Genomic DNA, 72,089 nt, shown 5'->3' with positions numbered 1-72,089 from the left:
TTTTTGTCTCAAGTTCATTTGCATGTTCCCACGCAGCACTGCCCCTCAGTGGGTGTGATGCTCCGGGCCTGTTTGTCTCGTCTGCCTTGTCATTACTCCAACCGATTTGTGACACCTCATATCTCACTGCTCATTTGTTGGCTTGATTGTTTTAGCACCTGAAAAATTGAAATTAATTACAATAAATGTAAGTGATTATGTTTGTTGTTGTTTTTTTCCATCACAGAGACATTTTGTAATTACACCTTTCAGTGGCATCTATGTTCCGTGTGTACACCGCAGGTGTAGAATTGTGTTTCTTTTTTAAAGTTTAAAGCAAACTCAAATAAAAATTTTAGACTGGATATATTAGATGCTGTATGTTTGACTGATTTGATGCTTTACAGCAAAAGGTAAATGCAATCAGGAATAAGCAGTTTACCTGACCTACAGGGAAGTCATACGTCCCACTCTGCACCTATGCAGGTCTTTTACCCCTTTCTGTTTTATCTATTTCCCTTTCTTTCTGGTAATATTACACATACCATATAAAATAATTCATAAATGTTTTACCGTAATGTTTATTACACCTGTTACTAACATTCACTTAGTTTATCGTCTTTTCCCTAACAGTCACACGCTCACTCCTTCCTGCTGTTAGTCTGTTTTCTATGAATAATACACAGCTTATCAAAATCAATCATCCACGAAACTCATTTTCAAGTGGAAATATGGGTCATTTTGACTTAATTTGGCAGAGACTCTTTTATAGCTCCAATTTGTTGGCAGCATTTTGGCAGAGGACGTAAAGACAGCTTTGTTTTTGACAGCTTCTCAACACATCATTAGCTGAAAATAAGGAACTAGTAAGAGGCTTGCCAGGCGCACTCTAGCAGAGACGAAGTTCCAGATGGCAAAGCAATGCTCTAGAAAGCAGATGTGTTGAAATAGGAATGCTGCACACCCACTGCACTCTATTTTGCTACTTGAAATCGAGCATAGTAATCTTTTTCAGCGTATTTTTATATGAATTTTTATATTTTAAAAAGCACATACTGATGCATTCATAGAGGATCGCATATTCAAATGAAGTCTGTGCATAGACACTTGTGGTATTGATCTGGCTCTGGGTTGCAAAGAATATCTCAGCAGTTAATCTTTTTCCTTTGATACTGCTGATATCTATGCTAAAGGCATGTTTCCCAGAATGCTGGGAATGTGAGATCACTGATTTTGACAGCTCCAATCCGCCTCCTCATGGCTGAAGGCACCTCAGTGTCGCTGTCCCCTGACCTCCGCTGTTGTCTGCAGGTCAGGGTTGTAGCCTTTCACAGCAAGCAGGCTATAGACGACTCTGTGTCGCCTACATACGCTGGAGGAAGAACAAACACACACTTTCCCACTGTTTACCAATTATAGACACTCCATCCTTAATGCGTTTTATCCAATTCCCTCATTCTACTGCACGGATGTCAGGGCTGGGATTATCTTTTTGCCAGCTTTTGTAGAAGTGAGCTGTGTTCTGGGATTAAATGCCATTTCACTTCCGACGAGGCTCACATGTACCTTTGGATGATGTGATGGCATGGAGGTTTCAGATCAGCTTGTAGCACTGTAACCTGCCAATAAAATGCTAATAGAAGGTGGCACAGCGATCAGTGATGTTCCTCTCTCTCTCTCTCTCTCTCTCGCTCAATTACTTACCTCTGTGACAAGGTAACAAAAAAGCACTCTCCGTCTCCGGCCATGCCAAGAGGCACTTCATCGAGGACTTTTGCCCGCCGCTTCAGAGCGCTTGTCTGATTACAGACTGATCGATACCTGGCCCCTGTCCCACTCCTGGCACAGGGAATGATGCGATGCTTGGAGCTGTGACATTGACTGGGCCCTGGAGGGGGTGCCTGAGTATTGCTCAGCGAGAAATGGCCATCCTATTAACTCTGCTGGCCTCTTCTGTTGTGCTAGTGATAAAAGCCAAAGAGGAGGAGGAGGAGGAGGAGGAGGCATTAAATGACACAAATGCCCTCATAATTGCCCCCCTTTGATTCTAATTGTGGAGATTAATCTTATTTTGTTTGAAGGCATACTGGTGCCAGAGCAACTGCTGAGGAAATAAATCTTCATTGCTATAACTCTGTGACTTTATCAATGCACTATATTTCCCTTTGGTATTCTTTTCCATTTATATAATAATACAGCTAAATGCTAAACACTTGGTTCTTCAATTACTGGCATTTCTAGTGTTTGCAGTTTTGCCCTCACTGGCTGTGTTTAATCCAACTATAATGGTCTCAGTGCTGACCCTGTGGCCTTCTCTCGCTGAGCCCATCCTTCTGGAGCCTTGCTGGAGCTTTCTCTACCACGCTCCCCCCCATGCTGTGGGCCATGTTTGTGTGCCGACATGCCCAGTGATGTGTCCTCTGGCCTTTTCCCATAATGCTGCTGTGCATTGCATCCCTTCTTTTGCCCTTTGTGCAGGTCATACTGTTTATCACCCCATCAGAGACAGCCTGGGTAGCTGTTACAGCTTCTATTATTTACAGCTGAGCTAGCATCTCTCTCTCTCTCTCTCTCTCTCTCTCTCTCTCTCTCAGGCCCTGTTCCTCCTATTGAGCACTTTTATTGTTTCCCCACCATTTCCTTGTTTGAAACAATATAGCCAGAGCTGTTCTTATTGATTCCACTGGATTGTGCCCTGAGTAAGTGCTCCTTTGAGCCTGGCTGCTATATTAAGCCATCGTTCCAGCAACGGATGACAGCTCTCCTTAGATCACTGGCTGCCTCTCACTACGCTGGTATTACTCATATGTTAATTGATTGGGCGACAGAAATGGAGGAGACTGGTGGGAAGGTGGAAACAGCTCTGCTGAGAATATTAAGTAACAGGCAGCAAACTCCAAAATTAACTAAGGTTAATGATGTGCTCAGGATGAAATGAATAACTTGGATACCAACATATCTACATAACCAAGCCAGAGTTACAAACTACATATAGATATATACACACAACTCCCTGCCTTATCTCTTTGCACTTTACACTTAATGCGGCTTGCTGTTTTTCACTTCTAGTTATGCTAACTGTATTTTGTTGGTTGTATACTTGTACTCTGCTCAATGATAATAAAATATAACCGAATCTAATCTGCCTTTAAGATTAAGCATTGCAAAATATTCAACATTCCTAGTGAACTACACTAGCTAAAACTCTTGAATATTGAAATTACAGAAGGCTGGCAGCTCATCAGAGCACAGACGTAAAAGTGGAAGTGTTAGAATTTTAGGATAGTTCCATTCTGAAAAACAACAACAACAACTTAAATATAAACCCAAAGCTACAGTGCAGTGAGGATTTTATAGTGTATCTGTGGATGAGAGAGGCAGCTTAAGCTGGATATTACTGACTTCTCTGTCTGAAAACAGAGCCCAAGCCAGAGCCAAAGTCAGAGCGTACTGTTGTTAGAGCTGCAAAGAAGAAGAAAGCAGCAAATTTCACTTGAGAAAGGATTCATCTTCCCTCTCCCTTAGTTTTAATTTATTTCATTTCAGGATGTTTATTGGCAGTGCAAGTAATAAATCACCTGAATCTCAGAAGCCTTGGGTTGTACATTTTGTTAGTGTTAAAGAGTAATAAAACAGCCAGTTCAGTCTTGTGCAATCTGTAAAAATGAAAATCGCTGACACTGCACATTAAACAATGAAACATTTAAGGTGGAAGACAGAAAAAATCCATTTGTCTAAAAGATACCTGTGAAATGGCTAGAGGTATGCACTTATTTTTCCTTGAACAACAAAGTCTCTGAATCTCCTGTTTGTGTGGTGTAGCACTCTCTATATTCCCTGGCAGTTTCTCAGTGTTTGAGAATGTTTGCTAAATCTTTTTTTGATTTCAATTTTTTTTGTTTGACTTTAATTTTATTAAGCAATATCACATGCACACATTCGGTAATAATATAACGTTTTAATACTTTGAGATGCAAGTCTCTCTCTGTTTTATTTTGTCTTTACTTTTATTTTCTTTGGGTGGCCAATATGTTTTTTTTGTCACAAATCTGTTGATTCTCACGGAGTGTGCACTTGGTACAGATGAGATTTAGTTTATCACAAGTCAACATACTGTGCTTATCTAATATCATATATGATATTAACTGGCTGTTTTAACACCTCTACTACTTCTCATTCATGCAATTATCCAATCAGACAATGGTTTGAGTGTTTAAGAAACTTTTGAACTCTTTAGGTTTTTACGCAAAACTGTCTCTAAAGTTTACACAGAATGGAGCAGAAAACAAAAAACACTTTGTATGTAGAGGGTTTGAGGGGCAGAGATCAGAGGGAAATGGACAGGATACTAAAACTGGAGCTGACAGGAAGGCTATGGTAAATAAAATAACCGCTATTTACAACCACAATCAGCAAAAAGCATCTCAGCCCACACACAGCAGAAGACCACATCAGGTTCCTGTGAACCAAACCAACAACAGGAATCTGAGGCTACAGTGGGCACAGTGTCACAAGTTAGAACGCAAGTGCAGGGCATGATTTAATACAAAACGCTGCAAAAAAGACACAGTCACAAAGCGTAGGTGCATGCAAAAAGACAGGAAACACAAACAAGGAATGCAAAAATTCAGTCACAAAACTAGGAACAGTCAAAAATATTGGGATATTCAAAAGTAATGGAACACGCACCACTGCATGCTGTGACACACACTTACACTCTTTTATATTTATATTATAGTTAACATTTTCAGCTGTTTCTATTTTAAACTTGGCAATTTCTGTTGGTCATGTCTGCTTATATTATTTTACTCCGATTACACGTGGTGTCCATCTTTTCTTTTTCAGACGTAATGCTGATGTAATGTACATTACACCTGTTATTAACCTTCACTCGGTTGAATTCCTTCTTTCCATATGCATACTCTTTTGTGTTAGTGAATCTATTTTTTATGAATGCTTCACATCATATCAAAATCCGTCATCTGCGAAACCCATTGTCAAGTGGAATACAGGCCATTTTCACAGAATTTGGCAGAGACACCATTAAAGCTCCAATTTGTTTGAGTATTTTGGCAGCAGATATAAAATCCTGTTTATGTTTTTACTACCAGATGGCCTGCTTTTTACTGTGACCACATGTGGTGTCCAGATAGGTTTAAATGTGTTTATATTTATTGCTTACCAATTGCTTTCTGGACTTTCTTTCCTTTCTGTGGAGATTTTGGCTTATCTGTTTGATCTGATATTAGTGAGGTTATGGGGATGTATGTAAAGTTTTCGCACTTAAATAAACACAGTAAATTGCCTTTAGTCAGAGAGAGGGGTTTACCAGTGACAGATAGGAACTTTGTGCTTGTCCAACTACAAAAAGTTTTTGCAGCTTTTGTTTATAATCCTAGTGGTTTCTGTGGGCTTAATAAAAGTAGTTGTTAATGCTTGACATTTTGTTTCTTTTCTTTTTTTTTTTTTTAATATACCTATCACCTTATGGGATTATGAAATGGAGCTGTATTTCAGTTGCTTGAGCATCCAGATCCTTACAGAGCAGTATATATATAATCCCTGTTTTTAACTCTAGACCATTAGGATAGTAGAAATGTAACTGCTTTATTTATAATTCCCCCACCCATGAAACTTGATTTATTCGCATCCAAGTATAGTATTTACCAAATCTGTCTAGAAAGCTGTGTAGTTATGATTTATATGCTCACCAAACACTTTATTAGGAACATTATACTAATATTTCATCTGATCTCAAAACAGGCTGTTGTTCATGGCCAGGATTTCACAAGATGTTGGAAACATTCCTTTGAGATTCTGGTCCATGTTGATGTGATTGCAATTCCTTCAGATTTTTCAGCTACACTTTCATGCTGTGAATCTCCTGTTCTAGCACATTCCAATGGTGTTCTATTCGATTCAGATCTGGTGACTGGGAAGGTCAGTGAAGAACATTGATCTCATTGAAATGATCATGAAACTAGTTTGAGATGTTTGCTTTCTGACATGTTGGAATCATCATGCTGGAAGTAGCCTTTAGAAGATGGTAAATTGTGGTCATGAAGGGATGCACATATTCAGCAACAATACTCAAAAAGCCTGTGGCATTCAAACTAATGATCAGAATTAACAAACCCAAAGTGTGGCAAGAAAACTTTCTTCACACCATTATACCACCTACACCAGCTTGGACTTTTGACACTAGACAGGTTTGGTCCATGGATTCACGCTGACTCTTCCATCTTTGTACCTCAGTAGAAATCAAGATTCATCAGACCAGGCTACGTTTTCCTTTCTTCAGCTGTCCAGTTTTGTTAAGCCTCTACCCACTGAAGCCTCAGCTTTCTGTTCTTAGCTGACAAAAGTGGAAACTGACATGATCTTCTGCCATTGTAGCCCATCTGCCTCAAGGTTCAATGTGTTGTGTATTCTGAGAAGCTTTTCTGCTTGCCACAATGGTACATCTGTTTATCTGAGTAACTGTAGTCTTTCTGTCAGCTTGAATCAGTCTGACCGTTCTGCACTCATCTCTCTCATCAACAAGGATTTTCCGTCCGCATAAGTGGTGCTCATTGGATATTGTTTCTTTTTTTGCACCATTCTGTGTAAAATCTAGAGACTTGAGTTTTGTGTGAAAATCCCAGGAGATCAGCAGTTTCTAAAATACTCGAACCAGCCCATCTGGCACCAACATTCATGCCATGGTCAAAATCACTGACGTCACGTTTTGTACCCATTCTGGTGGTTGATGTGAAAATGTTCCGTCTTATATCTGCATGATTTTATACACTGTACTGCTGCCACCTGATTGGCTGATTAGATACTTGCATGTATGAGTAGATATACAGGTTCATCTGTTCATATTGATGCATTGTGTTCAGTCTGAAGGAAGTGCAGCTTTCTTTGCAATTTCAAGGACAGCGATTCACGATGTCACTTTACTTTAGGAGGAGGAGGTTATCAGCATATTTAATTTTATTCAGAAACTATTTAATGTTGTAAGGAAAAGGATGTTGAGTTGAGAGCAAGTTGAGTAGAACAGTGCTGTTGAACAGTGAACACTATTTTATGATTTATAAAGGACTAATCCTAGTTCACAAGTATTTCACAGCATTGCATGGTGTCTAGGAAATGACTGTAATTATAATGTCTGCCCATGAATGTTTCATTTAATTATTTGCCCCCCTCCCATCCTATATCATGGAAAAGAAAGCAGAGATGAGGAAACCAAATGGCTGAAAAGACTGCTATAGAAAAGTGCATTTTCATTAGAGAAGGATGTTTTTACATGAATCTTGCTTTCAGTTTTTTTTTATTGAGAGATAATCTGCTAATGGGAAGCGATCTTGTTCACTAAATGTTCTTAATCAATTCTGCGCATAACAGTTTGTTTTGCCAGCCATCAGTGGAACCACAATCTGCCATTGTTCATAGTGGAGAGTGAGTTGTCAATTTCATTTCTTTTAACAGTATGTTAAAATGTTTTGCCGTGTTGCGACACTGGTCTGTGGCCTAACACAAACATCTATCTGCTGCTACCCCATTAGCGACATAGATCATTTACACAGCGGCATGGCTAATTTTCATAATGTTCCTTTTATTATCAGAGGAAGAAATTAACCCAGGAATTTATTTACATATCCACTGCAAACGGCAACAGTGCACTAATTGGCTGCTAGATGATTAATAAGCTTACAGCAGATGCTAATGAATCGTGCACTCACTGTTCCGAAGGTGCTCTCGCAGTGTGCCTTGTGATTTGGCAGCCTAATTAGTCTGATAATTATGTACTTGTTGCGCTGGCTCTCAAGCAGACACAATCAAACATTGCTGAGATTATTAATGTGGATTGTGTTAGAGATTGCAAGTGTTCCTTCTGTTGTTAAACAGGCCCTAGCATGTGCTTTCTTCATTTTGTACTTGCTTTACTCTGGCTAGCATGGAGCCTTTGATAAATCAGGTTTATTAGCACGGGAAGCACATTTATCAGAGTAACTTTACTCAGAAGTGTTCAGTAGTTAAAATGAATGATTTACACACTACAGAGTCTTTCCTCATAATTCAGTTAGAGTGAAGACTGGAACCTGATTAGACAATCTATTTTAAATGTGTAATTTAATCAGAACATCTGTTACTCCAAACTAATTACAGGAGATTTAGTTGAGTCATTAAAGACGTCTCACTTCTCACATATAAATGACATTTCAGTGGGATGTTATTTTTATAGAACTGATCTTAATAACACGTGTAGCATTAGCGTAGACTAGAATTTTAATTCTTAAGTTAAATCAGTAAAATCTGATCCCGAATTTCTTACTTTCCATTAATAATTATAATGTATTATGTTGTTAGTGATGGTGAGCAACCAGTGCCTATGATAATATATCTTATAATCAGTCACTGGGATAAGATATCTTGGGTCAGTTTGTCAGATGTGTAATATTAAGCTGTCAGATACTAGCGCAAATTAAAATGGTCCCAGGATTAGCCTAATCTTTGACTGGGTTGTCATTTATGCCCATATTCAAGTTTAGGAAAATAGGGTGGTTAAAAATGAAAGAGGTAAGCACTATGCGCCTTTAAACTCATGAAATCATAAAATAACTTAACAGCTGGATCTGGATCTGACAGTGAGGTAGAAAGGAGACCTAAGAAACACACAACAAACAGACTAATAAATTCATTTGGCATTATATTGATTTCTTTCCTTTTTAAGCCGATTATTACTTCTTTCTTTATTCATTTATATAAACAAAACATTTCTTTAAATAAATCTGACAAGTCATTTTAAGTCTGGTTTATATTTTAATGATTTTATAATCCTGACAGCCACACGGCACTTGAGAAATGGTAATGATTTTTTTTGTGCGCAACACTACTTCACTGACATATGCCGCATCCCTGTGAGGAGCTATTACTGTGTAAATTACTTAATACAAGCAGAAATAAGTATCTAAGATGAGTGACAACTTCTGTATATTTTCTGTTCACATTGCCAAACTGGTCCTTTACTGCTTCTCTGAGGAATATCTGTGACAGAAATGGATTACACTGCCGATGTGTGTAACTAATTGACAAAATGAATGTTGCAGTTATTTGTTTTCTATAACATGAAATACAAAAATAAAAAACAACGTATTCTTAAATGATTCTAAGGCAAGTGGTACATGCTGTTTTGGTTAAGCACCAATATTTGTATATTTTTCAAATTAACAAAAGAAGAAACCGATGAAATCAGGGCTGAACATTAATCTGTGCCACTTTGTAATTAAACAAGTCCAGCAATTCTTTCAGCTTTCCGCAGGATGGTTTGTTTTGCCTATGAGAACAGGATGCTATAATAAAGCTTCCAAATCGGCTTGACATGGAGGGCCATTAGAAAGCACTTGCTTATGAATATTTTATACAAATCCTCCTTTTTATCTCAGACTCAGCTTGAAGCAGGAATTGTGTTGATCTGGTGTTATAATCACGGATTAAAAAGGGGATCTCCCCAAACAATTCGCTGATTAAAGGCCTGTTTACATTCCACGCTCTCGCACTGGCAGAGCCACAATGAGCTGAGTGCTGCAGCTACTGTAGACTGGCACTAATAGGCCCCTAACTGGCTTCTGGAAGCATTGCGGATCTTAGACTTGTGTTTCAACTCATTAGTTTCCTGATTTGGCTAGGTGTCCAAGCTTATCCGCAAAGGGCCAGTGTGCCTGCAGGTTTTCATTTCATTCGAATAGGAGGTGAACCAGCTGCAGTCCATTCTGCAGTGATCATGACTATGCCCTACTTCCTATATAAGTTACACCCTTCACAGTGAGAACTCTGAACGTTCACCTCTGTAAGGGTCAAAAATTAATGGCACATGAATGTCATTATATAAAGCTGTTTTTCTGAACCTCGTTCAAATTTCATTAAGACTTCACATGCTAGCTCAAACTGAACTACACAGAAAACCATGAATAATAAGCCAGTGAGGTTCTGTACATTTCAATGTGTTATTGAATAGAGATGCATGTTCACAGGGTTGTTCAACACAAGGCCAAATTTAATAAAACTTTGCTGGTGTATAAGGGAATGCAGCTCTACATTGTGTTTATTTTGCTTATTAAATCCACGAACTCACAGTCATAGTACCACCCAGTATATTGCTCTTTAACAACTTTTAATATTTATCCTTGGAACATAGCTACACACAGGGTCTTAATGTGAGTGATACATTACTGCTGAACATGCCTGATGAAACCATTGGCTGCCAAGCTCTGCTTCAGCAGCGAAAATGGTCCTCTGTGAAAAACAAGTTACATTCTGGGTCGATTGATGGCTTCATGCCATCTTCCATTTCATGAACTTTTAACAATAAGTGATTTTTAATCTTAACTATGTATTCCATGTTCCAGTTATAGGAGCATCCAGTGGAGAGACAACTGACAGAGACAAAAAAGCTGATCATTTTTGTAGTATTTGAAGTCATTGAATGGTGGTGTGTGGAAAAGTACTCAGTAGGTTTCTCTGGATTTTGGAGGCCATTTCCTGCTCATGTCCAGGACTTCTGCATTAAGGAAGGCCTCAAAGTGCTGCAATTATACCCATATCACCCAACAGATGGCCAGGCACACACCTCCTACCTTCGCTTATCATCCTGTCTCATTTGCATGGCCTCTTGTCTGAAGTAGCAATGAAACATTGCTATAATATAAAAGGTTATATAACAAGCAATTTGAATCGGCCTGAGTGCAATGCGTGAGGCTCTTTAAAGCGCAGTGTAGTGGTGCGGAGAACACACTGACTAAAGCCTGCATCTCTTCTAGAGGAGAGGCTAGATGGGGGTGGCAGGTCAAAGGCACAGCAATCAAATCAGCCATGGAGGGTGCTTGAGTGACAGCTATAAGAGGCAGTGTGCTCAAACGAGCATTATAAACTCTGGATGGGCTCTTGTAGTCTGGCATGTGCTACTGACCTCCTGTTGAGGGCACACTGATAAGAGGGGTTTGGGACAAGTGAATTAGCATTGCTCCTGATGCATATCTGTATCTCCTCTGTAGATATTTGTGCACACTCACATTGTCTCCACTAGTATGACTGTGTGACTGTGTGACAGTTTTGTGTTAAGCACCCTTGACTGAATTTGAGGCCACATTGCGGTCACGGATGCGGCCAGTTTTCCTAAATTACCCTATCAGCAGGGATTCTCTGCTGAAAAACCATTTTAGTGTAGTACTAGGCTTAATTTATGTCTTTACAGCGTGGTCTGACAGTTGAAATGCTGTTTTTGTTAGCACTCAAACATGCTCTGCCATTGGGGAGGGTCCAGCCATGTAAGATCTGAGCGATTTCTCAGCTTGTCAGTTTTGATTTGGAACAGTTGTATTTGAGTGAACACACATTCCCATTCCCCCCAACTCCACTTTTAAGGGCCTGTGGGACATGTCCTTTTCTTTTAATGTTACTAGCAAACACACTCTGCTGTGACAAAGTAGAACTCCCTTTGAACTTGCCTCTCCACTGCAATAATAATTCATAGTCATCCTCTTCTCCATTCTCTTTCCTGTCAGATTAATGTGTTTAAATCCACACAGCATAAAATATTAATCAGTAAAGAAATGTGTGTGGCGGTCAGCCATGTGTGGGTCTGGACAGCATAACTAGGCACCTTTCATGCCAGACTCACTTCCAGGTAGAAGCTCAGGTTTGGATACAGATGGCTCCTGTATTACATGTTTAAACTACTGGAACTATACATCCCTGAGCTGCCAGTCAACCCAGTGTGATGGACAGTACCGCTAGCTGGGCTTTAAGAGCCGGCTTCTGACTATGATGAAGCAGACAGATTGGAGACTTTGTGGACAGCAGCAGGCTTTGGTGATTTGGGTAGATTCTGGCCCACATAATGAGCTCAGTGGGGTACTGTACTAATGCACACAGGATGTGCTAGCAGAAAAAGATTGCTTTGATTGGCCCGTAGGCATCTGGCTAGCCTTGCTGTCCTTGCTTATGGTACAGAACAGAGAGTAGACTGTGTGTGTATATGTGTGTGTGTGTGTGTGTGTGTGTGTGTGTGGGTGGGTGGGCGGGCTGACTTGTTCACTAGACTTTAATAAGGTGTTTCTGTAATAGCAGATAACACAAAACAATACTCAGTATCTAATAGCAGTTGTAACGTTCTACTACAAAACAGTACTAAACATCATCAGTCAGAACATATAACTATTTGTGCAAAATTATTTGCATTTTTTGTTGAAAAAGAAAAAAAAGAGCCCAAGCTCAATTAACAAACTCCAGCAGTGTAACTGTCAGATTTTCAGATGCACTTTGAAACTTAGAAAACTAACTTACCTTAATTAGCTGTTATTAGTCATTAGCACTTTGGCAAGGAATGCCGATGGAAAGCAAGCCCTGAACCAGACAAAGCGGAGGCAGACTCTGGTCCCTGCTGCCACCCTGACACAGTGGAATGGCGCTCATCTATGGGTCTGCTTGCCTCCACAACTGAGTCATATAATTGCTCCTCTCTCATTCTGCTGCACTTGTCTCCAGTGCTCACAGGCAGCCCCGCCGACTCATAAGACGCTTCCAGCGAAGAGAAACATTTCTCATTTTGCATCTGATTCCTTCCTAACAAGGCAGTGGTGCCCTTGCATTCAAATGCTGAAATAATGAAAAAGTCTATGAATATTTCAGCACCGCGACAAAAGAAAGGGTTTGTCAGACAGCGACGAGTTCACCAATCAGCCCAAACGGCTCTAATAAGAGAGATGGCAATCCAGCTCGTCTGTGATGTGAATTTGTAATGTTAACTTTTTTAATAACTGTGGAGGGGCCTCAGGGGCCATCTGAGAAATGGCTGCCTGGTGCACTTTGGTATTTGTGCGTTTAATTTCTGTTGAATCTTTAATGTTTCTCAGGGGCAAGCAGCTCCAGGGGTTGAAGGCAGACCAAACTGACTGGCTGAATTGAATGCTACTTCATCACTGGTGTCACAGTTTAGCCACTGGGCAAACCCTGGTTGTTTTTGTTATGTTAGATGCATTGTGACATTAATAAACAGCAGGAAATCTCCATCATGTTGGAAATATGAATATTGTGGATTTGTTTGTTTTAGCTGTTGTTTTGTGGCTTGCTGTGTAAGTCTCGTTTTAAGATTTCGGTCATCATGTTGCTGAGACTATTCAGAGAACACTTGTGTTCCTCTGTGCTGTATAGTCTAATGTCGTTGTCATTTCAGAGGTCAGGTGAGGTCAGCCTTCATGAGACCTTTGACCTCTACTCCACCTTTTCTTCCAGCACCTGTCTCAGCACCTGGTATGCAAACATAAATCTCTGCTGACTTTTATCTTGTTACTGAAATATGCATGCTGCATAGAAACACAAGGATAGAAGAAGCAAGACGAATACATTATACACCTTAAGAACAGTGTGCAGATTGAAACTACTGGAAGATTTGATCAATTATTTCTCTCAAATTAAATGATATTATAAAACAGAGTTAAACTGATCATTTCAATGTGCTTGACTCTAAGTGGTGATGTAGTGATCAGCTCAATATCTTTTTTTTTTACATTTGCTCTAGAGGATAATACACAGTTTCAGTTTAAGAGTGTTTAATCTCTCATATTTGCAGATTGAACTGAAGGTATAAGGGATTTTAGACTAATACTGATTACTCCATGCCATTGCTTTGTGGTTAGGTTTTTAAAAAGGCCACTAATCATGTGCACATGTGCTTGTACATTAATTACCTCCATAAGCTACAGCTACATGATCATATTATGTTAATAGTGATCACTGAAAATGTGCAACTTGAGTTCCTCATTATGCAGCTAGCTTTAAAGCACTATGGGGCGAGTTGTTTATGTGCATACTACAGAATGTTTTGAGCATAAACGGTGGTGCACTTTACTCAACCAAAGAGTTGATTTACATTGCCTCCTTGGCAGTCTTCAGAGGCCCACCGAGGTGTAAAGAGTATGTAATGAAACAGAGGCACCATTTATGAGGAGAGCATCCATATTCATTAACAACAGTACATTAACATATGATGCTTGTGACAGAGCTCTGATGCATATTTTATGAGCTCAGTTAATGCTACACTGACAACACCATGAGCACAATGAAAAAACAGCAGACAAATGAAGGAAAGACACACAGTCCCACACCTCCCCAGGAACGCCACATGGCGCTGTGCAGATTATTGATTCTCCCCTGCGTCCTATTGATCTCTCATGTTTTCATCTCGCAAAGACCCTGCTAAGCTTTGCCATGTATCTAGGAGACACACTGACAACGCAGCCCATTGACTCTTGGCTATCAATAGCCATGGTAGCTGGATATCATTAAATCCTCATCACCGTGCTTCCATCCAGCAAACAACGACAACTGCCTCTCGTGACCTCCAAATCAAAGCAGTGAGCCGTGCTGTCCTCCCCCGTCTGGCACCGAGTGGGCCGTTTCATTGCCACCGTCATTATAGCTGTTATGCCTGTTATAATATTGTGAGCAGGCTCAGTTCATATCACACAGCCTCATCCATGAACATAAATCAGAATCACAAGGCTCATTACCAAAATAATGTGTAACTAATGAGATTAACTCACAAGTTCTAAACATGCATGCACACTGGCAAGCCTGGGAAGCATTTAACTCATAGCCAAGACAGGGAATAGAGGACCTGACTTTAATTTGTCACTGAGCAAATAACATACGACGGTGATTTCGTTCATTCTACTGCCTTAATTTCTACAATATTTCAATTAAGATTATTACATCTAGCTGGAGTACTGAAGGGTTAAGGGATAACTTAATTATGAACGATTCAAAGTGTTGTGCTGTAGGTCTGTTCCTTTTAAATTCTGTGATTTGCTTCTGGAGCAGGCAAAGGATCAACAATATGTAATTCGGAGACGTGTTGAAATCTTCCCAGCCCCTGTGTGGGACATGGCTCTGACTGTAAATGGAGATTTGTGTCTCCCACGCTCCACTTGCTGCTCACCCAGAGGACCCAGATGAGCTGGTGTTGTCGCCTGGGGCTTCGGCTGAATTCCTCAGAGAAGCAGAGGGGAGCGACTCATCAAGCAAGTGACTTCACGCAGGGGACATATTTTACCCCCTGACAGGAGGAGACGTCCTCCTCCTTATCACAGGGGCTGAGGAGAAGGGGGGGGGTGTAAGAACAGTGACGCAGGGATCGATTCGACTGGGTGACAGGGACAGGTGTGGGGGAGCTGTAGTAAAGCCATGCTCCATTAGAGACAGGGGGAGTGTCCCACTGCACCAGCCGTCAGCCTGACAAACAGCCCGGCTTCTGATAATAGTCTGTCTGATCAATAGCCTGTCCTCTGTCGTCCGTTCTCTGGGGAAATGCTGTGGAGAGGGGCAGGGCTGGCCTCTGACCCCAGGGCAAAGGTCAGAGGTCCTAAGCTTATAAAGGGAAAGGGGAGGCGTTACTTCAGCTCAAAGTCTTTAAAGCCACTTATAAGAGTTTAGTTAGGAGATGCATGAGACCTGCACATTATACACTTTTATTGGAGTGGACCAGATTTCTCTGAAATCTGCAATGCACACACAGGCCTCGTCTCTTCTCCAAGACACCAATTGATTTATTTACATCTACACTGCCGTCCCTCGATCCAGCCTCGTTTTAATCGTCACTCTTGGTTTTTACTTCACCGTCCTCATTTCTCCCCCCAGTTTATTGATCATGTGATGAAATGGCGAATGGAGGAGGAGAAGAGCCTCTGTGGGTTTTTTAGTAGATTTAATGGTTTTCATTTTGCCACTGCGATTCTGTGGACTGTGTTATTGATGGTTGTCCTCAGCTTCTCCGTCATGCCATCCATTTTGTTTATTTGCAGAGCTGACCTTTCTCTGGATTGCCCCATGCCTCCATTGTGTGTTACAGATATTCATCCTACTATTGACTTCTGCATTATTACAATTTTAACCATGTTTTTTATGTCATTATTTAACAGGGTATTAAAAGCTTCTTTTTTTTCTTTTTTTTTTTTACAATCCATCTTGGGGATGGTTTTCAGATTGTTTTGAAACATGAGAGGACATTGTGTACTGTATTGACTGAAGTCTAGTAAGCAATGTAGTAGAAATGCATTACATTAGAAGAATGCCGCATTTTCTCCCCATATAAGCAATTACCATGAAGAAGAATTAGGAAATGACTATACTCTATACTAAGAATAGTCCTGTTTAGTAAAAAATTGTTTTTAAGTGCATAGTTATTAAAGTTTTTAGAATGAGACAGAGATGTAAGACAGTCTTGCCAGAGATGGTGTTATGTAGATAACTTAATCAGCAAAATGAATCCATACATGATTAGGCATTAACTAATGCACATTTACACTTCCACTAATAAAGGACAAACTATATAGACTAAGAACTTACATATAATTTACAAATAACTTACTAAATTATTTAATTATTTTAATATTTAATTTATTTAAATATGAATTACATATCAAAAGTGAGTTTAGACAAACTGGCTTTTCTTTCTTTTTTTAATTAACCCATATGTTACAGATGCAGTAAACAGAGATTAGGTTGGAACAATTCTTCAACCTAATAAACAGTACTGCTGTAGGCTGCATGTAGCCAGTACAGTCCAATATAAAAATAGACCTAGAAATTAAAATCTATTAATAATGTGTGTGCACATAGTAGAGTAATGCAGAGAGAATTCTCACTGGTGTTCTGTATTGCCATGTTATATTGAATGAGTGCTGTTTCAGGACGAACCTCTCAGCCTCATAGAGATGTTGGTGGTTTATTTGCATGCACAGAAACTTCAAATAGGATATCACATGTGCTGCAGCCACATTCAGCACATTCAGCAGTTGTTTTTATATGAGCCGGATAGGAAACTGTGAGTCAAAGAGGCCTTTGCTTGTATCAAGCTGTGTTGCGGCTTGTGTGGAAGTCACGAGTTTAGTAGAACATAATGAGGTTAAAAGAGCAAGTTCCTTTTCTTGAGGGCAAAATGTGGGGGAAGTTGTGACTTCAGAGCAAGCCTGCAACCAAGCATTGTGCCTCCAAGGAGGATATGTGGGAAAAAAAAACTTTGGGTAGCATTTACTCACATTCTCTCTCTCTCTCTCTCTCTCGATCTTCTACTAACATGCAGACACATTCATATGAGTCACAGCCACAGGACTATTTTAAAGGACCCCCTTCTTCCTCCTCTTGTGTCTTGGCAACGTTATCTCAGAGTGACAGTTGTGGCTTGAATGGCAGTGATATATCCTGACGGGGAAAGTAAGACTGCATATCTTTGAGGGAGAGCAAAAAGCCCACAGACCAGAAACCGCATGCCGGTTGCCTCTGCAGACTTCAAACGCTAACAAGCTGGAATAACATTTTGCTTGGGGTGTCTGCTGGAGGCCTCCCAGCTGCTGGCAGGCTGATTGGAGAGAGAGAGAGAGAGAGAGAGAGAGAGAGTGAGAGAGAGAGGGAGGGAGATTCATCTTGGGTTATGTAGTGTTCAGATGTGAGCTAAGCCACTTTGAATGAAAGAATGTGTGTGTGTTTGTGTGTGTGTGTGTGTGTAGTGACTTCATGGGGCAAAGTGACGTCTCCCCCACATTAAATTACACTTACTTTAACTGTCAGGGCTGTCTGTTGACATGGAAACAGCCAAAATCTCCATGTTGGCCTCCCAGTGCTATGTGATGGAGTTTACCATGCTCCACAGCCTCCGTTTCTCCTCATCTCTGACTATCAAGAACTATCTGTTTCTTCAGCACACACTCGTGTCTGTCTTCTCCCTTTCTCTCTGTCTCTCTGGTCGTAGGCTCAGAGAGTCCACGCATGTGATTTATGTCACGAGCAGAGTGTCTGCTTTTTTGATAACAGGAAGTTGGAGGTGCTGAGACTGTGGGATAATCTTCTAACCTCTTTGTTTGTGGGTGTGTTGTGGTGCAGAAAACACACACACACACGTCTTGATATAGAAATTATATTTTTATATTACACAAGCTTGCATTCATTTATTAATCTCACATGCAGAACAATATTGTACACTAAACACACACACACACACATTTGCATTGAGGCCATTGCTCAAAAAGACAGTAGGCCTTAATGTGATAATTGCTTACACATGTCTGTGAGAGTCTGTGGCTTTGATGTGAGGTGGTGGAACAGTTCAATGACAAACACACACCCCAACCAACCCCCACTAAACCCCCCCACACACACCCTCACACACTCACACCCCCTCACACACACATACAAACACCAGCTGACAGGCTTGTGACACTAGGCACAGAAAGAATATGTGTGTTAGATGCTAGAGCACAACAATAAACAGTAAGTGAGAGCACAGTAGCTTAACCACACCACACGAAAGGAAGTGGTATGGAAAGACTTTCGGTTAGAGGTGGGGGTTGCTGCTTGCATTAGAAACAAGGTCAGCGCCTACTCAAGCTTCAGTGCTTAAGTCAAATGCTTCTGTTCTACTCTAAAAACATGTAGTGAAACTTTTAACAGTTCTAAGCAACAATCACACCATTTCTTTATATTTTCATGATGGTAATATAGAATTAGGGGGAAGGAAGTGGCATTTCTATTATTAGATATCTTTCTTCTCACTTGAAATGACTTGTGTGCATTGTACTAAGTGCAGTACACACACACACACACACACACGTACACACACACACACCCCTTATACTACAAGAGGCATCTTCATTCATCTCCCCAGCTAGTTAAACTCCAGTACTTGCACACTATTACGGATCACAGAATTTCTATAGAACCAAGCCTTCCTCTATTTACTTGCTTTTCTGCTGCTGAAAAAAAAAGCTGAAAACAGGCAGCTGAAGCACAGCTTAGACCACCCACAATGTCACGGAAGTATAAATTGGGTAGAATGTGGTCTGGGTGTAGCGAAGTCTCGATCCAGATAAGTCTGTTCTTTCATGAACCACATGAGAGGAGCCTACAGCTGCAGAACATTTCCGCTTCGCACAGACGCAATGCCACTCGCCATTTCAACTTCACAGAGCTGGAAATCAATGATTTTATTGAAAATGATGGTGGGGAAAAAACATGCCCATGTAGTTTATGTTGCAGTGGTATTCAATAGTGACATTGTGTACATGTACCAGTCAGGATGTTGATGGAAAAAGTAACTACCTTCTACCACATCTGTAGTGTTTTAACAGAAACTGTTCCATTATATATGTTTACCACACTTCTGTTGAATTCTCAGTTCTGATTAGTCAGAAGGTGTTATGCTTATACATACATACATATATATATATATATAAACAGCACATATAACCTCTGATAGTGGTTTCAGTTGCATGGCAAATTTCTAATTCTTTATTGTTTCTATAGTAACAACATACTCTGGACTTGTGTAGTGGGTGTTCCACATAAAAATCTTTATAATTGTTGATATGATACAACTATAATAATCTGTGAGATGTTTACAGAGTGTTTTTGGAAAGAATCTCCAGTGTCAGCACTTTGCAATTCAGTAAGGACAGAAGGTTTTTAACAAGAAACGCGCACATAGCAGAGGTGGGGTTTCCTAACCCTGGAGCTGCAATGCTCACTGACAATACAGCATGTAACTCTTTAAAAAAAACATTCGTTCTGCAAATCTCTCTTTCTCTGGATACAGAGCTGGTGACTGGGAAGGCCAGTGAAGAACACTGAACTCAATGTCATTGTCATGGAACCAGTTTGAGATGACTTGTGCTTTGTAACAATATCATGTTAGAATTAGCCATTATAAGATGAGTGATTGTGGCTATAAAAGGATACACGTTGTCAGCAACAATACTGAGATAAGTTATGGTATTCAAACAATGCTCAATTGTTATTAAGGGGCCAAGTGTGTGCCAAGAAAATATTCCCCACACCATTACACTGCCAACAGCAGCCTGAACTGTTGACATGAGGTCATTTGGGTCCACAGATATGTGCTGTTGACACCGAAGTCTGACCCTATCATCTCCATAAATCGAGATTCATCAGACCAGGAAATGTTTCCACAGTGTTGATGAGTCTGCCCACTGCAGCAACAGCAACTTTTTCCTGTCCACCTCATGGATGAACGTGTACATTCTGAGATCACCTTTCCTCTCACCACAGTTGTTAAGTGGTTATTTGAGTTATTGAAGTTTTTGTAGATTTACTGAAGAACTAAACCAGTCTTATTTTTCTCTTCCTACCTCTCCTAAGCCTAACTGCCACTTGCTGGATGCTTTTGGTTTTTTTGCACCATTCTGTATAAATTCTATACACTGATCTGTGTGAGAAGCCTCTGAACAGTTTCTCAGCAGTTTCTAAAATATACAAACCAGCTCATCTTTCATAACCATGCCATGGTCAAAGCCATTCCCGATGAAGGTCTTAATTGAGTAAGTAATCTAATTCATTACACAGCTGCCACATGATTGGTTGGTTGGATGATTGCATAAATGAGTGGTGGGATTTTGGTGGCTTAGTGGTTAGACCATTTGCCTCACACCTCTGTAGTTGTGAAGAGTTTTCATGTTCTCCTGTGTTCTCTGTGTTCTGGGGGTTTTCTTTTTGGGGGTACTCTAGTTTCCTCCCTAAAGACTTTTATACATCTCATGTAGTGTGGGATTGTGCCATGAGTTCCGCACATGGTGTCCTCTAGCTTTGTGCCCCAAGTCTCCTAGTATAGTCTCCAGGCTCACTGCAGCACTGTGTAGGATAAGCAGTACAGAAAATACATGGTTGGATGGACAAATGAGCAGGTGTACGGGTTAGGAACATCTTCACTGAAGTTTCTTATATATGTCCTGGATTCTTATATATATATATTTGATTTTTGTATAACACGTAATTATTTGATGTTGCATTAGTAAAGGTTATTAGCCCAAAACTGCTAATATATTTTTAAGAAAAATCTGCAAGTTTTATGTGACCCTGAATGAATCCTTTTTTTTTTAGCAGAATGAATGAGGCCAAAGGATGAATTATGGCCGCTTTATGTTTGTGCTGCCTTTTTTATCCTTTTTATATGTCATCGATTTACAGCAGCGAGGCTGCCTCATTGTCCCTGCCACTAAAAATAACAGAGAGGGAAAATAACAACAGTGACACAGCGCTGGTATTGATTTTAACGGCTGGCCACGGTCTCCTAGCCGCCCCAGGGCACCTTTTATCGAGAGCAGTAAAATAACAAAGGAGATGGGCTGGAAGTTTTCCATGTATACCAATCAGAGTTTATAAATTGCTCCATTACCTTCATTTCCCTTGGTTACTCTGGGAACATTAGCAATTATTTTCTCGGGGGCTTCACCCACGAAACTAATAATCTGGTGATTTAGAGCCTTGTGGCGCGGTGCACCTACTCTCGCCTGCCTTAATCCATTCATCCCGCCACCTATCAGTTTGACTTCGCTAGGACAAATTGCTTTCCTGAGCACATCCAAGGGAAAAATGGGTCAATAAGTATTCTCCAAGCTCCCTCTCCCATTAGGAAGTGCTAACAATGTGTCTGGAACCCATATACTATAAGATTAGTGAGGATCATTATAGCGCTAATAAATAGTGAGCAGCTTTATGCATATTCCATGTGACAGATTCAAAAATCTTCTTGTATTTATCTATTGCTATTTAACTGTGTGTAGCCTAATGCTGACTAAATCAGACATCACATGCGGTATTTACTGCGTTAGGATTCTAATCTATTAGATACATATACAGTACATCATGTTTGTCTAAGTATGGATTATGCATGTGTGTGAGTGGATAGTGGATATGTATGTGGGTATGCTTGTATGTGTTCCCATAGTAAGTGAGGCTTCTTGCAGGGCTGAGGCTTATTTTAGCCTGTGTTAGTACAGTAGATGGATAGCAGGCTGATGGAGTGGACAGGGCTGCTGTGCTGCTGCAGTCTACTGTCCCATTAGCAAGTCCCCAGGGACACACAGACCTGGAGGACAAGGAGACAGCTCCAGATTAACTCATATATCACTGCCTGGGGGACAGCACAAGAGTCTGTGACATCATCACCCGGAGACAAGGTGGCCACCCCGCAGCATGGCTGATCGTGCACTCCTAAAACACTCTGACTCAGATGATGTGATCTGACAAGTTGTTTGTTCCACAGCATTGCTGCACTGGCACCATCACAGTAAATTGTACTCAAGGGGATTTTAGCTGCTCTAGTTAATGTGTGCTTAGGCGTGTATACAGCTGAGTGCAAATGTTTGCATACTTGATGAAACATTTTGAAATGTTTTTAAAATGGTCAAGCAAGGAGATGGTGAAAAGGTCTGCTATAGGATTAATAATGAAACAATCAAATAGTTTCAATTTTTTTTTAATTTATTTTACATTTTCAAATCTCCTGCTGTTTGTTTTGAATTTTTTTGACTCTCAGGTTTTTCTGATATTGTTGTTTATTTTTTGGCATGTAGAGATTTTGTCTCCATTTCTTCCAATTTTGATTTTTTCCCAATGTAATTACCATCACTAGACACTTTTAAATCTTTTTTTTATCTCCTTCAACGATGTTAAAGATGAATATTTTAGGTTTTTCAGTTTTCCAATTGACTCTTAACTTATTGCTTTACTGAAAAAGCCCTGCTTGACATATTTAAGCATGCTTGAAGATCCCATTCCTTTATCAAATTTAATAAAGTAAATATGTGTTGACTGTTAATTGTATGTGATGAACTTTTAGTATATTTTTCTAACCAAAGAGCATTCAAACTTTTGTGTTCAACAGTAAGTTCAAATTTGCTTCAGAAGATTCTAAAAAGAGCTTCTTGTAGGCGACATTGGCGATACCTAGAAAAAGAGAAGCATAATGGGATATGTTTCATGAAGGCCTTAAATTTGAACATGGTAAACAGTCTGTAATAAGACTTGTGGGATGTACACACACACACACACACACACTTGCCTGTGGTCACATGGTTCTGATGTTGGCCAGCAGCCTCAACCTCAGCTCTTCCCAAGCTGGGTGGGATAGGAGGCTCAGCCAAGCCACAGCAGTGCCAAGACAGGCTGGAGACCAGTGCACACCACAGACAAAGTGTGTCTGTGTGTGTGTATGCATGTGTGTGAGTGTGTGTGTATATTCACGCCCAACATCACTGCATGCCCACAAAACGATGGGATGTGGTCTTCCCCACTGGTGACCTTTTTCTACCAATGCAACATACCATAGAGGCCCACCCATGAATACACATGCACACACATGCACACCCATCACCTAACTATCTAATCAGCACCTGGAAACAACCACAGCAGTGGTTTAGTGCAAAGCTGTGCATCAAAATGCATGGTGCACTACTAAATGTGGTGCATCCTGACAACTGCACTCATGTCACCACGCAGGATGTGATGCTCTCTGAAGCACAGTAGTGGCACATCCTGTGGCATGATGCACTGCACTTTATTGGAGTCAATGCTCCATGCTTAATTCCAGTAGCTGGGGGAAGAGAGGGTGGAAGTGCACTTGCTTTTCTCTTAGTTAGCACCATGCTTCACTCCCTCATCAGAAGTCCTCTAGGCACCAGGGGACAGGATCTATGTGTCACCCAGGCCCAAGCCATCTCTCTTTCTCTCTTTTTTTCTCCTCTCCCACTCAGGCCCCTGGGATCTGCCCTTTGTTGCTGTCATGTTCTGTTGGCATTATCACTCAGACTAAACTGTACATTTACCCTGGATCTGAGGCAGTGATAAGAGCCCCTAAGGCTCAGGCTTATCTGCAGCTATCAAAGTGGGGAGAAAAGTAGGATTTGAGCTAACCCCCTCTTCCCCCTTCACTACACTCCTCATCTGTCCTGCAGCCCTTCTGTTTTGGATGAATGTAAATGTAGATTTGTGTAACAATGTCAGACAGAAAGAGAGAAAGATCCAGAGAGAGAGAGAGAGAGAGAGAGAGAGAGAGAGAGAGAGAGAGGGAAATCGTCATGTAACAAATCTTCCTTCACAGGAAAGTGTGCTATTTCACTGAGAGATAGACAGCACAGACAACTACACTTCATCCTTCATCTCTTCCCATTTCCACTCTGGACTCTACCATAGAGAGCTATGAGGAACATCTGCCACATGTTTTGGAAAAAGTGCTAGCAGCAGTCGACATTTGGAGGACTGAGTAATTGTCACCTTATGTTCCCTCCTGTCAGTATTAGCATAGCTTTATTCTCAGCCCTGTTTGAACAGATTGGTGCCATTTTAAAAACCAAGACGAATTAGGCATGATTAAGGGTGAGGATATACATAAAATCCCAGTCTGGTTATGCAGACTGAAATTATGCACCCTTTTTGAAAAGATCCTGGCTGTGTACAAAGCTGAGGAACTGTTAAGTTGGTGCATGTATTCAAGTTAAATCAATTGCTCAGTCGTAGACGTCGCACGCAAACCACACCGCAGCCGCCCAAAGTGTAAGTCCGCCAGCTCCACACCAGAGTCTGCTCTACCCGAGGTCAGTAGCTAGGGAGGGAGAAAAACATCACATGAGAGCCACAATTACAGCCCTCAGACATGAAAAGTGCCTCTTTTTATTCCCTGACAGGCCTCCCGTTGTTAATGGCTGACTCTGGGCACAGCGGAAACTAGCAGACTACACTGCCTGTAGCTGCAGTGGTTTCGGCAGTGAGGAGCCGATTTCAAGACAGAGCCAGGGCCGTGGTTGAAGTGGATGAGCTGCCTAGTTGCGGGCTTCCCTCAATCGCAGACTTTCTTTCGTTCCCTTGCACTCTCTTTTGCTAAGCTCCTGAGCAGGAGTAGCTAATTGCCTCTAACAAGCAACTGCCTTCCAGCTGATTAGAACGCTCACAGTCAAGCAGGCGTGAGCTATTTCACACGCATCCCAGTACACCCACTATCATCTAGTGAAGCTTTTCTCCTGCTTCAGAAATGCAAATGTCAGTAGGCACCTATCTGTGGCCTGGCATAAACACATGTTTAAACATTGTTGCATATTCCATCCTCTGCAATATACACAGCGGAACTGAGCATAAGCATCAAAGTGGGCGAAGGCAATGGAGCTCATGCCCAGTAGCTCAGCATATGACATGCTTTACTGCAGAAAAGATCTTGCTCCAAGGCTGTGATTTATTATCTGGCATATCGTAGCCTTCAAGTGCTTCATAGACGTTGAACCTTTGAACTTCTCTTTTAAATCTGCAGGATTAAGTGGAATATTAGTCCCATATACAGCCGAATTCCTCCGATGGAGATAAACTTCCTCCATATCTTAATGGAAGGCAGACACATCGCTCTCTGATGATAAACGAGCCCCCCACTCAAAGCCGGCAGATTTGCCAGCGCCGCTGTAATGCTGCGGATGTTATGATACATTATCAAAGCTCGCAGTTAGTTTAGGGTGGAAAAAAGTGCAAGCTCAGGACTTTCTTGGTGAATGGAAACACTGGCCCAAATGCCCAGACTCTCTCTCACCCTCACACACACACACACACACTCTCAGAAAATGGCACAGCTGGTGCACCTGCCTGTGTTTGCTGGCTCTAGGCTCTCCTGCATCTCCTCACGCCTCTCTAAACTCTGCTAATGAGGGGATTTTAATTACTGATAGCGTGGCCCTATCCCTCCGCTAACTGTACTCAGCTTCATTAACCGCCATCAAGAGAAGAGTGCTGCACATAAACACAGCTCATTAGTGCTGCCTCTCCTCCTCTGCTCATTGCTCTCTCTCTCTCACGCTTTCCCTCCCTATGGACTGAACGGGCAGGTCATTTTTCTGTACCCACTGAGATTAAGATACAGAACTCTGTAAGCAACAACAGCTCTGGGCAGAAAAAAAATGATGTTTGTACACTGAGTATTTTTTACTCTGAGGGAAAGTCAATATTTGTGCTTTTAGGGGCTGCAGTGTGGTCAGATCACCACTGGATACCGAGCCAGGCTGGGTTTGTCGCTGAAATTTACACACGGCTGTTGCCGAGTTATCTTGTCAATAAATGTCAACACAGTGTGGGTTAACATCAGTGCAAGTGGATAACAGCTGGGGAAGCTCCATAGCATGTCAGATAATATGGTATAATTTGCCTCTTCACACTTCAGATAGTGCAGAAGGGCTAGGTGAGATAGCTCGACCTTCACCTCACACCCTCTCACTTTCTCCAATCAGAAATGCTCAGTGGAGTTGAAAATACATTAGGAGCTATGTCCAGAGAGAGAGAGAGAGAGAGAGAGAGAGAGAGAGAGAGAGCGCACATCAGTGGCAGCAACCTGTTCTAGTTTATCTAGTTAGTTTATTCATTGCACCCACCAGTCCTCCCACACGCATCTATACAGTTTTTATTGCTGCCAGCATCTATTTCTCTCTAGTGCCAGAATATTATGTTTGAATGATTCGGAGAGAAGAATACCGCAGTTTGACTTCGCAGTGCGCTGAGTTTTACAGGCGTGTTGCTGTGGGTCTAGTTAAAGCAAAACTGAGTGCTGGGCCTGGAGGGATATGTGGCCGTGCGTGACAGTGGCTGCCCAGTAAAAGCAGACCTGACAAATTCATGTGACTACAGAGAGCAGAAGTGTTCATGACATCATTTCCCCCACTGGAACGTGAAATGTGTCAGATGCAAATGCATTCATTTGCTATTCTAATTACCCCACAACCAATACCTCTACAGCTCTCACTGGCCCAGGCATTACATCTCGGCATCTAGATTTCTAATGGCAGCATGGTTGTAAAGTGAAAGCAGCGTTCATAAAACACACTTGGTTTGACACTCTATCATTTCATAGCTGAGTGAAAAAGAAAGCCTTTTGGAACGGTTGTGGCCAATCACACCCGCCCACGTCATCAAAGCCTTCAGTGCTTGGCTGGCGTGAGCACGATCATTGTAGCAGGTACACTGAGCTCTTTGTTTACCCTCTTCTCTTACCAATCTGGCGCACAGATGGCTAACAATTATTTCGCTGTGTGCTCATTGCTTCTGGCAAACTACCAGTGTGCTCCGAGATTGGTGTAATCTTTTATTATTTATGATTGTCTAAGATTCCTGGATCAGGATTTGAGCACAAGCTGTTGAATAGCTGAGAGGAGCGATTGAGAGGGGGAGGCGGAGGAGTGAAATTGAGTGTAAACACAGAGCCTGGAAGCAGAAAGAAGTGGGAGAGCCGCCGTAATGAAGTTGTGAATGTTGGGGGCTGTTTGCAGGAGAGACGCACCCTCTGAATTCGAAGGAATTTAATCCCATTACCACACGCTAAATATACAATTTGTTTTAAGCTTGCTGTCACTTGAGTTTTATGATAATAAGTGGAATGCTGCAGGCGCTTTTGGGAAGACTTTTAGAGGGCACAGGCTAATAATTAGATTTTAAAAGTAAGTCAATTTGGATCCTCATTTGAAGTGAAAATAAGAGGCTTAGCTTCACACTGTGGCATCATATTAATTTGCTTGGTCTCTCTTTCTCTCTCGCTGGATTATTTGTGCTTGATGATATTGAAAATCTCAAAATAACAAACATGGCTCCCTTCCAGAAATCTAATGGGGCAAAGAAACACCAGTATATGAAATAGAATATCATTTATAATGTGTGAAATGAGTCATTGGCATCATATGCGTAATGACTCTGTTTGTAGGGGATAGAATTAGTACGAGAGCTACGCTGCGGTTCAATAGGTTTCCCTTTATCCTTTTCAGCAGATCAGAACAAAAAGTGTCACCAGCCTCGATGGTGCTTGATAACAGTGTGTATACTGTGCCGTGCTGTGGATCTCACAGTGTGATCTCTGTTCAAAGGAGGCCAAAGCTACAGCCTGAGGCCCTCTCTTAACACCAAGCCTCATCTCCTGTCAGAAACCACTGCTCCATGCTTAAGAACTCTTTCTTTCTTCCTCTCACACACTCACCTTTCTCTATTATTCTTTTACTCAACTCACCCCTCTCATTTTCCCCCACTCCCCCCCTCCTTCTCTCTCTCGCTTTATCACTCTATTACATTCCCTCCCTATCGTGTTCTCCCGCTCTCTCATTTTTGACTTAATAGCAGAATGGAGTCCCCCTTGGAGGCAGTGGGCTTGGCGGATGGAGGAGTAATTTTTTTAGGGGAGCATGTGTCAGTCAGGAGCTCTAGTAGTGCTTGTGCACAGGCAATTTTGCCTGGAGGAGCAGCGGTTTATTGCTTTTGTGGCAGGAAATAAGAAAAGAGACCCTCTATAGTGTGGAAGTCATGAAATTACAGTATCCTGGAAGAAAATGAATAGGGGCCCTTCGTGAAGTAATTGCGGCCGGCTTTGTTCTGTGAAAGGAGCACACACTGGCTGTCTTCAGTGTGTCCAAGCACCACAATCCTCTCTCTTTCTCTCTTACTCCAGGGCAAGGGATTTGCTCATGGAGATATATATATAGCATAGCCATAATACCTGAATGTTTATACTTTTGTCTCATAATTCCAGATCTGCTATGAGACTTTTTAGATAGAAATTAAATTACTTATTAAAAGGTTAGTACTTTGGTTGAATCATAAAAAACCCCAAACCAATATGATACTGTCTATGATTATGATTTACTACTCATTTGCCAGACAGTCTGTCTGATGCTCTCTTTTGTGCTTTTTGGTGCAGTCACTTTATTAGCCGAGTTCCTCTGCGTCCTAAAATATATGCTATAAATCTGCAGTTGTCATCTGTAATGGTGCTCTGTGTGATATATCTTTATAATCAAACAGCACTGCTAGCTAGACAAGTGATGACTTAATCCCCCACCTAATTCCCCACAAAGCACTCGTTTGCGGTGAAGAGCCGCAGTTATTTCTGCATCAATGACAAAAATCCCAACCATTTAAACTCTGCAGAATTTTTTATTTCTCAACACCATATTTATGGGTGTAGAGCTTTCAGCATACAGTAATGGCCTGCATTCGGAGCTATAGATCAACTTCTCTGACTTTTAATATCCTTTAAGTTTATCAGGATGACTATAAATATTTAGTTAATTTAGTGCATTCCTGTCAACATCATTGTGGATCCAGATATTCATATGGGACACCCGTCAGATAATTATCCCCCAACCCCAACCCCCCCCACACACACACATTTTTTTAAGGTAGAACATGCACCTACTCACAAGCTTTTGGGATGTAGAAGCAATGGCAACAAAGAGAACATGCACAAAAACTCCACACAGACCTCAGGATAAAACCATGGACCCTGCAGCCGTGAGGCATTAATGATTGAAAATGGCTAAAATTTACTTAACACCATGTTTGCAATTGTAGTTCACACCATGTCCAGTAGGTAGCAGCTTGACTGGAGATCTGGCTGGACACAGTAGGTACCAAGAAATTCCATGCAATTTAGGCAGGACTTGAAGCTCATCCTACACCACTTCCCTCCTACTAGTACTTTTGAAGTGTTTTAGATATCCACAGTCATGTAAATGTAGATGTATGGAAACATGGACCAAATCATGTCAAATTATGTAATTAACATTAAATCAATTATGTATCAAATCAAATCAAACCTACCTAGAAACTATGGCTTGTATAATGGTAGTTTGTATAGTTGGTAATTGGTTAGCGAAATAGCTAGCTATGTTTGCCAAGTGTGCTAGCAAAACTTCCAAAACAACAGTACAACAAATTATTTAATCTCCTACAACCTGGCATCCACATGCATGGACATCACATTTTTGGTTGTGTGCACCATAATACTTAATTCTTTGTAACTGGAACCTGTTGTACACAAAAAATTTTTCAAAGATAATATCTGGTTATTATATTTATTGGTTCCTCCTAACCCCAAACAGGTAGAAGAAATCTAAAATGCAAGCTCAGGTCTTAGGAGGTTAAAATCTGACTTATGACTATTTCTAATTCTCTAATACACATAGTATCACCCCATGGTTGCTCTAAGTAGGATATCTCAGAGCAGCCAAAGCTGATTGGTTACTTTTTTTATTTTTTATTTTACAGTGAGCTCCATTTAAATGGATGGAATATTGCAAATCGGATGGAATATCGATATTTCATTGGCAGGTCAAACATCTTAGTAGGTGGGCTGAATTTGGCCAGTGAGCAATTTTGGCAACCTCTGCTGTGAAAACTGTGATGCATGCACATTTGAGCAATCTTCAGTATTTATTGGCCTTGCACTGTTCACACTTTAAATATACTTGCGTTTCCTTGGCAACTATGAACTGACTTTATAGAAGATTCATGTTTTGGTGTTTGCTCACTGGGTATTTACAATGAGTCAAATCAGATGAATATGAATACAGGCTTAAAAGCACAACAGTGATCATGCTTAATCACTCACAGCAGTGAGCTAACTTAAGAAGCACCTAAGACCGCCTTTTCTGAAAAATTCACATGAAAACACATTCATATTCTCAGGCAGTTGTTCGCTCTGTTGCAGAAATTACAGTATTGATTAGTTCTGGCATCATGCAGAGTGAGTGATGAAGGTATTGCCTGCTGATATGGTGTTTAGTGAGTACCAGCAGTGAGGGTAAAAAAAAATGCAGGCCTGTGTGGCTTTGATAAGTAGACCTCCATGAAAAAAGCTTTCAGATAACAAGAAAGGAGTCATGAAAACTCTAAAGATGTTTAATTAAAGGAGGTGTTTCTGATGTTAGGGGGAGATGGTGTAAGGCTGCACGCTGTGCTGATGCCTCATCTTCGGCACTGGAAGGAAGGGTGGGGGGTGTTTTATAGGCTGAATGTAAATGCTGACGTTCTCATTGCCTATTATTTGGCTTCTGAAAACATTACTACAGTCTCATGGCTGGCATGTGTGAACAGAAATCCTACTACTTTGCGCTTACATGTTTTGTCCCTGAAGGGCTCGGCTAGAGTATCTGGCTCAGAGATGACATGATGACCCCAGTGGCCCACCTGCAGCTTTGCCCCGAGGCCGGCATTCTCAGCTGCAGACAGACGTCTGCCCCTCACTCTGCCCAGGCAACTCTCCATGTGATTGACCCACAATCCAGTGGGCTCTCAGTTCCCATGGTAACAGATCTCCATGCAGTCGTGAAATGATCTACAAAATAATGCACATCAGTGTTTCCTGTAATGTGCCCTCGCTTTCGAACCCTTTCTCACAGCAGCTGGTAAGAAGACACCGTACAAGGAAGAAATCTGTCAGACAATTAGTTTTGCTTAGATTCATCTGCAGCACTGTCAGTCATGATGCTTAAATCAATCACACTCCAGTGATTTTCTCCAACTGCTGCTGAGCTTAAGGCACTGGAAATGTATGACAGCGAGTCCCAATTTGTGTAAAAATGAGTTGGAGATGGGGGGGACTAATTAGAATCTGCCTAATCTTTGAGAACATGTAAAGTCTTTTAAAATCATTAAATCTTGAGAGGTGGCGTACATCTGATGATGTTCCTGTTAGAATTTAAAATGAATGATAATATTAACTGGATATGATGTGTGCTCAAAGACCAAAAAAATTATTTATCTGATAAAAGATCACAGGTAGAAGGCTTTTTGTCCTGCAGCAAGAAGGTGACAAACAAAAATGTTAAAATTTACTGCTTACTCCTTTGCACTTTTTTTCGCCTACCAGGTGTGTAACAATGACAAAACCCCCATTCGCTTTAAAAGCTTTTTGAAGGTGGGGCAACTCTTATGCTCTTGATTATGATCCATTGTTTTTGTCTGTTCTTTAGGTTCAGTTCAACCTGCAGCTTCTTACGTTTTATGAGCTTAAAGACAATACAGGAAATATCCCTGTGGGGGTGGACTATTTAGATATACGTGTATAAGTGTGTGTGTGTGTGTTTGCAAAAGGGGGGAGAGGAGTGTCAGACAAGTGAGAGAGCCGCCTGTTGATCAGTGAGGAATAATGACAGCACAATGCCCTATTAGGCTCTGCCTTCCAGTGAGTAATCTTCCCTGGCTTTAATGAGAGGGAGAGGAAAGGCGAGAAGAGACAGACCGTGGTTTTATGCTCAGGGAGTTCAAAGGGACGGCTCTGGGAACTTTAGCAGCTCATTGCGAAAATTGATGTAGGCTAAATGCCGAGGAAAAGTGGCTCTGGCAATTACCTAACAGCAGCGTGAAAACAGCTCCTGCTTAGCTTGAGTGAACATGCCAGCACTCTGCAAGTGTGACAGTGTGGACATACACCTTTTCTCACCTCTGAAAGGAACAAAACGAGCAGAAAGCACCAAGCACAAGTCTGCTTCAATGATTTAAAAAAAAACAAAACAAAAAAAACCCTTTTGCTGAAGAGCAAAAAAGCATCCATCTCAAGTGCTGTCATTTTCTCTGCTCGGCATATTAGCCTAAAGCTATGTGATTGTGTATCAAATAAATTAATGGACTACTAATCAGCAGTAGCAGCACAGGGTCTTTTTAGTAGCTAAGAATGGCTGACAGGAGGTCACTCTTCAAGGGCTTCATATCATACAGCCTGCCCGCCTGAGCAGAATCAATGATGGCGTTACCATTATGGAGGAGGAGAGGCTTTGTAAATGGGAGAGTACAAGCCTCTTGACAGATGAGTCAGGCGCAGCACACAATAGTCATTAAAGGCGCTCTGTTCTCCAAGCTCTCGTTGTAGCGCTTTCTATATTGTCAGGTGCTGAATAGCGTTAACCCCTGTTTCAAGGACATGAATACAATCTTAACAGATTCTGCAAATGAGAAAAAAAATGGCCATCTGACCGGCACTGAAATATTAGTCAGTGAACAGTGGATGGAAGAAAGTGTGTTCAGGGTATTTGTGTGACCATTATCAGAGCTATTGATTTTTTTTTGCTGACAACACGGTGAGGAGGTCATTGTAGCTGAGAGATTTGACTGTTCTTTCGGTCACCTCTTTATCAGAACAAGAACAAGCAAAGCGGTCTGTGCTGTATTCACCTTTGTAAGGATCACACAATATCATGATAACTAAGGCAGTAATAATCTGACCATGGCTATTATTTTTGTTTGAATACTGCACATATCTTTTGCATTTGTATTAAATGTGTAGATGGAGTTCGTCGCTGTGTTTGAAATGGTTTCATGTTCACTTTACAATTCCCTGAGGATTTTATGAAGTTTTTTTGTAATTCTTGCAGTCAAAATTGCTTGATTTTTGCAAAAGTTTTTTTTGGGAAAAGATACTTAAATTTTCAAAATTGCAAGCACAGGATTCTTCTTTTAAACTACAGTCAACACACCGGTAATTACTTTTTATGACATCTCTGCTCGTGTTTGACGCACATGAATTGAAGAGAGCTTTGAATATGTGCATGTTGTGATGATCTCACACAACACAAGCTCCTCTCAATATCATGTTTGCTTGTGAGTTTGCTTGATTTTGCTTTCAATTCTGAAATTGCAAAAAAAAAAATCCTCAAGGGACTGATTACTTCTTACATTGAAAAATCATGAAGACTGTTATAGGGCTTGGTGACTGATATACACAAATAATTACACTCCTCTACAGGGATTTGCTCTCATTACTCTGTGACAATAGTGTTGTTACATCCCACAATCATGCACATTGTTTATTATCCACATACAATAAAATGATAAAGTTACCAAGACAACTGAAAAAAATATATATTTACAAAACAATTCTTCTGCTCCTGATATTTTTAAGACCTATGATAAGGACCATATTAACTCAATTTACTACTCAGTGAAGGTGTGTATGAACCAAACTGAATCACACAGCACACTTGATATATTTTGTCCAACGGGGTATGTGGTTTTTGGGACTAAAATCATGCACAAGCTCTTGCTGTGTTTGATTAAAACCCATAATGTGGGATTTTCAACCTTTGCATTGGAAAAAAAAACAAAGAAAACACCACCAGACCTTAGAAAGTTGGGAAGGCTTCCCTCAAGAGCCAGTTCAGCATATGATGTCATGTCAACATGGCCACTCACAGTGTCAATAAATAGTCTCGTATTTACTCTAGATCAATCAACACAGACACATAAGTAAGTAAAACTCTATAGCACTGACCGTAAGGTTCAATGATTTGAAAGCAAATACATCATAAACTCATGATCATGAATGCTCTGCAGTCCTTACCAAAACACACACTTTCCTGGAAACGTCCATGTTTTATTCTACTTTGAGTTGAATGCAGTGTATATTCACTGTGTTTTTAGACACTACAAGATGGCAGCCCTGAAAATAATGCACTGTATAGTGTAGAGGGCAGAGTTTTGGACACAGCACATGTCAACAGCCTGTTAGCTTTCAGCGCTGTGCTGATGCATGTACTTGAAGTTTTAAGATATCAATGAGTGCCTGTGGATATCTGAGATTTAGCATTTCAGAGTAGTAATTGGTTTTGTTTCCCTCTGGCCGGTTGTATTGAGGCGGCCTGGGGCCCCTGCCAATGGCTCCATTCCTTTTTGTTTGGTGACACTGTTCATGTCTGCATTTGTCCCTTTTGATAAGGCCTTTCATCCTGTTTGCATTGATTACAGCCTGTCGAGTCATCCTGATACACTGTCAGCCATTCATACCCCCTCTGTCACACACTGGGCCCATTGTAGGAACTGGAATGTGTGTGTGTGTGTGTGTGTGTGAGTGTGGCTATAGGCTTAGATTGGAAGGCATTAGAGTATCCTGGAGACAGTGACACGGCTGCAACCCACTCATCACGGAAATAAGACCCCCATTTTCTGCTCCATGAGCAGGAACCTCAGACCGAGTACGCACAGGAGCGAGGAGCATTACTCATTTATGTGGTGAAAGAACATTTCTGGGTGTCTGTGTGTGTGTGTTTTTTAGGGTCTGTGTCACATTAATGACCACATACAGAGCAATCTGCATATGGCACCAATCAGCTGGTGATGAATGCGGCTCTGTTTAATAATTTATCTGTGCCTTGTTTTTTCCATGTGCAAAACAGTAAATGGAGCTCAAAAGATACACAGCCTCCTTATCAGCTAACCTCATAACATTGGCAGTGGCTAAGACTTTACAGAGAAAAAAGAGAAAGACATTTATTGTGAGAGCTTTCCCACACAAGATTACACGAGTGCTAACAACATCAGAGCACACATTAATACCTGCAAAACTGGACTTCCCCTGTTCATTGTGACTGGTACGTTTGAACACTGCTTGTTTTTAGTCATTTGTGGTGTGTGCCTGCGTGTGCGTGTGTGTGTGTGAAGGGAACCAGGTGGGTGTGTGGGAATGGGGCAGTGACTTGGGTTGAAAGTGGAGAGGGCGATCCCTTGTTCTGAGAAGAATTAAAAGCACCTCTGCAAATAGCGGCATGTGTAAATCCTGGGGGTGGGAGGTTCACAGCGGCTGGGGTTTCCGTATAAATAAACAGCGAGTGAGGTCTGCATGGGCGGATGGGCCCTTGCCCTCTCCCCCACTCTGAGGTTAGGGCCAGCCTTTTGTTGCTCTAAATCCAAGCACTTTCTATTCAGCCGACTCGAGGGGGGGTTGCCTGGGAGAGATTAGACTGCCAGTTCTAGTGAGTGTGTGCGCGCACAAACACACAGCTTCTTTCTCAGCCAAAGGAATGGCCCAGAAAAACACCTCCTCGTTTTTTCTTTTTTTCCTCCATAACAAGAATGGACAGAATCAAGAGTCTCAGTCCCAAGCCGGGTGCAAAAAAACCTGTCGTGTGAATGAGTGTCTGACACCGTCGGTTTGCTACCAAAACCATGGAAACCTTCAGCCATCACATCAACCAGCCATAAGAACTCCCACAACTGGGATAAGCGTTAAGCTTTTTTCATGGTGCACTGCATCTTCTCCAAATGTACCAAAAGACCACCCTATTTTGCATGCTGATGTTGCGTATCATGTGTGTATGCTAGAGAGACAGTAAAAATGGTCCATTGCGTCTGTATTATTACTGATGAAAAAGAATTAGCTCAGAGTAGTTTACTGTCATGGTGAACTTATTGACCTATAGCACACCTATACATACGTATGTCATATAGTTTTAGGTTAGTTTTAATATCATTGCAATTTAAAGAAGTGTGTGTGTGTAAAAGTGATATTATTGATTAATGGATAAAAAAAAGATAATATTAATATTATTATGAGAAATCCCTCCTTTAAAAATAGTGCTAAGTGTTTGCATGCTGCTTTGTTCCTTTGTTTTATGTAAGGCTCTCATTACCACGTGGTAGTAACAGATTGTTTGAACTGGAAAGAAAAGCCATTCGAAGCTAATTAAGCAGCCATTCCAGGCACTATTCACGAGCAGAAGACCGAGAAGCACAGGCATTTGTCAGCGCTTGACCCCGCGTGGTATTGATTGACAACAAACCTTCTTGAATGACAGGCTTAACCTTCGCCGTCCAATCGGAATCCAGAGCAGCAGCGAGCTGCGCAGTCATTGGCTGAGAAGGTGTAAAGCCGCAGACCAAGCCCACGTGGGTGAAGACGCAGCAGCCAACCAAGAACAGGCTGTTACTGCACAGCTCAGACATGGCCGCCGTTCACGGGGATCAGACCCAAACAATCTTATTTCCAACTTCAGCTATCTGTCTATCGACATAATAGGTCATATTCTCAGCGTTATGTGCACTTTAAAGGCTCCGGGAACAAAAGTACGTTATGCGAAGGACTGCACGATTCCAACAATCAGTCTATGAGGCACTCAGATTGAGCTTTACTGAGGATTTATATCATTTCTAGCCGCTATCCAAACCAGAGCAACATTAAGCCTCGCAGTGCATTTTATATTTAATAGTAAGCCGTACATACCTTAACATGTAACGTAACATGCTGTTTTTCGGATGCCTTAAGGTATTAAAGGCTGTTGATTTTATTGGAATCATTTACGGATTCACGCTGACAAAATATTTTAATGGGGAAATAACTGGATAATACAATCTTATAGCATCCTAATACCCTGATATTAAAGTGTGTGGATGGTCGCAGGAAAAAAATGCTTCCTCAAGGACAATCAATTTAATGAATATTCGTATTCCATTAAAAGCTCATCCACATAAAGAAATAATCAGTAAGAGCAGCCAACAGAAATACCTCGAAATGTTTAGTGATTGCAAGCTACCTGTTCTGATCTAAAATGGCGAGGATGACGTCACCCAACGACCTGAGGTTCCCACGTGGGGACACCATGCTGCAATTGGACGGACCGCCTCGACTCCGGGTCCGTGTCTCTGATTGGCTCATGAGAGGCGCTTTCGCGGCAGTTCAGCCCTCGTGTCAGTAGACTGTCTGTGTGTGGCACAGGGCAACGGCACTGGACGGAGAGGAAACGTGAAAGCGGACTACAGCGTTACACTTCTAACCCTTCCTAGAGCTTTTCAAAACAGAAAAGAAAATCGGAAGTACATTTTGGCACAATTTTTTGGGATTACGAGAGACCGGTCGACTGAGTGGCGGAGTTTTGTGCGGTTAAGTGAGTAAACCTTTGAGCGCCTGGGCTCGCGACCTGCAGCAGGAGAAGCAGTTGCCTCCAGTAGCCTTGTAGTGAGTGAGAGAGAGAGAGAGTGCGCGAGCGGGAGACGGGAGATGGTTGATCTCTGCCGTTGGCTCTGAAACATGAACATTTTCGACGCTTGGACGACACAAACGCGTTAGAGGACGCTCTGAGCTTTCAGGACTGCGGTTCCGCGTTTGAAAGTAGCTTTCGGTGCCGTTTGGACGCTCGGAGACGCGGAGGCAGGTACGTGGCTAGCAGGTTAGCATAGCCACAGTATATTGTTCTTCCACAAGTCATGATTCAGGATCGCCAAACTGCGAGGTGGACTAGCCCACCGCTACATTTTTTGTTTACATTATTATTACTTAGCAACTTGGCTAAACCTGTTTTGTAATGTGTATTTTAGGAAAGGTAAGGTGCGGATAGTTAATGGCCAAACAAAGAAAGGGAAAAAAAAACCCAGCCAGCGCGTCTTGTCAGTAATAGCTGTGTTTTTGTGTCGTTAAGGTCAGTTTCACATGTCCGCTTCAGTTTACTGGGTCAGTTGTCTTCCTATGAATACTTAAAGCCTGTCGAAATTCGTCGCGCGACGTTGCAAAACGCTCTTATATCCACCGAGGAGTCTTTGTTAGTCTGATGAGGAATTAAACAAAATCACACTTTAGGCGCCTTTCAAGTTGCGCGTGCCATACGTGTCTAAAACCAGTCTCAGCTCTGAAATGTGTGATTTGTTGCAGGGTGAACCTGTGTGAGGCTAACTCTGTGTTTTCCACGCTTGTGTGTTTTCATTGTTTGCCCCGAAAAGGTGACAGGGTTCGAGCAGATCTGAGAGAAGGGGAGTGTGTCGCGCGCTCGCTCGCGCTCTCGCTCGGTCGGTCGGGGTGTGTTTACCCCCCGCAGCTCTGGCCGATGTGCTGAATTACACTGGGTCATCTTCATCCAGCAAACCGGCGAGCCTCCGAGAAATAAAGGATACATTTCAAGATGTATCCGCAGGGCCGGCATCCGGTAAGTCGCACATCTTGAATTGATATGAGCTGTAATTTGCTGCATCTGCATCGATTTAGCTATTCTGATGTACACCGCTCTTCCACTCTCCTTGCTAAAGCGTACTTGTGCTCGAAAGGAAACTGCAGGTCAGGGGAAGTATTCAACTAATTTTGCCTTAAAAACAAAAAACTAAACAGTTTTAAAAAAATGCATTCAACCTTCAAAGGGAATCAAGAATTCCTTTAGAACAAACAATCTTCACAGAAGTATTTGTTTACTAGATCAAGTTAAAAACAACAACAGAACACATGGTTAAAGAACAGCAAAAGATGTACTATATAAATAACTTGTTAGTTTATTATTTATTTGTTTTGTCCACCCAAGTGAAGTGACCCCGCTCGTCTGCGTGGTGTTTATGTGAGCTTTACACCTAGATGTCACTATAGGAAAGATGTCACACTTGTTTCTAGGGGTCTGAAATATTAGAGGTGCTCCCAGCGGGTGCAGAATGCATTTGAGCCTCGCTCTGTGTTTTGCTGGAAAACAAATTTGGTTCTCATGGGATGTAATTGAGTTTGATTGATGTGTGATGGCTGTCTTTCAGGCGCCCCACCAGCCTGGTCAGCCAGGCTTTAAATTCACTGTGGCAGAGTCGTGCGACAGAATCAAGGATGAATTTCAGTTCCTGCAAGCTCAGTATCACAGGTAATAATCGAAAGGTTCTGACACGGTTGAATAATGCTGCGCATGAAAAAAAAGAATAGGTCTGTATTTAATCAATAATGCATGCGTTGATCATCTAAAAAAAAAATTATTCGCAACACACCTGAAGTGTGAACCTGGATGAAATGTAGTTTCTAAAACCCTGTGTTATTTCAGTCTTAAGGTGGAGTATGACAAATTGGCCAACGAGAAGACAGAGATGCAGCGCCACTATGTCATGGTAAGGTGATATAAGGTGGAAAAAAAACATACGCTGGAGTTATGCTCTTATTTATGGATAATTTGAGGGTAGCGTGATTGCTGTACCCCTGCATTGTTGTTCTGTGTGGATGTGACTAAGAAACCTCTCCCGCTGCCTTTAGCTTTATTAAAGGGCCCTGAGTGACTGTTCTGAGCCTTAGGCTTCTTTATACCCTGCCCCTTAGCCGCAGGGGTCAATGACCATAGCATTGTCCCCTTTTTTCCTCTGCCTCTCTCCTCCTTTCTGTATTCTACCCTCCCTCATTCCCCCCACCCCTCTCTCCCTCTCTATTGCTCTCCACTCCCCCTCTTTCTGCCTCCCTCCATGTGGGGATCTGATTATTCTCCAAGGAGACGCTGCTTTCGGACAAATGCATGGCTGTAAATTAGGTGAGGGGTGATGGAGGAGGGCCAGGGGCGTCTGTGGGAAAATGCTCGATTGCGGCGGAAAACGTACCGTCTGCAGATAATGAGATTTAACACACAAACAAGGAGCTCGACTGAAAATCACTGTTAATCTTAAGTGCAAGCTTAATCATTTACACCGTCTGGAAAAGAGGCAGATTCAACTGTAAGTGTTTGGAGATCAGAAAATTTGCCCCACCCTGGGTTTTATGATTAGCAGAGGAACAAACAAAGGCTTTGACGTGATGTAATTCTACAAGGTCAAACCATGGAAGTGTATTCTCTTATCTTGGGTAAACACGCAAAGGATGACTTTAACCAATACCCGGGGACACTAGTTAAACATTCCGTTCACATTAAGAAGCTTGTCAGACTGATAGGAGGAGGAAAGGTTAGGTAAACACTAGGAGGAATCCTCCATGCTGACTGTGGTGATAGAAGAGGCTGCTAGCAGAAAATACTTTACAAAGGAATGATCCCAGGTCAGAGACACTGCTGTAGTGAAATCACTATCAATTATGCTGGATTTCTGTTAATTGGATTCATTTGGATGTGTCTTGTTCTGACTTGACTTAAAGAAGCGAAAGGGCCAGATTTGAAATGCCAGTGTGAAAGGGTTTGAAGTGTTCATCAAAAGCTCCCTCTTTCTCTTACCCCTTCATCTTTCACACACACAAAAAAACAGACACCCTGCACCTCTCTGATGTGCTGTGAGAATATTTGATGATGTTCGAATATGCTGAGTGGAAAGGTGGAAAAATGTATTTATATTTTTTTTTCCTGTCCCCCCCCAGTACTATGAGATGTCCTATGGGCTGAACATTGAAATGCACAAACAGGTATGTGAGCCTTTGATCCCTCCCTGTCTTTACACACACTGTCTCTGGATCATGGATAGTGTCCTAGACAGAGTGTTAGTGCTGTGTGCATGTGTATAAAGTCCGTGTTTATTTTCTTCAACGTCTCTCTCGTTTTCTTACGTATGCAGAGTTAACAGCGCCTGCCTGCGTGGTCAAGTTCAATGAGATTAAAGCTAAGCATTTGTATCTTAATGACTAAAGAGAGAGGAGGCTGTCCAGTTCCCATTATGTCAGCAGATTGAAGAAAATTGTGTAAAATTATATAGATCTGGCAACAAAAAAACAAAAACAGCCCCTGTCATAAATGCAGCCCTTCTATTCAATTCCTTTAACATGCACAAATTTCTCAGTATACCTGACTCATACTCTTTTGGAATCTTTCTTTGTTTGCTTTGTTCTAGTGACATTTTCCAAAAGGATAATCTCAGGAAATGTGTGTTTACATGTGTATGCCTGTGCATTGTTTTGATTTATTGCATGGCTCTGATATTCTCAATAATAATGCAACAGCAGGATCCTGTTCATGCATTTGGTTCATCACAGCTAGTTTAGTCTGCGCTCCCTCACCCTCCCTCCACCTCCTGAAGGTTAATAGCATCAGGGAGGAGCAGCAGAGCAGGCGATCCATCAGTGTCCTGTGTGTATGTCAGTGCGCTGGGCTGTTCGTCAGGTCCCACACTCTTCTGATGGCTCCTGTCAGCCACTTATCTCCCAACCAGCAAAGGAGAGAGAGAGAGTGAGAGGGAGGGGAAGGGGGGTGGGATTGTGGAGGCAGCGAGGCGAATGAGTGGGAGGGCCAGTCCTGTGTAAACAGGTTAATCGACTGATCCATTTTAGCGCTTTGACTTTTATCAGCCGCCGCCACAGAGCCCATGTAGGCAGCTGAATAATTCATCCAGTCCCAGCTCCAACCTGCTAGATAGAGGCGAGAGAGGTGGGTGTCAGCGAGCAAATGCGCACGCCTCCTCCCACTCCTCCACATTAACCCCAGCCCAGGAGCACAAGGCAGACGAGGAGTGGTTAACCGCCAGAGGTGGCTCGGATTACTCGATCCACACCATCATATCCTCCAGACTCAAGGATTTATTTTCACCGACAGGAAAATCCGTCTCTCTGCATCTGAGGCGCTCCTCCCAACCCCCTGCCTTCACCCCTCCAGTGTTTTGTGTTTTTAAATAGACAAGCTGGAATGCAGATTTTTAGAAGGCATTTACCCGGTGTCTGATCTCTGCAGACAGCTGTAACGGCAAGCGGAAACACCACTCCGATGGCTGCATTGCCCTGTCAATGAGCTGCCATGAGGTGTTATTATGAGTTGATCAAGGTTTCTCATGTGTTTTGACTGGTGTAGTGGAAATCCCCCTCCCTCAATGGCCAGGTGGTTGCTTCCTGTGTGTAGAGCCCTGGATTGAGCTGATCTGCCCTGCGCTGACACTGGGACTCTGATCAATGATTTATACAGGGGGGACTCTAGTAAGTGTTTGCTAACTGCCGGATGGCTCTTCTTAGCGCGAACCAAAGCAAATAGACTCGCTGTATGAGGTGAGCACACACAGCCCCTGTTAAAAGAAAAACACAAGGTGGCTGTAAGTGAGGACTGGGAGCCCAGAGCCAACTCCACCCTTCATTTTCTCGCTAAGGAGTCTGTAGCCAGGCACATAGAGTAACTGGATGTACCCATACATTGTGAATCTCAACTAGGTTTCATGGTTTGTTTTAGGAGACACACAAGTGGGTGTTCAGTTTAATCGTTATGGTCTGCGTAGCTCAAGACTTTTCCTTCAGCGGGTCAACACAACAAGAAAATTCTTTGCTCATTTTCACAATAAACAGCACTGTTATTGTGCGCGAGATCACTAGTTCTGTGGAAGCCAGTGGTAGTTCTTCATTACTGTGTCGGAGGACCATCCTACTCTCTATTGAAAACAGAAGTCCTATCAGCCTAGCTGGGTCAAGTATTATTTGCGATGGGGAGCAGAATGGCTGCGAGCACCAGTTGTTTTCCCTCTATATTCAATGCTCATCAGTGTCTCACTCTGTTCCGCCCGCCACTGATAGCAACAGACAAATAGCTTTCAGCACGCCATTGACAGGCTGGCCCTAGAGTGCTCTTGAAGGGGTGCTAGACAGGTCCGAGTACCTGTAATTGTGTAGCAGAGCATGAAGCTCGCTGTTCAAGAGCTGGGCTTTCATCTGCTTAAAGTGACAACATCCTATTTTTATCTACAGCCAGAGCGAACACCCTTTCCTACTGCCTTTTCTGTGTGCAGGTTGCGTTTTAGTGAAAGCAGTGTGTGGTGTGGTATGATAAACATATATTTGGCAAACAAGATGGCACAGGATTTTTGTCGTACAGAGTACAAAGGTTTAGATTGACTGACAGATAAGTCAACCCTTGACCCCACTCAGCCAGCTGTCAGCGTTGTGGTAAGCTCTTAAGGAATGTGCTCGATGGTGTTTAGGCCTCTCTGCAAATCTTGTCAAATGTTTGCCCTCCACAGGTTTATCTTGGCAAGTAAGGATTACACATTGACCTGGCTCCTTCACTTTTTTTGTTCATGTATTTGCCTATTTTTTTTTTTTTTTTCTAACGAGTGGTCAATTCCTTTTCAACTTCGTAGCTGTGCAACGTATTACTTTAGTATAAAGGATACATGTAAGCATGAAGACAAGATTAGACGGCTGATTTTTACTGCATGTGTAACAGGCTGTCAAAACAAGTTGGATTTGAGAGCAGGGAGCATACTGAAAGCAACACATTTTGGCCTCTTATCCGCTTTCATGTCCATACTCTGCAATGGCTTTGATGTGGAATACTATCCGCCTAAGATTAATGTCAATATATCTTCCATTTCCAGCTGCCTTGCTCGCTTGTTCCAGACTGTACACTGCCTGGCCTGAAATGAATATCGCCACATCATACTGGGGGAGAGGGCAGGGAAACTTTTATCCATCATCTCATATATTGTGTTTGGCCACCCTGGTCACTTGGCATTTTTCAGCAATATGTTATAAATAATTTCCTGGTCAGCACAGCACTGCATGTTTACAATTGAATGAGAAAAATGAAAAATACAGCTGAAGAGCGATGGGATGTTTGTGCACGGCTCTGGCCCTGGGTTGAACTAAGGCTCATAAATTCTGTAGATGATGCATCTGTAGCCAAGCACGTTCACTTTCCTTCCCTCATTACAACATTTTTTTTTCCTCTGGTCACAGTCTGAGCTGTGAGGAGATATTGGTTATGCAGAGAATAGCTGGATTTCCGGTTACGGAATTTGAGTGCTAGGCTGGAATCGATGCTTTAGGAGGATATATGGAGAGATAAAACCTGCCTTCTTCCTTCTGTTATCCCTTTTGGCAGCCTCTCCCCACTGCCAGCATTTCCTCTCTCTTTATCCACCTTTCGTGCATGGTGCTCATCTGATCGACAGGCCGAAAATTCAATTTAATGACCTGCCCGCGTGCCTGTAATATGATTTTACAGGCTGTTACGGTCAAGCCGAGGTAGCATTTGCATAATGATTGGGGCGCAATAGGAGACGGGGCGCTCGGCCGCAGTTGCCATGGCAACGATGGCCAGGCTGGTGGAGAGAGAATGGAGGTCGGGGTGTGTATGGCTGAGGAGGGTGGGTGGTGGTGCTGGGAAAATGAAGAAGGAGGGTAGTGGGGGTGGATTGGGCCCAGAATACTGAGAGAATTGGCTCTAATCCAGCGCCTCTCATTACCGACTGCTGCAGACATTTCCATCCTCAGCCAAAAGCCTCATCTTAATTCCCAACATCAACAAGTGGCTTTTCAGTATGTTGCCAAGCCTAGTCTGGGCTTAACTTGAAGCATTTCTTACTGCACTCTCAAATACAATCGCATCTCAAGCACTCATCATCTGTGAATGACTTCCGGGTTGCAGTACATGTATCTGATATAGCATAGCGAGTAGCAGGGAAGTCCTCATCAGCAGCAGACTGTATTACCAAGCCGACAGCGGGTGAAGTGTAATGGTGCTCTTAACGTGGCTTTGGCTTCCGTGCGGTTTGGAGTGTACACTCATCGCAGCTGTGTTCCCTCTCCCCTGGGCCCTCCTAATGCTTTAAATATTTCACATGTCAATATCACGCTGTTTGGAGTGTGCCGAGTCAAGCGCTGCTGATTGCCATGGTAATTGACTTAATCGTTGTAAACACTAAAAGGGGTTGAGTCAAGCTTTTTTTTTTTTTTTTTTTTTTTAAAAAGGTGTTGTACTTTCTACTGCTCGTCCATTGCCTCATTACAGTTTCTGTTTCTCTCTCTTTCAGACTGAGATTGCTAAACGGCTTAACGCAATTCTAGTTCAGATCATGCCCTTTCTGTCACAAGAGGTGAGTTTCATACTGTTTATAGTGACCTATCAGATTCAGAGTTAGTCTTAAACACACATTTATGGTCTTGATGCCTTAATGTGTTTGTTTAATTAGCAATTTGAAAGTTATTAAGAAGCAATTAAGAATTTAATCTTCCAATGTTTATGTATGAAAAGCATCTGTGTTTATATATTAAATATGAGTGATTGGCCAAATTAACCAAAGCATAGCATGAATACATTAGTTTACCGATAGTAATATGGTGATTTTAAACAAAGATCTATGATTCTAGCCATATTGCACCACTAGTTTGCATTCGTTCTTAACTGTGGCTTTATCTGCTTTTTTACTTTACATGTAATTATACAGTGCCTTATTATACAAGGCATATGTCCACTTGTTTTGCATCGAAGAGCATTTGAATATAGCATGCATTATGAAAATGTTTTGACGTGCTTTGTGTGGAGCTTTTGGGTATGTCTGACCGTGTGTGTATATTTGTGTCGCAGCACCAACAGCAGGTCGCACAGGCTGTTGAACGTGCCAAGCAAGTGACAATGACTGAGCTGAATGCCATCATCGGGGTACGTGGACTTCCCAATCTGCCGCTCACCGTGTGTATACCCCTTTAATTCTTTTATTTGACTGTAATAAGGGGGCACAGCTGTAATGTCGCCATTTTCAAATTGACTATGTAATTAATTATAATTATAAGTCATTTTAGCTAAATCATTTGAATTCTTCCATTTGATTATAGGCAGTTTTGCCCCTTTCATGAATTAAATTTTGAAATGTATTTAAAAACATATATATTTTATTAATATGATTGTGTTTAACACAGTTGTTTAGTTGTGACTGAGGTGTGTCGATCTATGTGCCCAAATGTCCCTGTGTTTTTCATAAGCTAGTGATAGTGTAGTGATTTCGGGTTTGTGTGTGTATGTTGGCATACTGAATGTGTGTCTTGTTATGAATGTGGAAAAAACAGATTAGAAGCATCTAGAAACAACATTCTTTTAATTGGATCACATTATACTGGCAGGGCTCATACCTTCATGCTGACCTGGACAGCTATGACAGATAACAGATACAGATGCTTTGATAATGTCAATACAGATAATACACACACACACACACACACACACACACGTTGCTACCTGAAATATACCACTATCTTTACAAGTTCATTCATGCCTGCCCTCTGCATTTCAGCTCTATTTTCTTTCCTGTCTGCTGCTGATTGAACACTTCTATAGGATTTGGATAAGTGTGAAAGGGAACAGGTCCAGCTTCATGCTCCCAGAGCTGGGCTGGCTGGACTGTGATTACAACTGCTGAACTCACATTGACTCTTTCACTAGTGTGATAACAATGCTGATGCGAGGTGGAGGACCAAAAGAGACAGCTGTTTAGCGTGATATCGAAATTCAATTAGGAACTAACCACTGACACAAAACTCTCCCCCTCCCCATTCTTAGATAATGACTTCCTGGAATCTAGGGCGGAATGAGGCAGGCATGTGGCCGCTCTTAAATGCCAGGCTATCTACTGGGAAGAGCCCATTTGATAGCTTTAACACCACGCTGCACCAGACCTGCTTTATTGCTTAATGACTCTGTTAGAAGGGGAGAATCTGAAAGCATTGGTTGGAAGTCTACTGGGGAGGTCTGACTTTTTTGAGATGTGAATAAGATTATTTTTGTTTTTTCTAAGTGGGTCACCTTTTCTCCCTCTGAGAATGGATTAAAAATGGACTCGACATTTACGCTTCTGACAATTAATGGTTCTTGCTTTCGTAGACATTACATATGTTTTCTCTTTTGTGTTTCATTATATCTGTGCAGTAAGGTGTTAGCTTCACTAAGGCTGCTTGTGTGATGGAAAAGGTGTGTATATAGGCGTGTCTTGCAAAAGGCAAGCATAATTAACACAGCAGTCGGTATGCGTAAGTGCATGTGCGTACATAGGTGCCAGTGTCCTAGTGAATACTTGAAAGCCAAGGTGAGACAAGAATGGCATGCTTGTTCACACACATGCAATGGCAGTGCAACAGCTGCTAGCATGTCTTATTGATGGACCCCAGAGCAAGTAATAGGATGCATCTAGGACAGCTATGCTTTTGCTTGCATCGTGTTCATCAAAGATCACAAGAGAGCTGCTTCTGGCAGCTCGGAATTTCTGCCATAATCACTTATCACTCATATGAGTGCATTTGGTGCTCGTTTTCGCACCATGTTTCCTGCCTGTGGTTGTGAGTGGCTGTATTTAGTTTTTACAGTGCGTAGAAAAAGCTGAAGCATGCTGTGACTGTGTATTGGGCTAGAGGAGATGTCTAAATGTGGTTCAGAGCAATACAGATACAGACTTGCACTCGCTCTCAGCTCTGGTACTGACACAGCAACTGCTTTTAACATGTCTCCCCAGACCTCTCACAGGAGTACCACTAAGATGGCCTCCACTTGTGTTAAGGGTCTAATTAAGTGTGTGTGTGTGTGCACGCACGCAGAAGTAAGAGGGATCTGTTGTAGATAGTCCAAGGTTGCATGTTGCATGGTTACAGTGCTAAATGGTTTAGTTTATCCCACCTGAGGACAAGAGAAAGTGGGTGTCTAATTTGGCCAGGATGGTTTTCCACTGCCCAGCCATATTATTTATTTTTTCCATCTGTTGGCCAGCCAGTGTTTGGCAGCAGTACTTCACAGTTGGGGAGGAGATTAATGCCAGCAGAAGAGGTCTTTATCTACGAATATTAAATTAGAGGAGGCATTTTATTTCTTTTTTTTGTCTTCATAGCTGGGGCTCTAATGAGGGTTCTCAATGATTGTCCATGCATATTACACATCAGTGGCTCATTAGCCAGAATGAGCAGGGAAGGGCCTCCCCCGTGAATCAACTGCCTTTTTAATTTCCCTCGTGGTCAATCATCTTCTCTAGCTTACACACACACACACACACACACACAGAGAGAGAGAGAGAGACACGGTTTCCCTTCTATATTTATATGTGCTGTCTTGCACACATGCACCTTAAAACCACACAGCCATATGATCAACACATAACTACTTGCTCCCATCCGTTTTCTTACTCATGTCTACCTGCTCACTGGTTCACGTGAGGCCTGTCTCATAACTGAATTGGGGTGGGGGCAAGGTTGCTCAAATCCCAGGTGGCACTTCTCTATATACCATTCTCTTCCCTGCAGTTCTCCAAGGCCTTCACAGCAATATACAGCCAGCTGTGCAAATAATCGGCAAAGCTGTTAGCAATTATAGTCACCCCCTGAATAAGAGCTTGTGATGGACATCTTAATAATGATTTGTCCTCTGGAAAGGGCAAGCTTTCTGAGCATTCCCAGCTTCTAAATAAGCCTTTAGTATTGATATTTACTCTTGGCATGGCATTAATGACCTGCTAATAATTCCAAAAGGTTGTACCTCCATGATCGCCATACATGGCCAATAATATCTAACCTTTCACTTCAGAAGAAAACGTGCACACACAAGATTTCAGGGAGAAAGGCCATAAATGGCAGCTGATTGAGTTGTGGTCTGTATAGATGGAGGTGGTGCATGCCATAACAGCAGCTAAATTATTCAGCCCTCCAGAGCATAGTAATAAATTGTGAAGGGGGGGGGGGATGTGTGTGTTTTTTTTTTTTTTTCTTTTTCTTTTTTCTTTTTTACTGGTGCCTGTACTAAGTATTATTTAAGCGTGCTTTAAACGGCACACTTCCCATGCTGAGAGGCTTTTAACTCCCGTTTGCTTGCCCCAAGCCCTTAAAATATTAATGGGAATATTGAAGGTTTGAACTCCTGCCAGCATGAGTCTGGTTGTTGTCCACTGTAACCATACACAGACACACACATGCACACACTTTCAGCTACTAGTCTACTGCTATTAGAGTTGCTTTAAAAGTTTTCATGAGTGACTCATTGTAGACTGTGTATACTCATAGTGAAATAACCAAACCCAAATGTGAGAGGTGTGCCTGTATGTGGCTGTTCAGCTTTTTGATGAGGTTAAGGAGCAGGTGGTAAAGCCCCTGTGCTGACAGACTTTAAACGGCTGTTTATCTTATAACAGTATCTTAAAGAGTGCTTGTGGGTACATGGGTGTGCGCAACTTCATTCATGTTGACTCGACCATTTTGTTTCAGGCTGTTTTCCACCATGGGCACTCATTTAGGCAGACATGTCAAAACCTGTCTTGCATCAGTGACTTCCAGTTTTCTTTGTTTTCCAGATTTTCTCACCCAGCCATGATTAACTTGTCTTTCCTGTCTCAGTCTACAGTTTTAGTCTTTTTTTTTTCTTTCCCACATTGCTGTGTTCCCTGCGACAAATCTAGAAATGTGTAGATTGTTCTGTCTATAAAATATATGATTTCCTATGAGGGTTTTAATGTGTATCCTTTCATGTGTGCTTCTGGACTGGGCTCATACTCGCTCAGACTGTTTGTGTGTGTGTATAGCTTTTTGTTGGTGTGTTTTCCCTCTGGCCCACTCGCAGTCTGTCTTTCCGCAGCAACAGCAGCTCCAGGCGCAGCACCTCTCTCATGCTGCCCATGGCCCTGTGGCTCTGCCCCCACATCCCTCAGGCCTGCAGCCCCCGGGCATCCCACCAGTTACAGGTACTGGTTCAGGCCTGCTGGCGTTAGGTGCACTGGGAAGCCAGCCCCACCTGCCTGTGAAGGACGAGAAGAACCACCATGACCTGGAGCACAGAGGTGAGAATGAGTCTAAATAATACTCTGAAAGGAAGACTAGGGATCTAATGCTTTAGAAATTGGAAACTAGTTGAATTCCATGAATAGTTGAATTCTGATCCAGATCATTTTACCTGTGATACTTTAGTACCTCTTAAATAAAAATATAAGGCATGCTTGTCTTTGTGCATGCACTTTCAGAAGCTGAGCACAGTTGATAGGCAACATATTACTCCTAATTAGAGCATGCTTTCTGGGTCAGGAAAAAAACACATGTCTTGGCACTTAAATTGGAGGAATTTTTCTAAGTGATGAAACCCTCTCTTATATCAAGAGGCTCACTGACTTTTGTTGTTTATCTCTTCTCTGTGGCTGGCCAATCTTTGTGTCTATTTCTCTCCTCCAACTGGATCCACTGACTGCAGAGAGCACGGTGAGTGCCCAGTTTCCCATTGGCTCATGTCTTGGCTTTTACATTTCCTTTTTTTCCCCCTCTCTCGCATATCCTCTGTTCAGTCGCCCACTCTTACTTGCTCTCATTCTGTCTCTCTTTGTCTCTCTTTCTTCCTGCGTGAAAGAGCTTTTTAACCTGTTTCACGCCTAAGAAATTTTCCATTAATGTAAATGTCAAGCAAGGCTTCTTTTGCCTGAAACCCTCACAAGTTGCACTGCGTACAGTAATCTGCTTTCATTAAAGTGACTAATGGGGGAACAAGGTTTTCTATGAAATAAGCTCTCTCATCTCTATGCAGATGGGAAATGACTCATATCACAGTGTACAGATTAGCACTACTGCGTAATTGCATCACAATTAAAGACAACTTTAACTCTTCTCCCTTCTTAGCAGATTTATTTGATCCCCCTCAGTTGCTCCCTCCTTTGCTGGGATATCTCGTCATTTTTACTGCCCCCTTTTCCTGTTTTTTTTTTTTCCCCCCTTCCCAGCTGGTAAATATGCATGAACATAGGCAGTAGCATTGTTTTCCTGCCTCTCATCTGCTTGTAAAAGGCGTTTATTTGATGGGAGGGTTTAAATCTCTCTGATGGCCGATTGTGGCTGTGAGATTGGGTTTCTAACAGTCCCAGCCAGAGCTCAATGGGTGCAGTCATGTCTAAAGGAAGAGGAGCTCCTCTAGCATTTACGACCCCGGGCCTGTGTGTGCGTGCGTGTTGTGCTTGTGTCTTGGGTCATCTGATAGCATAGTTGTGACTCTATTTAATGAGACACGCCAAGCATCTCTTTAAAAGGTCAGGCAACACACACACACACACAGGACTGTGGGCTCTGTGCCCAGTCTGCTACTTCATCTCACTTCTCAGCTCAGTTTCTTTTTACACTTGCCATGAACTTGGAGGCATTCTTGCCCTCTTGTGCCGTGCATTCTCTCTGGGATAAGGCGAAACCCAAGAGAAGCTCTCAGGTTGGATTATGTTAAGGAAATGCCTAGAAAACACTTAAGAAAGGCCTATGTGTTGCGCTGGCACCTCCTTCCTGAGGCTGATGTGTACATACAAGATATAGGAGGATGCACTACAGTCATAGTCCTGGCCTCTTGGAAGAACCTAGGGCTTTTTTGGCGAAGTAAGTACTTCTGTCTGTTTTGTGGAGGCCATACAGTTTTGTTGGGTGATTGAGTGCATACCTGCCTATATAATTTTTCTAATTGTGAGTCAACCTGAAAATAAAATGAAGTGTGAGATACAGTGGACCGAGGCACACTGCTGAACTGCAGCTGCTTGCATGTGACCTGCCTGCCTTTGCCCATTTGTTTGTACCCAGCCAACTACGCAGGTTTGGAGTCAGAGCTCAGCATGGTGCAATCAATGGCCATTACATGGTCCCACACACATTCGCGTACGCACACACGCTCACACACACACACTCACATCCAGTCCAGGCCTGGCTGCTCTCAGATAAAGAGCCGTTGTTCAGTCCTAGTACTGCTCATGTCTTCCTGAAGCTGTTTGTTGTCTCTTTTAGGAAAGGGGGAGGGGGACTGTGAAAACAAGCCCCTCTCTTTGGTCTGCTTAACTGTGGCTGCTCTGTTGTGTAGCCAGCAAATTCTTGGGTGTTTAGTCTAGCGTAGGTTGTTAGATACGGCTTGGCTAGTTTCAGTGCATTGTGTTAAGCCTGTTTTGGGTTTTGTAGGCGGCCAATGGGAATGAATAGGCCTCTTCTGGCTTTTTAAAGTGTGTGGTTTTGGAGTGATATGAACTACTTGTTTTCATTTTTCTTTTTTTTTTGTATACTCCCCTTCCTCTTTCCCATCTTGAATTTCTTTCAGAATCCACAGCTGCAAAGTACCTGTCAGTGCTGTCTGCAGTTGTTGAAATCTGACTTAAATTAATACTATTGTCACAAAGAATATTACCTAGTGATAAATAACAAATACAATTTGCTTTACATTCTATCCTTGAGAGTGATGCAGTCCTGTTTTTTTTCCCTTTAGAACAACTCCATTTCCCCATCTGACAGCCTGCGTACTGCCAGCGAGAAGCATCGCGGTTCCTCTGACTATAGTCTGGACTCCAAGAAGCGCAAAATGGAAGAGAAAGACAACATGAGCAGATATGTGAGTCTGAAAAATGCCATGTAAACAGATTTAATAACTTTAATAACTTCATTTTTTTGTGTAATGGGAGATTGAGGTGCATTTGTTTATTTTTTTTATTTACAGGACAGTGATGGAGACAAAAGTGATGATCTTGTGGTTGACGTTTCTAATGAGGTAATATTTTATTGCATTCATAAAATTTGTATTTGTTTAATTTTAAGACTTGAAGGAGCCCAAAGCTCAGATCCTGTGAATGAACTGAGATTCTTACCACTGTTTGGGTTTTTTGTGTAGGACCCTGCTACACCCCGAGGTAGCCCAGCCCACTCCCCACCAGAAAATGGCATTGACAAACCCCGCCCCCCCAAAAAGGATACACCTAATAGTCCTGCCTCAGTGGCCTCATCTGGCAGCACACCTTCTTCCAAAACCAAGGAGCATGGCCATGTAAGGGCACATTTACACACAATTACACCTGCTAATTTTAACTTCAAGCACTTTTCATCTTTTCACTTTCTCCTAAGATATGGCATGTGTGTCTTGCTTTTATATGGCTAAGGAGTGAATGCCTTGGCTTTAAATGCATTAGTATTACTTAGTAAATGTAAGGCATATAGCATTTCTGTTGCAGGATCTGTCATGTCTTCTGCACTTATAACTCCATGTACTTAACCATTCTAGGCCTTCTGCCTTCTCAGAAAGATTAAAGGATGAAAGCAGGGGGAAGGAGAAAAATGAGCCTTGTCTGCATTGTGCCAGTAGTGGCTTTTAGGATAAATAGTGGGCTTCATAGGAATAGGATGTTTGTCAGAGTAGGACAGGATTACAGTCAATAGACACTCAAACCTCTGCTTGTATGTTGCTTCACTTCTTTCAGAAAATTTCAAACTCTATTTGGGGTTTTTTTTTTCTTTTCTTTTCTCACGTTTGTATTTCTCTACACATACTCAAATACAGAATGATAAATCGTCCACACCCGGTCTCAAGTCTAACACTCCCACTCCACGGAATGACGCTCCGACCCCTGGCACAAGCACCACGCCAGGGTTGCGGCCCATCCTGGGCAAACCCCCCATGGAGGCTCTAGGTAAGTAGAGCGTTTTACACCCACACTGAAAAACAGTGTTCACTACTCTTTGCTGTACAACATAAATGAATCACTTAACTTGAAATATAAAGACCTTAATATTAAATTAAGGAATTTTTATTCATTACGGAATAAGGCTCAGTACAGGCCATGTTTGAGATGGCACTCCGTACACCTGAGTCTTTTTCCTCTTTCTGCCTGTAACTAATGCTGATGTCTGATTGGCTCTGTGCTTCCATCTCTGTAGCTGCTCCTGCTCTGCGCACACCCCTTTCCATCGCTGGCTCTTATCCAGCTCCTTTTGCCATGATGGGCCACCATGAGATGAATGGCTCACTCACAAGCCCCGGGGTCTACGCTGGTCTACACATCTCTCCCCAGATGAGTGCAGCTGCTGCTGCTGCATATGGCCGTCCATCCATTGTGAGTGTTTATGTGCATGTGTGCCTTTTCTAATAGTTATTTATTTTCCCCTTTTCCTGCTCTGGACTGATGCATGCTGATGTAGTGAGCATGAGAATGATATCAAACCTTTCATGTTTTGTTGAAGTCAGAGTGAATGTAATGCATATTGTGCTATTTCTATAGGATCATGAGCTTTTAATATGAACTTGTACTGAGTTTAGATTGCTCTTTGTTACTATGTGTGAGGATCTAATGGATTGTTTACTTGCATTTTTTTAAGGCTGGTTTCGATCATCCCCATATGAGAGCCCCAGGCCTCCCTGCCAGCCTCACATCAATCTCTGGAGGAAAGCCGTTAGTATCTCACCAAAAGTGATTTCTATTTTTCACTGTACTGTTTATGTAGTGTATCTTCTGCAGTGCCAAACATCACAATATTTTGCAGCCTGCAATATATCTTTTCAGACCATTTACTCATTGCTTTAATTGATTTAATCTTATGTTGTGGTCCACAGAATGCATAAATAAGACTTTCTGGTTTATTCTGTCTTTGTCAGGGCCTACTCATTCCATGTCAGTGCTGATGGGCAAATGCAACCAGTGCCCTTCCCTCCTGATGCTTTGATGGGCCCTGGGATCCCACGCCATGCTCGCCAAATCAACACCCTAAGCCACGGCGAGGTGGTATGTGCAGTCACCATAAGCAACCCTACACGTCATGTCTACACTGGAGGCAAGGGCTGTGTGAAGATCTGGGACATCAGCCAGCCTGGTAGCAAGAGTCCTGTATCCCAGCTAGACTGTCTGGTGAGAGCTAAACCCAATATTTACTGTAATTGGTATTGTCACAGGCATGTTTTACTTTGCCTTGCTTATTGGACTGTTAAGGGGTATTGCAGTTATCAGTGGATTCATGGACTGCTGTTAATTGTTACTGTTAGCAAAGCCAAATATCAAGATTATGTATTTTAAATATATCGAGTACTCCAAGGTATTTTTTTTCCATATTGCTTTCTTTAGTTAGTAGTCCTGTGTTTTTAGTTTTTTCAACTTCATCCTATAATCATCCAAAAAAGTTCAGAATCATGTGTTGGTCTGTGAATTTTGCATGGAACAGTACTCCATATAGCCACTTCTTGATTGATTGTACATTGTCAAACATCCGAGTTTGGTTTCCTTTATTTTGGCTCACTGCTCTATTCTTCCTTGCTGCAGAACCGGGACAACTACATCCGTTCCTGCAAGCTGTTGCCTGATGGTCGTACGCTGATTGTGGGTGGCGAAGCAAGTACCCTGACCATCTGGGATTTGGCCTCACAGACGCCACGCATCAAGGCTGAGCTGACCTCATCAGCCCCAGCCTGCTACGCTCTGGCCATCAGCCCTGATGCCAAGGTCTGCTTCTCCTGTTGTAGTGATGGCAACATTGCCGTCTGGGACCTCCATAATCAGACGCTTGTCAGGTAAGTCTGTGAGGAAGTGATAAGTGGGACTCGTATTTGAGAGGTGTTATTGGCTGTGCCTCTGATCACCTACTGCCTTGTGGGTATTCTAGACAGTTCCAGGGCCACACAGATGGTGCCAGCTGCATTGACATCTCTCATGATGGCACTAAACTGTGGACGGGTGGCCTGGACAACACTGTGCGCTCATGGGACCTGAGAGAAGGCCGGCAGCTGCAGCAACATGATTTCACCTCTCAGGTCAGTTTCTCACTTGTTCATTTCCTCTCAGCACCAACAGAAATACTAGCCATTGTACTGAAACTGTCTTGCTTTCCGTTTCATGTTCAGATCTTCTCACTGGGCTACTGCCCAACGGGTGAATGGCTGGCTGTGGGCATGGAGAGCAGCAACGTGGAGGTGCTCCACCACACCAAGCCGGACAAGTATCAGCTCCACCTGCATGAGAGCTGTGTGCTGTCCCTCAAGTTCGCCTACTGTGGTAAGATGCCATTGCCATATTGGGTTTGCCTAGCTTATGTGAACTAAGAATACAGTGATGGTTAAATGAGAGAAAAGGAAATACAGCTACTGTTTTATGACAATAAATTATATAGTGTAAATCTCAAGGATCACTTTAACTGCATGGTTTTTACTTTCCACTGTTTTCTTTTTCAAGCTATTTGGTGTTTACACATGAACTGCATCTCCCAATTGAGCACAACCTTGACTGTCCTCTCTCTTTAAGCTTGTGTTCAGTCTCTTTGCACATATCTCTATTTAGCTCTATCTTGCCTTGGCAGCAGAAGCAAAGCTCTAATTACATTTGATTTCCCTTGACAAGGTAAATGGTTCGTGAGCACTGGGAAGGACAATCTGTTGAACGCGTGGAGGACTCCCTACGGCGCCAGCATATTCCAGGTACAGAGATCAATAAAGTCTGTCTGCAGGAAACTTGCCCTAGAGGGCAGAGTGACCGCTAGCTGATGGACAATGCTTGTGTCAGCGGAAATGGATCGGAGTGTGTCATTAGTGCCAGAGCCCTGACCACTTAAGCGGGATGTGGGCATGCACACGCAGCCACCGTCCAGTAAATAACACTAAACCTTTAAAGTGCTCAAGGCTGAAGTTAGCGTAAGAGCCAATGCGGTGTGATGGTGTGGGGAGAAGTGCTTAAGTATACAACACTTAGCTTTTTTTTTTTTTTTTTTTTTCTTTTTCTTTCTTTGAGTGATTAGTTAGGTCAGGGAAGAGGCAGTGCTTTATGTTGTTCTGCCATTTAATATTCTAAATGTTTTGAAAGTTATTTCTCAGCAGGATTATTACTCGTATCGCTTAACTTTCTCTTTTATATCTTTCCATTTCCTCTTCTAGTCAAAGGAATCATCCTCAGTCCTGAGCTGTGACATCTCAGCAGATGACAAGTACATTGTCACCGGCTCTGGCGACAAGAAGGCCACAGTGTATGAGGTGATCTACTAGGCGGAGCTAAATGAACGGAGAAGCTCAGCCATGTTAAAAAGGAGAAACGGGGAATGGTGTGTTGAGGGGAAACCACGCTCCTTTTCTCCTAGCCAGATAAACAGTTCAGCACCTGTCTACCTGACTCATCCCTCATCATCCCCTTCTTAATGGACTGTGTGACTAACAGCTGTCTGGACTAGTCAGATATGAACTGATTTAAATCAGGAATTGAACTGGTCTGGAGGGGACTGGGCAGCCTTCCGCCCAGTCACTAATGCTTCTTACTCGCTCATTCCTTGCCCACTACACCCACTGTAGGGCATTTGGCACTAGAGAAGAGAATACCTTTTTTCTTGTTGGATTTTTTGTCTTTATTATTTTTTTTTAATAAGGTAAGAATGTTGCAGCATGAAGCGGCGCTTCGTTCTGAAACTTTATTCATGTGGAGGTTCTGTGAAAAGTGTACATAATGGAGTATTAAAAGGCCTTTTATAGATTTATATTTTGGTGTTCAGTTACACTCACAATGGTTCTTTCTCTCTCACCCTCTCCTTGATGCTTTGTTTTTTCCGCTGGGGTTTGGAAATTAGATTAGGACATTATTTTTTTTCTAAGGACATTCTATCTCTTTTTGTTCCTGAGAAGTTAATTTTCTAGGCTGACCTTTTATGGAAATCTAATTTACCCCCCTCCCTTCCTCTGAAAAAATTTTCAGCTAGATCATATTTCTGGGATTTCTTTTTTTTTTTTTTTTGAGAGATACCCTGTGGACCTTTTTCCCCTCTGAGTGATGGCGAGCCAATGCCTTATAAACTCCTGTGAGCACCTGAGGCTGATGTCTAAAGGAAAGGGCAGCTCAGGAGGATGGACACTCCAAAAAGTGACTCTTCTAACCTTCTATAAGTGGCCTCCTAGGAGACTGAGTTCCCTCAAGAGGGGAGGGGCCAAACAGGGTAGCTGTAGAAAAGGCATGTGTACTGACTGAGAGGAGGACCCTTCCCTTGACCTGTGACTTCATTACATTGGTGTATTGACAGGACTCAGCATTTTGTCTTGTAATGGATGATTTGGATTAATTGGTTAACATTTCATTTCCCTTTCTTTGGAGCCTCCTTGGAATTTGTGTGCATAGTGTCCCATATGCAAAAAGCACAGAGTTAGTTTATTTGTCTGTAGCTACACCAAACAAACAATTTAGACAACAGAATTTAATCAGACAATTGGGTGACTTATTCATCATACTACACTGTCTCCTGCCTTACAAAAAGTCAGTGGATACAGTCATGTCTTAAAACACACACCAAAGTATGTAGCAAACTGTGTTGTCACTGAAGATATGTACAGTTGTTGATATTTCAATAAACTGTTTTTGTAAAAAAATATATATATTTATTTCCTATTAAGTTCCTATTTATTTCTTTTACTTGTATGTTACCCATGCATTGAGACTGATACGGTTATAGTGTGATCAATCGAGAACTGAACTTAAAGGCCACTTAAAGGAGACATGACACAAACTGGGCTTTTCAGCCCCCCTGAATGGTCTATTGCCATTGGAGTACTTTCAGGGTGCTGGCGGAAACAAATGCCCTCTCCAGCCCATTTCTCCCTTTCTGTTTCTGAGCAGACACAGGGGCTTTTGCTTTGAGTCCCTCTTCTGGCTGCCTCTTCAGTAATGTTGTTGTTGCCTAATAAAAGCGAAGGCGGATGCTTTCGGCTCTATGACTCTCTTTTTCACTCTTTCACTCCCTGTCTTTCCCAGTACCCCCGCCCCCACCCCCCTCTTCCCAGCCCAATGAAGTGTGCATTTCCTGAGTGCATTTTGTATGGTGGCTTCCCTCTTCTAGTTCAGCTTTCTTCTTTCTTTCTCAATCAATCAACTAAGGGGCCATGTAGGGGAGAAAAGCTCTTGCTCCCTTCTGAGTACTTGACAGTGGGCTCTAGAGAAGGCCACAGGCCACCTAGTATTCTGCTCTCCATCAATGTTTCTGGCTCCAGTGCAGTGTGTACAGCATTTTTAAAAGAAAACAAAACTTCTAGTGCTTTACATTCCTCAAAGCCCCATCAGTTCTTTTGAAAATCTGATTTGATGGATTGGAGATGGTTTTATTCATGTACACCTTTTTTTTTTTTTAAAAAAAAAGCAATACTAAGAAACTTCAGATGTTCCTAACTCATGCTTGCTAATTAAGCACTTATGTAAGCTGTCAGTGCAACTCGTTTATACCTCATTGCTGCCACGATGGTATGTGTGTAAGTGAAGGCTTGACCTTGCACAGATTCACTGGAAATCATAGCATGGCAATGCAGGTTTGTTACATGGCTGGTTTGTCTCCTCTGCTCTTTAGCCAGCGGATGAGGATGTTTGGGCTGCTGAGAATCTGGCAGAGCACTGAATGACAGAGTAATAATCCCCTAATCACCTGAGCATTGCCAGGCTGGGGTTTTATCTGCCGAGGATGCAAAAGCCCCCTCGGTGATGTGTGATTACTGCGTTTGATCTGGGTAATAACGTCTTTACTGTGGCCCAGCCTGAGCCCTAATCTGCACAGTGCATTCTAGTGGAATCGCGTTACACAAAGACCACCAGAGTTCTTCTGCAGACCACAGGAAGGGGAGGAGAAATGAAGGTTGTCATGGAGACAAGGCCCTTCTACCTCTTTCCTGTTCTCCGTGTCCCCACTCCACCCCCCCTTCCCTCCACTCAACAGCTATTATGTCTCTCTCCCCTTAGTCTCTGCTTCTCCTTCACTATTTTTTCTGAGCCCCCCCCCCCTTTTCTCTCACTCTTTTGCTAAACCTATCTATCCCCTCTTTCCCTTTCTCTCTGGGGATACATGAGGATGACGACAGGTTTCTGTTTACTTGACACAGCAGGGCCTTCCAATCCCTGAGCAGTGCTGACCCTGATAAGTTACCCACTACAGGAGCAGGCCACTGACAGCTGATAATCTCTCTCTCTTTCTCTGTCTCTCTCTCTTGGCCTCTCTCTACAACACAGCATGCTGTTCATTTGGATTAGTGTGGATTGAATTGGATTACCCCCTTTTGTGTTCAGAATGCTGATGTCCAAAAGTACAGTGTTGTCAGTCTGGGAACTTCTTGCTGTTCTTTGGCTCCCCTGATGCCTCATTTTAACCACCGTGTCTAACTAGACTCTGTAATCACTTAATACAATCTACAACAAAGCATTCAGTAATCAGTGGCTTGGATCATTTTAGCCAGCATGTCTGCATTCCAAAGGTTCTTACACTGATACTGTATTGAGCATGCTGCATTCCTGGCTGTTTGTGTTGGACCTGTGCTCCAATGCGAGCTTGTGCCTGGGGTCACGTGACAGGACCTTTCCATCCCATTGACGTGTCTAATTTGCCTTGATCAGAGTCACACAACGGCATTGTAAGAGAGGAATTTTTTAAGGCTGCGTCGTCAAGGCTTGTCTTTGTATTCCTTCCAAACAAGCATTGAATTCCAGGCAGTAATTAGATATCTCCTGTAATGAGATTTGTGTGATAGGTTTGCTCTAGAAAGGTACCAGCACTCGCTCACTTTGATGTTTTGATCAAGATAAGCACAAGAGCCATTTTATGGTATGGGTTAAGTTAACGTGAAAATTTCACACAGACGCAAGGAGGGTTTGGCACGGTTGGGGGGAGGGGCAAAAATGTTTACCAAGAAAATATTACTTCCAAATGTTCAGGATCTCCTTTAATAGCGTTTGCTCATCAGGCCAATGTCTCATGCGTATTAATTCAGTTTGTGAAATGTCTAGTTTTGTATGTTTGAGTGTTACAGTTTGTGTGCTTTTGGAAGGGAACGTAGCACGAGATTTGGAAACAGCAAATAATTGCTTTGTTCTGCTTTCTAAGCTACTGAGAATAATCATGGCATCTGCAATAAAAGATGTTCAGCTTGAAGATATGTGATCTTCATTTAAAAGGCTATTTTCTAGTGTGTACGTCAGGCTTCTCACTTTGAACATGCACATTAGGGTAGATCTTGAACCACAAATAGCCTTAACCATGGTTTATATTAAGTTGTCATGCAAACAAATGTTGGTAGGTTAAAAGTTTATTTTCTAAAGCTGGTTTGAAACTAGTTCCCAGATGCTGAACTTCTCCATGTGGAACTGCTTTAGGTGGACAGGATCGGTCATATAATGAGTTCCATTTAGGTAATAATTGCCTCTAATGGGATACTAAGCAGGATCACTTTCAAGCTCAACAGTGGCTAATTTGAAATAATTACCATGCTCTTTTTCTCACCCTAATCAACCTTTTTCTGTTTGATTTCTCTTAAGGTTGTCATCCTTAATCCATTCCTTTAACCTGACAGGAACTACATATAAACATTTTTATTTTTTACACAAAAAAAAAAAAAAAAAAAATATATATATATATATATTATATAAATATATAAATATATTTATTTTTATTTATCTTGAAGTAGGCATTGGGTGGAGTGATGGACATTGATGTTAGGCTTAGCCAAATACTTCTTTCAAATTTATGTTTGAGCTATGTGTTTACTGCGTCGATTGTTACCTGAACATGGGGCGTGCAGGGTGGTTTTCGTGGACAGAAATAATACATTTGAAGGTCACAGTGAAAGTAGCAACTTCCCACTGCTTTAACAGGCAAATGCTGCCCACATCATTTGTGCATCTCCAACACATAGGCAAATCCAATGCAGGGTGAGGTCTCTTTCTGTCTGGAATTCTGTCACTGGATTCAGTCAGGGGATGATGCTGATGCTGCTGCTTCATATGGAGGTTCCTGGAAGACGTGAAAGTTTACTGACAACTTTTATATTTTGCTGTTTAGGTTTTGTAGCAAAGTATCTCAGTCCGATCGTTTGGAGCATTCACAGCGTATACTGCACAGAGGTATGAATGATTAGCCATACAAGTTTTATGGCTTGGCCTGATTTGCGTTCCCCAAGGTAGCAATGCAAATACGCGTGTGGAACGACACACACACACACACACACGAGCACACACTCACTTAAGGGCAAATGCACTCAGGCGAATATGTATATTTTAAGCAGATATGCAAAATCTAAGGGCGGGTGCTCATGGTTATTGTACTTAACTAAATTCAGTGTTATGGATGACGAGCTCTTTAAACTCTTCATTTAAAGACTTCATTTTGTTTTTGTTTGCTTCATCATCTGTGCATGTGGTTAAGAAAATCAGAACTATATTCTTACTGTTAAATGAATGAGGTCTAAGATCTTTATTTATTTATCTATAACAGTGTGGCATTCATTAACATGACAAGATCTCTCCAATATTGCTAATCGTATCTTAAGACTATTTCCTAAGTGGACACGTTGGGTTATAGGATATTACTGATTGATTAGACACTCAGCTAGGCCTCTCAGTGTGAGTGTCCTCATGTGCCAGGGATTGTGCTTAATCTTACCTAATGTTGAAGCTTGAGACTTTTCTCTGCCTACTGAGATGTTGCTTTTAATTGACTTAAATAATAATTTGATTGTGTAGAAGTCACCTGTTTTCTTCTATTGTTTTATATATTTATAATACTTATATTATTATTGTCATACTTGATCATAGATTTTCACTGTAGAGGTCTGTGAATGTTTTAAAGAGTTTGGGGTGTGCTTTTGAGAACACTTGTTCAATAGATGCCTTGCTGGCTCTCTAAAATGGCAAACCAACACCAAATGATAAGCAGATACAGCTCCAGCATGGTGGCTATAACAAATGTAATGTTTGTAAGTCTATGTCCTTTTCTCTGTCAGACCTTTTAATGTTCATGGCCTTTCATTTTAAGCCAGTGACTGGTATATATTATCTCTATATATTATTAAAGCAAATATAAGTAAGGTTATGGCACAATGCAGCTACACAGTTATGACACAGTTAATTGAAAAAAGGTTGAAAGTTTGCTCATGAACTGTTTCCTTCCTGCTTGCTGAAAACAATAGAAACAGTCGTATTACATTTAAAGACCTTTATTGACACGATCTTTAAAGTCTTACATCATAATGATTATGGGCAATTTGACTACTGGGAAAAAATGGGCTCTATTGCAGATAGGTATTTGTGTGGCGAGGACTAAAAGTGCTGTCTATGTCACAGCTGCTTCGTCTCTGCATCAGTCATCCTTTGCATTTCCCTGCCAGCCCCACAAAGGCAGAGCTGGGCTGGATTGAAAAGGTGGATCTTTTAAATGGATCTCTTTTCGAAAATATATTATGACATAATCATGTTTTCAGCTGGAGGCCCAGGGGTAGACTGTCCATCAGAGTTTGGTGTCTCTGTTCGCTCACCTCCCCTTACCCAAACCCCCGCCCCACCCCCAACAACAGAAAGAGCAAGAGAGAGAGAGAACAGGGGGGAAAAAGAGGCGAAAATGTGGCTGTGTGCTAATAGAACCCAGAGGCACTCTGAAACCTTAGCCGTTCTGTTTTTCCGCTCTGAGTCGGGAGATTAAAGCTGGGGAAATGTTACGGGAGGCTGGATAATTGCCCCTGTGTCTCCAGCAGACAAAAGCCAATGCTCAGACAATTCCCCCCGGTAAGTTGTCAAGAGGGTCTCAAGGATCCTTCAAGGCTGCAGCAAATTGTATAGTCCTGTCTAACAAACTACCAATCTCTGGATATTATGAGACGCCCATACAATCCTGGTCGTAATGACAGCTTGCACTGCTGTAATAGAGTGGAGGCACAAAATGGCATTTCTTTTTTTCCTTTTCTTTTTTTTCTTTCACAATTGCACTTCAAAACGAACAATTGCTGTCTTGGTTTCCAGTCCTTTCCATTGTTTTAATGTTCCCATTTGATTTTGGATTAATACCTGCGTCGTTTTAAAACTCTTTATTTTCATTATCATCACTGAAGCTGAGGACTAGGAAGATGATTGAAACGTTTCCTCCTGAGGGCCACTTGGAAAAAAAAATCAGCATTCATCTAATGAGCACCATGCCTAGCGTTGTGAGTGGCTCTGTATTAGCAGAGGGTTTTGTGGTGATTTTCTGTCTTTTTTTCTTTTTTTTGCTCTGCCCTTCTTTGCGTCTGTTCTCCTGTATTTTAGTATTTCTGTCTTTATCTCCACCTCCCTTTTACCTGCCTCATGCTTCATTGCCTCCTTACCAGCAGCAGCAGTGTTGCCTGGCTCCAAGTGGCCCGTTTTGTTAGTTCGGTTCATGTTTAGAATTAGCCATTTGACAAGAACAAAAGAAATTAATTGGCGGTTTAAGCCCTAATGAGACGGCTGTGAAATTAACAGGCCTCATCAATGGAAACAAACAAAATCCTTCAGCGCCTCTGTTGAGGGAGCAGTACTCTGACAGAGCTTTTGACACAAAGATGAATAGCGGGTCAGGAGAGACCATCTGTGCTTATTTAAGCCTCTGCAGGAGGGGGGCTGGGCTGCGACCTGGCTGGAAAAAATAGTGCTAAAAGAGAGAGAGAGAGAATGAGAGAGAGAGTGTATGAGATAGAGGAAGGGAGGGAGTGAATAAGAGAATGAGAGAGAAGGCAGAAAAAATAAGTCTAGAAAAGCCTCAAATTCACCAGCTTTATTCATCACCCTTCAGCATGACACCACTGCCCAACTATGGCTACAAAGGGAATAAAAAGCACTTACATTTGCATGTGAAAGGTTTCAGGGACTCTGACTATGCGTCCAGAAAGCCAAAGAGCTCTGATTTCAAGGGATATTTAACCCCCATTCAGATGGCAACAAAGGGCTGGCTGTCGGGCTGAGAGCACCGGCTCGGGCTGATTGGGGATGGCGGGGGGGAAGAGGGGAACTGGGAGAAAGGGGGAGGGGAAGTGGGGAGGAAGGAGATGGTGGTGGCGGTGTGGGGGGGAGGCTTTTGGGATCACAGGACTCATTTGTTCTCCCTCTTTACTTTGGCCTGTCTCTATATTCACTGAGGAGCTGCTATTTCCTAACCAGCACCCCTCCTCTTTCCTCCTCCTCTGCCCCCACCATCGGTGAAGGCCTCTGGGCTTTAGGCTGCTTTGTAAGACTCTCGACTGTTTTACTGGCCCCAACTAAATATATTAATGAAAGGTCTGGTGCATGAGGTATAGCCATAATTGCAGCAGGGTGAGTTGGGGAGGGTCAGGGTACACACGGATGTTTTCCTCCCTCTGTGGATTTTCTGTCCTAGCAGACGGCTGACCCAAAGTTCAACACACGATGTCTGTGATTGTCCTTCCAGCACTAGTTTGTGGTGTTGGTGGTGCTAGTAGGGGGATGGTGTATGAGAAGAGGTGGTGTTGTTTGTATGATGTTTAGGTCTCAGTTAGATAAGAAAATGTTGGATGCGGTAGAGAGGAACAGGAGTGATTTGGGTCATCTAATCTGTTTCTCAGAATTGGTTGAGCCTCAGTAGGGAGTAGTAATTACATAGTAGGAGGGAGACCCCCGCCCTTTACTCCCCTCTTCAAAAACCTCTCCGGTCCTGTGGGGATGGAGGACTGTGAATGTCTTAAAGAGGCTTAGTAGCGAGGAAAAGTGCAGCATGCAGAAAAAGCAGTGTCACAACTCAGTATAGTGATGTCTATGTATAACCAGACCATATTATATAAATAGTTAAATCCTTTCTGAGAACAGCCAGATTTACTAGATTTATTAAGAAGGATCATCCTACATATATAACACTTGTTGCTTGTTTTAGCAAACCAAAGGAATTACTTTAATCAATTGCATACTAACATCTAATTATTGATTAATGAATCTGCAGAGGAGGAATTAGGCACTTTTAAACTTGCTACACAGCCTATTTTTATCCTTTAAACAGCACAGCATCTCCAAGGCCTTCCAAGTTCAGACTTGTTTATCTGTTTGGAATCCCTTGTGGTTAGCTTAGCTTTGCTTGTCATAATTGCATTAAGAGCAGCAGGATGTAATCCTATAAGAAAGGAAGTTGATATGCAGCAGAATACTTTTTTCTTTTTCTTTTTTTTTTAAATATTAACTTTCTTATTAGTGATCATATAAAGTTTTATGCATGGCTACAGGTTATGTGCTGTTATGTGCTGCTGTTATGTGCGGGAAACAGAGCTCAGCTGAGGCATGTCAAGCAGGAAATCACAGACTGAAGCAGGTGCATGCGGTTTGCACTGAAAGGCTCCTGTTTTAGCTTGATCATCAGATAAGTATCCTCCCGTGGCCGCCAAAGAGAAATTGCGCAGGCAGAAAAAACGTGCAGGCCTGCCCTTCCTCTCTGCTTACCTTCTGCCACGCCACACACGGCATCATCAAACTGTCTTCTGCATAATAGCCAACTGTCATTATAGCCCGGGCTAACAGAGAGTTAACCTTCCCCAAGGGCCTCTGTTTGCTTGCATATCTGCACAGTAGATATTGCACATTTCAGCCTCCCGTCTCTTTTCTGCTCGCGTGTGTGAGAGAATGTGTGTGCGCGTGCGCCCTTGAATATTGAACGGCCTTGTATTTGAAAATGCACAGACAAAAAAAGTGTGGGTGTGCGTGATTTCATTTCTAAATCGCACCCATAAAGGAGTGCAGGGGCTCTTCATCTGTAGAAATGACTTGCACGCATGGCTGGCGTTTGGAAAGTTCGCTCGGCTAATCCACTCATCGCGCTGCGAACCGTGCAGCATGCGCCCGGGTGCCCCTGCATAAATTACTGCCACGGAACATAAAGCAGAGGATTTTGCTTAACGATTGCCCCGGAACCGCTTTAAACGCTTCTGCTTGAGTAGTCGATAGTGCTCGGCCCATTCAATTATGCAGCCGGCCGTCCCTCATTAACAGAAGGCCGACCTTGACATATCTAGCCCTATTTCTCCACTGCTGCCAGCAGCTGGCCCACACCAGCTAACACACACATATATAGTCCTCTCTGTTTGCTTTGTGTGCCGAGCCTGAAATCCATGAATATCGATTACTTGTTTGCAGTGTAATTGAAAATGTCAGTTATGAGACCAGCACAGATAAAGATCGGCAGGCTGACTGTAGGTCTACTACTACAGCTTGCTCGATACGTGTGTGTACTGGTGTATTAGAGGTGGAGAAGGCAGTAGGATAAATAATGAATTTCATATACTTGGTTGTAAGTCTGCAAATGGAGATGTTGGTCTTTGGTCCATTGCTCTGGTTTCAATAATAATAGAGGTCTATATGGAAAAATATTCATGGAAACTCTTGGGATGCTTTTTTTCTCCTTCATTTCGTAACCTTTAGCTCATGCTGGTGGGCTTGATGGATTGACAGCCAGGCATGCCATTTGAATTCTGAATCAGTTTCCTAAAGGTCAAAGGTTGTTTGGCATTCAGTTCACACGTGGCTCCAGCATACAATGTGGAACATTCTGGAATTTTATTCCATGTGGCATTAAAACATAAAGTTGAAGCAGTTTCTGTGTCCTTGTACCTTCAAGGTACTATTTATTGATGGCTAATAACTTTTTAGACTAATCTTAATCCATTCAAATGACCCTTTATAAATTCAAAAGTGCTATATAATAGTAATAATTATTAGATTGTAATTCTAGATTATTAACATAATAAAAGTTAATTCTATAAATATATACAACTTTTTTTTTTACAGGCTGGCAGTTTCACTGACTAATTTTACAGAATCATATTTGTAATTATCAGGGCTGTTTTTTTTTCCTTAAACATGATGAAAATATGCTTTTTTGTAAAAAAAAAAAAAAAATATGAAAGAAAATGATTTTGTCCCTGTCACATTACATCCATCTCTTATTTGCGCGCACACACACATGAGTAGATGCAAGCCCTTGCTTCAATCCTGAGCTCATGTTCTCTCCACAGCTCTTTGGGCTTTCTCTGGGTTCTCAGGTTTCTTCCTTCATCCTTAAAACTTATTGCTATAGAATTAAAACAGAAACTTTCCTGGGTCACTGCAATGTGTCAACATCCCATCCAGGGTGTCCCCCACCTTGAGCTCCGAGTCCCTGAGGTAGGCTCCGGGTTCCCCATGACTCTGTATAGGATAAGTGATACAGACAATGGATGGATGGATGGACTTTCTTAGGTCAGTGGTACTAAGCTGTCACTGCCCTGCAGGAGTCTCCTGCTGCCGTCTGCCTTCTCAGCCTTAATCTCCTCGACAGGGATTCTAGTCTCTGGGTTCAAGTGGTCACCCGCATTTCTACATAATCAAACAAATCTTGGAAACCTTTTCACCTCAGCTTCTCACACCATCCCCTCCCCCTTTCGAGCACGGCCAACCTCCCAGGATGCCGAGCAGCAGCGCTGCCCGCCTGCTGGTTCCCTAATCGATTGCTAATGGCTTCAGTTCCATCACTGCAGAGCGGCTTGGAACTCAGCCCCAGGACTGAGCGGAGCGGAAAGACCATTTTCAGCTCCATGAGCCGTTATACTGCATCGAGAAGCCCATTCGGCATGCTCCATAACCCAGTTGACGGCTAGTGCATGGCTGCTAGATGGCTTTTTACCCTCTCTCTCTAATGCCTTTCCTCTTTTCTCCACATCGATTGCCTCACCACTCATAAGATCTGGAGCCATTTGGCACAAAAAAACAAGTGCTCTACTGCTTTTCTTTGTGATCTAATCTCTTTTAAGGTCACCTATAGAATCTGACAGTGCTTCTTTGCTTGCACATGTAATTCAAATCTGATATCTCAAGTCGCATTTCTTTACCTTACTTAAGAAAGCAGTGGTTTGTTTTAAGTACTACCGTGCAAATGAGCTAAATCTGCTTCTGTGTTCTGCGATTATGTTAATTCAAGCAAGTGGGGGAAAAAAACAACTCAGTCAGTCTTTACCCTCCTTGTTAGTTAAGCCCAGGTCAGGCTAGCTGTTTAGAATGTGCAGAGTGTTATTCAGTTCTTAGTGTGTGAGCTAACCTGGGCCTCTACTAATCTGGGATTTTTGAAATCCATGCTGAGACAATGTTAATGAGCACCCACAGATTATAGCCAAAAGCTTCCCTGTAGGCCACCTACAGGCTTCCAACCACAACAACACCTGTTCCTACTGTGTGGGCATGCATGCATTAGTTTAATTGCATTAGTAGTAGGACAAGATTCCTGTCCTTACTCTCTGTGACAATAAAGTACAGAGAGTCTCAAATGCTGCATTGTACACCGTAAAAAATGCAATATGAACAGTTAATTTACACATCATATCAAACTGCACAGTACCTCACATACCTCATGTAAATATGACCCGAGTACACTTACTGTGGTCTTTTTTTTTCCCCGCACAATTTTTAAAAAGAAGTCTTATTTAAAAAGTCTTTCTTTTTCTTTCGGTTAAATTTCTCCTTTATTTTCTACCGCAGCATCCAAGAGAGTGAGCAAACAAAAAATGTCATTATTCAAAGAGCTTTGCGCACATGATAATAAAGTTCCTGAACCCTCTCCCGGTTATTCTCTCTCACCTGCTTTGTTGTTTGCTAATTCTATGATTTCTGTTTTGTTTTGAATTCCTTTTTAACTTGAGGTGTACTAAATGCCACATTTTGAGAGCTCAGGAAAAAATGTCCGACCCTTAAACCTAATCACCTTATATTTAATTCTGTAAAACCACTCTCAGACAGACACCTTTTCAGGCTAACACAGAAAAATGATACACACCTAATCCACTATGCTAGCCACCATCTTTCTCTATCTCTCTCTCTCTCTCTCTCTGTGTCTCTTTCTCTCTCGCACTCTCTCTCTCACACACACACACACACACACACACACACACACAGCCATGCCCTCCTGTCTCTTCTGAACTGATCAGCTACAGTTCCTGAACATGTTAGACTTGTCTTTGGTTTTCTCCTACTAGCTGCAGGGTGGCCGCAGGCTTACTTCTCCCTCTTAAAAACTCTCTTTGTACTTCTACTACCTCCACATGGGGAAAAACACATTAACATCCCTAGACTTCCTTTTGGAAGGCAGCCAGCAGCTTTCTTAGCATCCAGCAGGAGGGAGGTGTGTGTGTGTGTGTGTGTGTGTGTGTGTGTGTGATTTGGGTGATGTGTATAATTGAATGAAACAGTATTTTGCTTCTTATTTCCTGCATCTCAGAGTGCATTGCTTTTTCCTCATGATTATTGCACGAATTTGAAGCAAGTGATCAAACGTCTGTTTGTAGTGTTTGTTTCACTTCCTCTACCCCTTTGTTGATACAGTAAGTCTACTTACAATGTTATGTTTCTTTTGTTCATGTGTCACAAAAACAGGGAGTAGCTTTCAGACACAGGCTGGGAGATATGCTGATAGTCGTGTGTTGTTATTTTGTACAGGAGTAATTTGGTTCAGGTTTTTCCCAATGAATCCACCATTAGTATCTACAGGGAGGATGCTGTAATTACAGGTAAATAAAGTAGTAATTTACACTTTTATATGCAAGTGTATATAATACATTTGAACATAAATACTGAGCATACTACTTGATGCTAGATTATGTCAATAATAATAATAATAATAATAATAATAATAACAGCCATCATCATCATCATTATCTATATCATGCACATTTTTATTTGTTTTTTTTTTTAATTTATTTACTTTCACTTTCTTCAGAACTCCACATTAGTCATTCTATTCTCTCAGCCACAGGACTAAACGCCCTCTTAAAAAAAAAAACTATGGTTGAAGTTACTAAAGCCAAGAAAAAACTGATTAAGACATAATCTGGACACAGTTCAAAGTTCAATTTGTGAGTTTTCTGGAGCTCACCGGATGCTCATTTTGTTTTCTATTGGTTTCACTGCAGGAAGCATGAATATGAATAATTCCCTGTAAAAGAATGACATCAGAAAGCATATATAAATTGTTCATTTTAAGAAAGAGGAAGAAACATCTTCCTGCATTATATAGTGCTCGGGCCTGCATGCTCACTGAATGATCAGCATTTGGCTTGGGAATACGTGCATGCTCGTTGAGATGCAAAGCTAAGCAGTCAACACTGCTCTACATTTCTGAAACATTCCCAGCAGACTCTGTGCTCTTTGAAGTATTTCTGGGCCAGGGATACAGCCTTGTTTGTTCAATGCGTCTGAAAAAAAATTGAGAGACGGAAAGAGGGAAGAAAAACACAGGCTATTTTTTGTTCCCTCAGTACTTTGGAGTGTAACGCTCTTTGACGTCTCAACAGAAGGCCTTGTACTACAGCAGTTACTGCCAAATGCCTTGATAGAAACACTCTTGTCAAACAGAAAGAGGAATAAGTGCTGCATTGAACTGAAACTTAGTTGAGGGGACACTGTATCTGTCAGCTCTATTTTGTATGTGTGTGTTCTATGTAGTTTATGTTGTGTGTGCATGTGTGTAACTGTATAAGCCATGTCAACTGAAGTAGGCAATGTGTCCAGCTTGTTTATAGTGCTCCTTAACACAGATGTACTATCCATAAAAAATACTGCTGTAATGACACAAAATGAGATGCAATGTTAAAACAAAGTAATAGCCTCCCCTCTGCTTTTCCATGCTTGAATTTCAAAAGCAAATGTTTGTGTTTGTTCTGAGAGGCACATCTTTCCTCGCGCCAAGTCGAGTATGAGAGGATTTACATTCGGGTTCCTTAATCTGTGTAAGCGAACCTGTTTCAGGATGTAATTCACATGGTATGTCTTTTGATTTGGATTAGTCTGGGCAATCCTCTTACCCGCCGGCTCAGTATAACTTATCACTGACAAGGCTGTCTCGTGGAACACAGTAAATCCACATATCCCCCCCGCCCAGACCTCCAGCTCTAATTCTAATCGGCCTAAATCTGATCAGAGACTTTAACTTCCAAATACCTCCTGAAAGCCATGGCTGGCAAGAGCAAGTTTATCTCAGGCTTCTCTTTGCACATGAAAATTACAGCCAGGCCTCACTCGCATGTTCGCTCAAAGGGAAGGGTGAAATGTTTGGGATGCTTTGATGTCTTCTATTATTTGCTCTTGAACATGAGAGGTCAGAGAATAAATGAAATGTTTGTGTGAGGCTTGACAGGACACTCTGATAGTCATTTAGAGTGAATACACTTGGGAATTGATGTAATCATTGGCTTTTAAACATCTGTTGCCATATTAGTCTTTGTGCAAAGGCTCTAAATTCTCAAAAGCATAGTTCCAAGGAGAAACCCTCCCACGTGACCTGACACGCCGTTGCTACCATGAGTCTTTAGGATACATTTAATTTAGCTGGAAATAATGTGGAGCTGTAGAAGCAGGCCTCAGCTCCAAAACGGAGCTGGTAGCTAACCTTCTCTGCAGTGTTAGCTCTTTTCCTTTTCTGCCCTGTGCTTTGACTTAGAAATACCATGAAATATTTAAATCCTTGACTCATATTCTTTATCCTTTAAGGTTCTTTATAATTCAATAAACAGGATTAAAAAGCAGGGGCAAGCGTGCTCCACTTTTCTATGTCAGCCGGCAGGCCACAAACAGGCTCCTATTAAACGCTGTAAGATTACGCTTTAATCTCACCGAACACATGTTGGGAGAAATAAAAGCAATTTTATTTCAGAAGCAGGAGACCAGAACTCTTGCCATAATCTCATCGTCGTCTAAATGAAAAGACAGTACGTGTCAAAGCCAGTGTGAGGGTGGTCGGAGGAGGAGGAGGCTGTGAGACAAAAGGCCCAACATGTGATGTGTTTCTCTTTCTCCCTTCTTTCTGCTTCTTTTCC

The 72,089-nt window shown here is 42.1% G+C and overlaps 1 protein-coding gene across 1 annotated transcript; it reads left to right on the top strand.

Moving 5' to 3' along the window:
• The first annotated feature begins 37,043 nt into the window (after positions 1–37,043).
• Positions 37,044–57,843, top strand: tle3a (TLE family member 3, transcriptional corepressor a). Its single transcript, XM_058387815.1, has 21 exons — positions 37,044–37,514; positions 38,077–38,279; positions 38,866–38,966; positions 39,141–39,204; positions 40,424–40,468; positions 44,785–44,847; positions 45,339–45,413; positions 49,353–49,554; positions 49,959–49,966; positions 51,984–52,106; positions 52,212–52,262; positions 52,383–52,535; positions 53,046–53,175; positions 53,423–53,598; positions 53,861–53,934; positions 54,138–54,387; positions 54,796–55,043; positions 55,136–55,283; positions 55,374–55,524; positions 55,867–55,943; positions 56,397–57,843. The coding sequence occupies exons 2-21, from the start codon at positions 38,256–38,258 to the stop codon at positions 56,502–56,504; spliced, it is 2,271 nt and encodes a 756-aa protein (XP_058243798.1). The 5' UTR covers positions 37,044–37,514; positions 38,077–38,255; the 3' UTR covers positions 56,505–57,843.
• The last annotated feature ends 14,246 nt before the right edge of the window (positions 57,844–72,089 follow it).

Source organism: Hemibagrus wyckioides, linkage group LG04, assembly GCF_019097595.1.
Source record: "Hemibagrus wyckioides isolate EC202008001 linkage group LG04, SWU_Hwy_1.0, whole genome shotgun sequence".
In the NCBI taxonomy this organism is placed as follows: Eukaryota; Metazoa; Chordata; class Actinopteri; order Siluriformes; family Bagridae; genus Hemibagrus; species Hemibagrus wyckioides.
Note: the sequence above shows the minus strand (reverse complement) of the source record. Positions and strands in the feature narration are given on the sequence as shown.

Coding starts and splice junctions, on each gene's coding strand:
- tle3a (XM_058387815.1), top strand. CDS start 38,256: ATGTATCCGCAGGGCCGGCATCCG. Junction 53,176..53,422: donor ACCCCCCATGGAGGCTCTAG/GTAAGTAGAGCG, acceptor CCATCTCTGTAG/CTGCTCCTGCTCTGCGCACA. Junction 53,599..53,860: donor CATATGGCCGTCCATCCATT/GTGAGTGTTTAT, acceptor CATTTTTTTAAG/GCTGGTTTCGATCATCCCCA.